The sequence below is a fragment of the Glycine soja genome, chromosome 3, assembly GCF_004193775.1.
Source record: "Glycine soja cultivar W05 chromosome 3, ASM419377v2, whole genome shotgun sequence".
NCBI classification, from domain to species: domain Eukaryota; kingdom Viridiplantae; phylum Streptophyta; class Magnoliopsida; order Fabales; family Fabaceae; genus Glycine; species Glycine soja.
In genome coordinates, this window is record NC_041004.1 from 39441748 (window position 1) to 39513836 (window position 72089).

At 30.7% G+C, this 72089-nt stretch overlaps 8 protein-coding genes across 10 annotated transcripts in view; 6 read left to right on the forward strand and 2 right to left on the reverse strand.

Annotated features, from left to right (window-relative positions):
- The first annotated feature begins 2791 nt into the window (after positions 1-2791).
- On the forward strand, positions 2792-4005 carry LOC114405531 (transcriptional regulator SUPERMAN-like). The gene is made up of 2 exons (XM_028368014.1): positions 2792-3085; positions 3177-4005. The coding sequence occupies exon 2, from the start codon at positions 3212-3214 to the stop codon at positions 3827-3829; it is 618 nt and encodes a 205-aa protein (XP_028223815.1). The 5' UTR covers positions 2792-3085; positions 3177-3211; the 3' UTR covers positions 3830-4005.
- Positions 4006-17379: 13374 nt separating this feature from the next.
- LOC114406910 (transcriptional regulator SUPERMAN-like) lies at positions 17380-18617 on the forward strand. Its single transcript, XM_028369763.1, has one exon. The coding sequence runs from the start codon at positions 17497-17499 to the stop codon at positions 18031-18033; it is 537 nt and encodes a 178-aa protein (XP_028225564.1). The 5' UTR covers positions 17380-17496; the 3' UTR covers positions 18034-18617.
- Positions 18618-26633: 8016 nt separating this feature from the next.
- LOC114406911 (bet1-like SNARE 1-1) lies at positions 26634-30324 on the reverse strand. 2 transcript variants are annotated; one of them, XM_028369765.1, is made up of 7 exons: positions 30174-30324; positions 30003-30038; positions 27906-28059; positions 27306-27362; positions 27159-27218; positions 26904-26989; positions 26634-26765 (listed from the first exon to the last, which is right to left on the reverse strand). In XM_028369765.1, the coding sequence occupies exons 2-7, from the start codon at positions 30014-30016 to the stop codon at positions 26759-26761; spliced, it is 378 nt and encodes a 125-aa protein (XP_028225566.1). In that variant the 5' UTR covers positions 30017-30038; positions 30174-30324; the 3' UTR covers positions 26634-26758. The 2 variants fall into 2 exon arrangements, with proteins under 2 accessions (XP_028225566.1, XP_028225565.1); XM_028369764.1 differs by having other exon boundaries at positions 26634-26783.
- A 477-nt stretch (positions 30325-30801) lies between these two features.
- On the forward strand, positions 30802-35027 carry LOC114406912 (deoxyhypusine hydroxylase). The gene is made up of 7 exons (XM_028369766.1): positions 30802-31047; positions 31381-31514; positions 31836-32071; positions 32506-32644; positions 33022-33148; positions 34582-34700; positions 34784-35027. The coding sequence occupies exons 1-7, from the start codon at positions 30927-30929 to the stop codon at positions 34814-34816; spliced, it is 909 nt and encodes a 302-aa protein (XP_028225567.1). The 5' UTR covers positions 30802-30926; the 3' UTR covers positions 34817-35027.
- Positions 35028-35374: 347 nt separating this feature from the next.
- Positions 35375-37174, forward strand: LOC114405263 (pentatricopeptide repeat-containing protein At1g06140, mitochondrial-like). The gene has a single exon (XM_028367873.1). The coding sequence runs from the start codon at positions 35375-35377 to the stop codon at positions 37172-37174; it is 1800 nt and encodes a 599-aa protein (XP_028223674.1).
- A 1665-nt stretch (positions 37175-38839) lies between these two features.
- Positions 38840-47650, forward strand: LOC114406913 (poly [ADP-ribose] polymerase 1-like). 2 transcript variants are annotated; one of them, XR_003665542.1, is made up of 21 exons: positions 38840-39042; positions 39252-39301; positions 39412-39631; positions 40954-41119; positions 41233-41563; positions 41983-42178; positions 42258-42425; positions 42579-42639; positions 42732-42792; positions 42874-43125; positions 43284-43518; positions 43628-43740; positions 43810-43886; positions 44030-44190; positions 44655-44846; positions 44960-45068; positions 45419-45501; positions 45616-45753; positions 46235-46417; positions 47314-47426; positions 47515-47650. XR_003665542.1 is itself a non-coding variant. In XM_028369767.1 (20 exons), exons 1-20 carry the CDS (start codon positions 38893-38895, stop codon positions 47359-47361), a joined length of 2994 nt encoding a protein of 997 aa, XP_028225568.1. In that variant the 5' UTR covers positions 38840-38892; the 3' UTR covers positions 47362-47650. The 2 variants fall into 2 exon arrangements, 1 of the variants encoding a protein (XP_028225568.1); XM_028369767.1 differs by having other exon boundaries at positions 47314-47650.
- A 2106-nt stretch (positions 47651-49756) lies between these two features.
- On the forward strand, positions 49757-52224 carry LOC114406914 (LOB domain-containing protein 16-like). The gene is made up of 2 exons (XM_028369768.1): positions 49757-50734; positions 51443-52224. Exons 1-2 carry the CDS (start codon positions 50429-50431, stop codon positions 51776-51778), a joined length of 642 nt encoding a protein of 213 aa, XP_028225569.1. The 5' UTR covers positions 49757-50428; the 3' UTR covers positions 51779-52224.
- Positions 52225-71099: 18875 nt separating this feature from the next.
- The window catches only part of LOC114406915 (LOB domain-containing protein 29-like), a 1175-nt gene continuing 185 nt past the window's right edge, over positions 71100-72089 (reverse strand). Inside the window, exons 1-2 of the mRNA XM_028369769.1 lie at positions 71923-72089; positions 71100-71805 (exon numbers count right to left, since the gene is read on the reverse strand). The exon at positions 71923-72089 is cut by the window's right edge and continues 185 nt beyond it. Of these exons, the coding sequence (XP_028225570.1) occupies positions 71446-71805; positions 71923-72089 (527 nt within the window). The 3' untranslated portion in view covers positions 71100-71445. The remainder of the gene's footprint in view (positions 71806-71922) is intronic.

Consider the following 72089-nt stretch of genomic DNA (forward strand, 5'->3'; position numbering starts at 1 on the left):
TCTCTCCCTAAACGACCACCATCATTCCAGCAGGATACGTTGTACCATCTTGCTTTTCTTTCATACATAATCCTTGAGGCAAATAGACATTTTAATTATTCTTTTGGTCTTGCCTTCTAATTGCACCTCTCTTTCCGCAACTTGCGTTTTTGCTACACTATCAATTACAAACAGACAATTACTTTCTGTATTTCTCGAATTATTTTCTGCACTAATATTGGAATGACCATTTTGAAAGTGAAGGAAAAAAAAAAAAAACTCCCTTACAAACGTGGCAAATTCCTGTGTCCAGGATCAGGGCTGATGAAATGCCTCTGGATCGAAATCTGCTAGTTCAATGTTTTGATGATTACATTTAGCACATCAACATTTGTATTGGGAAGATGATAACTGAACTATCATTTGCACGTCCTATCACGTGGATATATTTTGACCATGTAGTAATAAGAATAACTGCTTTTACTTGTGATCATGTCATCATAATTTAATCGAAATTTTAAAAATAAATGCTTGTAATTAATATCAATAATTTTTTATTTTTCCTATGACACTTCTGGTGGAACTATATCCTTGAGCATTTTAATCTCTAAATAAAAGACGTGTGGTTAGTGCTGGGAAGGTGGAGGGTTCAAATACAAAGCATGTATATTATTTTTAAGCAATTAGCAAGTATATATAATAATTATTTTAAATTTAAATAGTATACTAAAAATTATAGAAATTTATAAATTAAAAAATAAATTAAATTATAAATTATCTAATCATAGCTCGATTTATAATGCTCAAACGAATCGGAGCATCATTCATAGAATATATATCAACTCAAATGTACAAGCCCTAGCTAGCACATTAGCAATGCTTTATTTTTTATAAAAATATTTTCCTTTCGGAAAAATGGTATTAACTCAAAATAGTGCTTCTTTTGTTTTTAACTGATTAGATAAAATTTATTTTTTTTCTTTTGAGCCGGAGGATATGTTTATTGAATGTGCAAGTACCTGAATATGACTTCTCGGGTCTCAACAATTTTAAATTATGATATATGATCATTGATCAAGATACTTTTTATTAAAAAAAAAATCACATATGCATGTATTTTTTATTGGTGAGAATCCTACTTGAGTTATATACGACTGTTATAAGTAATTAACTTTTTTTAAAAAAAATATTTAATGTTAGTGTATGTTCAAAATTAAACTCGTGATTACATATTAAACTAAAATAATATTGTATCAATTGATTCATGCGCTGAATAGTACAGACAAGGTAAACACTTTTTTGTTTATATGCAAATACAAATTTTTTGTTTGATGGATTCTTTTTAATTATTTGAAACTTTGGAGGTAGCGAACACTTAGAGATCGGTTGGGAGTATGACTTAGCGGAGGATCATGATCACACTTCACGATTCATTTTTTTACAAAAATCAATATTATGTATATATGTAATTTTTTTTCATGTTATGTAATTGTTTTGATATCTCACTTATATTATATATTTTTTTTAAAATAAATATAAAAATTGTACCTTAAATTAAAATTAAGAAGACAAAGTTATGATTTATTGTTCAAGAAACATGATAATTAAATATTTAGATCAGCTGGGATTGTAAAAACAATGTCATTTATTAATAGCTGAAAATTCTTAAGCGTTAAGGTTATTTTCGTTGTTATAATATTTATTTAATAAAATTAAATAATTAGTATAAACATTATAATATATAATATATCGTACTGAAATTTGATTTATCGATATTATAATACAGTACTTATCTATAAAAACTACATTCTCAGTTAGTTTAATGTATATTACTGTTATTAAAAAATTACATCAATAAAGGTTGACTCAATGCTAAACTGTACACAGTACAATAATTTTTTTTTATGTTGTGAGTAACAAACTCGTTGGAGGATGAAGAGAGTCTTTCTCCCATTTTTCGCAAGTATTGTTAAATTAGCTTTAATGTAACCCATTGGGATTAGAGATATAGTGATTTGACACTTTTAATTAAGTAATTCTAGTGTGTAAGGTGAGAAAGTGAGAGGATGCATCGACCAATAATTTAAATTAATTAAAATTATCATTAAGTACTTTAATTTTAATTGATGATGACACATCTTTATAATTACTTTCCTACTTTACACATTTACTTTAGATTAACGTAATATTATACATTTACTTTAGATTAGCGTAATATGATATTGGAATAGTTTTCTTTTAAGATATAAGCTTACTACACCAAAAGAAAAAACAATATATTACGTACGTATTGCATTTTTTAAAATCTATCCCAATTTTACAAACAAGAAAACTCAGCTTTCATGTTATTTTTTATGTCTTAATTACGAGATATCCTCACATCTCTCTCCGCAGCTTCTATATGGACGCACTTCCCAGGTGACTTGATACACTGATAAAAAAAGAATCTCTCTTAATTAAATATTCAGCCTAGAAATTCAAGTTTTTAAAGCATGAAACACACCTTCTTAATTAGCCATCATCATGTGTATGTTAATTAACTTCATTTTAATTTGAGCATGCCAATTTGATATTGATCTATTTGTGATACATATCTTTGGCAAATTACACTGAATATGGTTTTGGTTTATCATAAAATAACTCTAAAAATGATTGTTAATTAAACACCCATGTTTTCCCTTTAATTCAGAATTAAAAAACTTGTTAATAGATCAACGGAAAAGAAGTAAAGTTATGTTTCTATTGCGGGTACTGTAAAATAGCGTAGGTACATTGTGTAGGATCATTCCCATAGACCATAGTATATGTTTTTAGAAGTCAAATTTCGGGTGAAAGTCACTAGATAGAGTGAAATATAGTATAAGCATTATTTGCGAGGGCTTTTCCAGGTTAAGGCAAAAGGGAATACCACTTTCACACAGCTTCTCCACTATACTTGCAAAGAAATATCCAAATACAGTAGCTGCAGACAGTGGCAGCAGATGAAGTACGCCTGCTGAGAGAGATCTTCACTTTCTGCCACAGAATATATATGAAGCTGAGATTCAATATGGATCACTCTACTCATCAGTTTTGAAGTCCAAAGAAGTATATGAGCCTCTTAATTGTAAGGACTAGCTAGATCTATGAGCCTAACAAAGTCAATTTTCATTTAATAACATATGTGGCTATATATCTTTATTTTGCTCTTTTTACAGGTAAACATTTTGGAAGAACAAGACCAAGAGGTTCCATGGAAGGAAACTTTCTGACAAGAAACAGGTTTGGGTTTGAGGAGCATTCATGGCCTACTAGAAACTATGCTTGTAGCTTTTGCAAGAGAGAGTTCAAGTCTGCTCAAGCTTTGGGTGGTCACATGAATGTTCACAGAAGGGATAGGGCAAGATTGAGATCTTGCTTACCCCCGTCATCATGGGTTTCTGAGTGTCCTAATAAACCTAACTCCATTAAGCCTAATCCAACTCATCTTTCACCTTCATCTCCATCATCATTATGTCTATCTAATAACCTTTTGAATTGTGCTCATACTTTTCCACTTTATAGCCCTTCTTTGACTTTGTCATCTTCACTGACTCCAGCTTCTCCCAATGGAGACAATAAACCAAGAAGAGTATCTCCGGATCCACATCTTCTTCCTCTTTTGATTCCTCAAAGCAGTGAGGAAATTAAGATGAATAAGAATAAAGTAAGTGGTTTAGGAGTTGAAGAAGTACAGGGTTGTGCAATAGGGGAGAAACTCAAGGTTTTCAAGACTAGTACTAGTGAGCATAACATCAAGCTGGAGTTGGGAATAGGGTTGCTTAAACAACCAGAGATGTTAGATTTGGAGCTACGATTGGGGCACAGCTAGCTTGGTGCAAATATCTGTTGATTTTGCAAGTCTGAAACTTCAAATTTGATTTAACTTGTTGCACTAGTAATTTGTTAGCCCAATATTGAAGCTGTTTATTATTCTATTTTGTATTTGAAGTACCTTATATTTTGTGAAATCTTCTAATTTGGTTACATTTTAAAGGTTGCAATTAATTATTCTATTTTGTTGTTTTCTTTCGTGTGTATGTGTGTTGGGGTCTACCCAAAGTTCGTAGAATTGAAAATGAGTTTGGTGTAATGGCCAAGTGATCAAAATTGAAGGTCACCATAATACAAAGTAATCACAATAGAAATATAATAAGAGAGTCTAATTTAATTAATTAAAAAAAATATAAATTATTATAAATCTCTTAATATTATGTTGATTCGTTTTGATTTGTACGAACCAAAAAATCACGATGCAAATATATGAACTTGGAGAGATTCTTAATTTTCATACTGTTGTATAGGTCTCAAGTGCAGTCAAATTTTTCTCTTGCTTTTCAAAAATCTTCACTTCAATCGTCTTATCTGACAGTCAATGAGTAGAGTTCTTGTTTAGTTTGACTAAAAATAAATATTTAATATGATTTCCTACAAACTATAATTAATTTCCTCGGTGTCTCAAGGTAGATGAACACGTGATCACTCAGATAGATATTCTTTAAAGTATCCATGCATTTTCCTGGATACCCTAGTCTTCATGTTTCTTGAGGGTACGTAGTTTCTGTCTTGTTCTTGGAAACACTTAATATAACCATTTGGTCAAACAGCAATCAATGAGATCAAAACATCGTGTTTTTACTATAAAGTTCTCTATAAGATTGTTTTATAAATAAGATGTACATATAAACGAACAAACAAATCAATTTAAGAAATTAACTGAACATTTTTCGTTTAATATAATGTGTTTGGCTAACAAGTGAAAACTAATTCTAGTCCTTAAAATTATAGTGATATTGAATTGAAAAGCTGTTGCTTCGGCCTTAACATGATTTTTTAATCAATTTTGCGAAAAGTGAATATAAACCAAACACAATATTAGCAGTTAGACTACCTTCGTAGTTATAGTGCAATTATTCAACGACATCTGTAAACATTTTCTTAGACACCATAGTGAGAGCTTGTTTATTCATTGAACACTCATTTAAAATATTGGGTAACAAGCAAGGAATTCTTCACAAATAAGCAGTCAATCTCCTCTTTAAATATATTTTCTAATACGGCATATATTTTTTTTTGTGGAATTCTAATACGGCATGTGTTAATATAATATAGATATACTGATATACATATATGCATGTATTTAATGTATACTCTACCCTTTATATACTCTACCCTTTATACCTTTCTTTTATAATTAAAAGGAGAAAAGAGCTTCTCTCTTTATTTGTAGGCATGTATAAAAGAAAGATGTAATAATAAAAGGATGTTGTATAAAAAAAGGTGAAATAAAAATAATATTACTCTTATCTATATAATGGCATTTAATGCTCTCGGTGATGTTGAAAGCGGCGTGCTTTTGGTATGTGATGATTCAGAAGACCTAAAAATACGAATTGAACTAGAAACAAGTATGAGATTACGTAAGCATAATAATACAGGAGTAGAATGAAAAGAGAGACCCAGAAAATATGTCAGGAGGGACATTCAACCTGTGATGAATTTGATGTCCTTTTCAGATAAACTGTCAAACAGAACATAGAGGATAGCGCGCAGAGAGATGAATAATTTGCTTATAGCTACATACATATATACCTAGTGTTATGTAGCTTTGGTAACAACTCAACTCGTTTCCCTTGTCTAATTTATTCAAAGTGGTAGTTTAGGTTTGGTGTGTCATGTAATGGGTGCTTTCTGCCTTGTGTGTTTTCCAACATAAGATATATTGCATGTTCCCTATGTGATGTCTGGGTTTACAAACCATGATGGCCTTACCCTAAAAACAAACGCACAGTTTTTGTCAGTACCAACTAAAACAAGGAATGCTACTTTCTCTTTCTTTTTCTCTCTCACTTTTGATTGGCCTGTGAAAATCAGTACCCTCTAAGATTGATTAAAGAAAGTAATTTCAAGTTTATTATAGTTGTTTGAAAAAATATACATAAGAGGAGTGTAAGCAAGGGAATTAATAAGGGGGGCTTAGGTTTGAAGAAATGAAGAGTACGTAGTGCAATGCAATGATGTCACATAAGTATGAATGAGGAATAATGAAGAGGAAATGGACATTTGGGTGTACAACGCAACCTGTCAAAAGTGCAGTTCTAGTGAAAGATGAGGGAATGGGTTAAAGTAAGCTAGTCGGCGCACGTCACTTTCCCCTTCCATTCATTCATTCAAATCCTTATTTACTTTTCCTCACCCAAACTACCTTTGCCATCAACCAGCACACTAACCCAACCTCTTCCCAAACCCAAAGAGAATAAAACCACAACATCTTTAATTACTCTCTTCCTAAAATGAATTTTCACCTTCACACCTCCCCCCTTATGTACTGTGTTTGTAAATAAACACGTGAATCAACTAATGTAAAATTATTTAAATTTAAATAAAAATTTTGAATTCAAGTTTTAGATATATATTTATATTACATATTTAAAAAAAGAATTTTATCATTCACAGTAGTCTTATCCAACTCAAACAGAATTATCTCTAATGAAGGATAATTGTGATCTAAACAAAAGAAAAAAAAACTTATCCTGTTTCTTTCCTGTTGAAGTATACACTGTAAATTCTTCAAAAGTTTTTATGCAAAATATGTTCACTAGCTAGTACTACTGCTGGTCACTGTTTGGTCTATTTTATTACAGTTCTATAAATGGGCCTTGGCCACTTACGGGCGCACGATAGCTGGGCCACAGCTGATTGGGACAGGCCGACTATAATCATGTTGAATGTGGCTAACAAAGGTTAAAGGCACCCTTTATTGCTAAGTATGTCCCTTACTATAGTTTAGTTCTTTTTTGACAAAAATATCCTTCACAAAAACACGTTTATGTTGTTCACGACAAAATATGGAAGCATGTTTCCATTTTGTAATGGAATGTGCATTCCCAATACAAAACGGAAACTAATTTCCATTTGTAATGTATCATGACAATGTATACAAACGAAAAAAATGTTTTCATCTTGTAATGGGGTGAAATTTCAGTATATAAAAAATGGAAACTAGCGAGTTTGTCAAGTTTTTAGCACCTTGCTGATTTCATAATGAGACAAAGTGATATTACTTCTAGATGCACAATTGCAAGAATTTTTATAAATCATGTCAAGAGTTCATTTTCAACTTCAAGATAATTCATTTTTTTTTTTTGCAAGGCATTCACTTGTGCGTCAAATTCAACATGCTATTTTGAACATTGGTGATTCTAGCCAATTTTTTAGTAATTACATAATTTATAAATGCATGCACTTGTTTAATGAATGCATCTTGTAATTGATCATATATGATGGGCTTTTAAAATCAAAATTACATAATCTATTGTTGTCCCCAACGCCATTTTAAAAGGAACTTGTCTTATTTTGCAAGTTAAATATTTGATAACGTATTATACAAATATTAGTTGATGAGTTTGGATTGTTTGGGGAAGAAAAAAATCATTTAACCAAATTCTTTCATTTTATTCATTATACTATCTAATCAATTTAATTCATTTTTTATTTTGTTTCATTATAAGAATAAGTCATATTTATATAATACATATTAAGTGGTAAATATTCTATTTTAAGAATGTGAAAATTATAAATTTGAGTCATACATGTATGGTGAAAATTTAAACTTATTTAATAGTCAAATATAATTATCACTTAAAAAAGTCATATATTTTTCTTTTAATTTTGACTGTTTCAATGTGATATAATATGGGTTTATATTTGTAGGTAGTTTTTGTTTCTCATACCAAGAAGTGTTCTCATCCGCTCGTGTGTGTGGAAACACGAGAATAAGATTAAATTTTTAATTAATCTAAACCTAATAATTTTATAAACTGAAATAACATGACGTAAAATAAGATACCGACATGGAGAAAATATTTGAACACACACTGTTCCTCACTCAATTGTAAGAGATGCAATTCACTCCCTCATACATTTACTCGTGTATCACTCACTGTTTTCAAGCAAAGAATTGCACACCTACACACTAGTAATAACACTAGAGAACGAGAGAATGATAGAATGAATAATCTTCTTTATTAAGATGTATGTATGTCCTTTTATACAAGCAAAACAAAGTAACAACTCTTCCCACTTAGGCTAGACACTTATAACAAAATTTTAAAATTCTGTTACTCTCTTATATCCAATGTATAATTAAATCTACATCACTCAAAAACAGAATTAAACTCTCACAGAAAACAAATTGATATTCGAATTTTATAAACATACACTACAAGTATGAGTGATATGTTAATTTCTAAAAGTATATTAGAATGATTTTTAAATTCAATCCAGTTTACTAAAAAATATTTTTTGTTTAAGCTGTGTGATTTAGATTGAATTGACTCGGCTTAACAACATTCATAACTCAGTTACTTGTCATTGTTGCCAGGGAAAAGACACAAATAAGTTTGTTAGAGCTGTAGGATTTGTTTGTTTATGCAAATAATAGTTAGCAAAGTCTTAGTGACTTGTGAGTTCTGATTATTAAGTGATTTAGAATTAGAATTAGAATTCGACTAATTTTTAGATATGAAAAATTATATTAAAAAAATATTAATGTTAAATGCACTCACGGTAAACTAATAAGAAAAAGAAAATTGTTTGTTGATATATATGACTTCAAACATAAGCATATGAGGTATAAAGTACCAGTACTTTTTTTATTAGTGAAAACTAAAGTACCAGTACAAATACACATATAACCAGTCCAATAAAAGAACAAGATTCAGAAGCTTATCGTTCCAATTCTTAACTAATTAATTAGTTATATGCTGCTTTCTAACAACCAGAAGCAAGCAAACCGTACGTGTTGATAAACATCCAAGAGGAAAATGTTAATAAAGTAAAAGACGGAAAAGCCATGACACTCGCGTTAATGTCTTTCGTTTTCTTGTCATTGTCCTTGTCTTATATCCCAATTCCCATCTCTTCCCGTAATATCTTGCTTATCAAATCATAAGGCTTTTTTTTTTTAAAAAAAAATAATAGCCCCGTTTATATGATTAATTATACAATTTTTATTATTATGCTATTATTTTACCCAGTGCATATTGCATAGGATAAATTCATAACAAATGTATTTAAATATATAAGTTATATTTTGGTTTAAATTTTTATTTTAAATTATAATATAAAATTACTTTTAATAATTGATACTTTTTTTAAAAAATTATTAAAATATAATTTAGATATAAAAATAAAATAGGATAAATTAAAATGAATTAGTAATTAAGATAAGTAAGTATATGAATAAAGAAAAATAATAATAACTTATAATGGTTGAAAATAATTGCGGAGCTTCATTGTGATAGAGAAGAAGGCTACTCAAACCTTTTATTATATATCTAAAAAAAATTAAATATATTTTTTATCCCTTTAATTTATAATTTTTTTATTTTTATCCCTGTAAAAAAATCATTTCCGGGGTTTGTTTTATTTTTTGTCTTTAAAGTGCTTTACATAGTCCTATCTAAAATACTTTGAGGAAAAAAAAAATAAATACATTTTATAAGGATGAAAAAGAAAAAATTTACAGAGATAAAAATGAAAAAAACAAATTAAATTATAAGGAAAAAAATATATTTAAATCGTTTTTAGATGATTTTATAAGACTTAATATTTTCGAATATCTAACAAAGTTATTTATTTCTCAATTATTAATAATTTTAAGTTATTGATAACACTTTCATTGAAGGTAATTTTTAGTCTTTTATTTATCATTATTCTTTTTAGAAATAATTCTATGTTATTATTACACTTTTAAACTTTTGTTTTTAAAAACGTCAATCTTTATGAATATTTTTAACCATCGATAATACTTTTCAAACAATAATTAATTAATTAATTAATTAATTAATTTCTTTTTCATAGTATAATTACTTTTTTCATTTTCAAACTCATTTTTTATGACTTTTGTATCCTCATTTTTTTAAAAGAAAAAACTTATATAATACTACTTGAACCTATAGATTTTTTCATCAAGAATTTTTTTGTAGATTTTTTTTATTTTCTTGCAAAATTTTCCTTCAAAATTTTCCTCTCTTTTTTGCAATTTTTCAATGTTTTAAGAAAAAATATGATTATTTCTTAAAATTCATGCTTTCTTCATATTCTAATACAATATTATAAAAAGTTGATGTACAAAGTGTGTGTGAACATATGATAATTAATAAAGTTATATTTCTATATATTGTTAGCATAAAACATTTTACAGTTTCAAATAATAAAATATTATTATTTTTTATTTTAAAAAAATATATAAAATCAATAAATTTATCGTAAAAATTATTTGTAATATATATATATATATATATATATATATATATATATATATATATATTACAAATAATTTTTACGATAAATTTATTGATTTTATATATTTTTGTATACTATTTTCACATTAATATAGTCAAATCTTATCTTTTAAAGTTGAACCGTGCCATTGTCGGCACTCATCGAGGGAATAAATCGATGGCTATTACTTAGCCACTCGCGTGAGCCATATATCCATTTTATTATATTAGTACACATGATCTTTTAGTAATATTTTTTTTACTTAACATTTATTAAAAATATTATTAAAAGTTTTTGACGATATTTAAAAAATATTTTTAAATATAAATAAATATTATTAATATTTTTTTAATATCTTATTAAATATTGTGGATAATTTATGTCATTAAAAGATTTTAACATGAATTATATATATATATATATATATATATAATATTTTTAAATGTGTAACTAACATTTTTAATAAGTGTTAGACAAAAAAATATTACTAAAATTATATGTGATATAGTGTACCTAACTTTTTAATAAGTTAGAACGTTCAGTAATGACTTTGTTTAAACTCTTTTTTAAAAAATATTTTTTCTTTTTATTTTTTTATTGTGTTTTTTAAATTTTTTATTTGAAAATAATATTTTTTTTACTTATTTTAAAAAGGAAATCATATTTACTTATTAAAAACATTTTTTTAAAAGTACTTATTTTAAAATTGCGTTTTTAAAATTTAAACAAACCAGCATTATATCTCAGGCAACTAGCTTGAGCGATATATCCATTACCTAGCTACAACTAATTAAGGCCAGTTTGTTTTTCCGTTAAAACGGGACGGCATAAATTCTAATGCACTTCATCGCATAAGTAACACATTCATGAGTTGCTTCTCAAAACGTTAGGGAAGATAGCGTACCAATAGTATAAACAGTTACTGATTAATTGAAAAATTCTGTTGCAGATGGAATTTGAAGGTCAATTTAATTACTAACAACATGGAAAGCTACTCTAAGTTCCAGTCATATTAAGCCTCAGTTTATTTTAAATTTTACTATAATTAATTTTTAAAATTAATTTTAAATTAATAAATATAACAGATCTTTTATTAAAATGTATATCATAATATATAAAATTGACTCACTTGCAAACTAAGCAAGTATTAAATCTTTTTAACTATTCATGAGAAGAAGAAAAAAAAATCATTCTTACAATAGGTGTCATGAAAAATGTATGTAAAAATAATATAATTTTTTTTATAACAAATTAAGCAATGATATGAAATAATTAGCAGGCCAACGCAGCAATCCTGCACTTTTGCTTGAAAAGAAAGGAACTTTGTCTTTTAGTATTGTAAAGGGCAAAAAGACATTGATTCATGCAGGAAAGAAAGTTGAAAACCCGATCGACCACCATTGAATTTCTAACCCTATGTTTGATTAGACAGAAAATTAGAGGAAGAAAATAAGACTTGCATATGGATAACAGGTATGTTGATAAATCGATTAATTTAATGTGTATCGAAAAAATTAATTAAAAAATTAGATAATAGAATAAATAAAAATTTGAATGGATAAAAAATTTGAAAAATATGATTTTTTATTTAATTGGATTGAATTTAAGATTTGAATTTAAATTTATCTAATCCAATTTAAATTGAATTTATATATATGTATTTTTATTTATAAATTTGTAATGTCATTCATATTTTTATTTTTATTTTCTATATATTTATAAAATTATCATATAACTTATATATGAAAAATACATTTAGTTAAAGAAATTTTTTACTACTTATTTGAGTTAACTAGATGGATAAATATATTATTATTAGTTATAGAATGACATGTGAGTGAAATATTTGATAGTTTAATTATTTTTATTATATTTACAATGTATCTTATTTTTATTTAATATTTTAAAAACACAAAAATAAGAATAAAATTGAAAATTGAAAATTGATATAATCTAATTATTTTAAATTAGATCGGATTGAATTAGATTAAAATTTTAAATTGAACTGATTGGCTGATCCAATCTAATCTGCTAACACCTCTAATGATTAACAAAATATTTTTTTTGTTTGATTGAAAAGAAAATGAAAAAATAAAACTTATTTTGGATAGAAAGAAAAAAAATGAGGAAGGGACTGTGTAGATCATTTAAAGACAAAAGTATTCTTATTTATATAATTTTGTTTTCTCATATGGGGTATTTATATCATTTAATGCTCAAATATTTTTTATTTATTTCACTTTTCTAGTTGTTATTTTCTTTTCCTTTTTTAATCTTTCTTTCACTTTCTTTTCTTCATATTTACTTCATAAATCAATCAAACATGTACTAATGATATATTTTTCATTCATAAAAATTGAAGCAAGAAGATTTACCCTAATAATATGTTTTAATAGAGAAAAAGATAATAACAAATAAAAAAATTATTTGATTTCATAGAAAATAAAATAAAAATTCTAAAAAATTATAATTTTTTTCTTTATTCCTAGTTTCCTTTTATTTATATTCTAAACTTTTCTTTTTCCTTCACTTTCACTTCCCCGTACCAAACTAATCATAAAATAAAATTAGTGTTTGATTAATTTTTTGTTATAAATATTTATAAAGGAGAAGAAAATAAAATAAAACAAACTTCTAAAAAAATTCTCACATTAACTTCTCTAAAAATTAATTTGAGCTTATTCATAAGTTAATTATTTTTAGTTTATAAAAACAATATTTATTTATTTTTTATAAATATTTTTAGAAAAAATTATACAAACAATCTTTAATTAATGGAAACATATTACTTGTTATCTAGACAACAAAAGGCCAAACAAACTTTTCTTTCTTAATTGTGTATGCAAGTATATGACATAGATATATAACACATCGATCAGTGTTGGAATTGTTTAATTGAAATCAGTGAACAACTCTGATTATGCTCTTGTTTTGTAATGATTTGATAGTGATGGCACGTTGATATGATGTGCTCTCACTACCAAATTTTGGTGCCGAGTTTAAACTCAAGGACAAGTACAAGCTACAAATGCCATTGCCATCTACACCTTCCAGTAGCCTAGGAAGGTTCCTGCAAATACTACCTCTAGTCGATCACTTGTTTTTTTATAAATAGAACCAGATATATATTATTACATAAGAGGTGTTAAATCTATCTATCTGATCTATCTATAAAATTAAATAAATAGCTTGAATTCAAATCATTTATTTATTTTATAAATGATTAATTTATTATTTTTTAAAATCCAATAAATTCTATAAGGAATATTTAATATTAAAGAAATTGGGGGGCAATTTTCGACTAATGTTGATCAAAGTTTTTTTTTTTTTCAGACGACGATGTTTACGACTATTTTTTTTATTATTGACCACGACGACTATTTTTTTATTATTGACGACAATGAGACTTTTTTAGTTAATCTTAATCAGACAATTTTTTATTGATATTGACTCATAATATTTTGTACAACATTGATCGGACAATTTTTTAGCCACGTCAATTAGGATTATTTTTCTTGACATCAATTAGAATTATTTTCAATAAATGATTACACATGTTATTTTTTGATTGATATCAACACATTTTTTTTTTTGTCGATCTCGATTAAGACTAGTTTTTGTTTGATATTGGATAAAGATATTTTTTTCATCAAAATTGATCAATTTCAACTGGGGTAACTTTTAACCAATCTTGACCGGGACAACTTAAAAACATTGCCAGAAAAATCCTAACAATGAAGTTACCATACATATGATTTTCGAATTTTATTATTTAAATATATTAATTTAGAAATATTTTATTAATATTATTATATATACATCTTAAAAAAATTCTAAAAATAAAATAACAAATAACAAATTGTTGCATGAACAATATCATTATCCATAATTTTTTTACAAATTACTAGAATCAGTGTCATCACAGGTCCATCGAGATCAAAGTATGTCAAGTGTCACACGATGAACAGAGGCATGCCGTGCCGTAATACCTACTAGAGCTAGGGAAAATCTCAGCAGAATTCTTTTTGACCGACTGTTAATTGGTGTTTGAAGAAGCATTAAAAAAACAAATCAACATTTGATTTCGTTGTAAAAACTACAAACATGATGTTATTTAGTTAGTTTGACACGTGAAAGGTTTACTGGTTGGGTGGCCTTTGCATGTAATCCTTCGGATCATTTTGTGATTTTATTTTTTGACAAATTTTTTGTGTGACAACAACTTTCCTAGGGGATATTGCTTTTTGGAAAGTTAATTCTTTGTTTCAATAAAATTTCTTCCACTAAAACCAAATCCCAAAATTGCAAGTTCATTATTATTTTCTTTTAAAAGAGGTCTATCATTATTATTATTATTATTGCTATTTTTGGAAATTTTCTTTTTCATTTTCCATTCTGATTATTTATCGTATTTATTATTTCCTTTAATTTCCTTAGCAATCTCTCTTTTTTTCCCACTCATTATACTCATAGACTATATTTTTAGCATGCTCCTTCTATGTTTTCCAAATTGCAAAACAAATTTAGTAAAAAGTATTTAGTTATATAAAGTAAACATTTGTCTTGTATATTGCTGAGACTAGAACACTAGTGATATAAAAAAATAAATAAGAATTCTTTAACATGTACTGTACTTAATAGAAGTATCCAGCCACAACAGGTTTTTTATTATTATTATATATATATATATATATATATATATATATATATATATTAAAATTTTGAGTTGGGACACGTTAGGGTGGATATGGCCAAAGCGGACTTCTAAATTTCGTATGTCAGCGTTAAGAGTGACATTTGTTAAGAGGATAAAAGAAAAAACCTATAAAACAAAGAATTTTGACGCTCAAAGCATGTATATGTGTATGTAAGCATGTATCCACAAGTGTAAAACTCAAGTGAGTGCTCGAGAGATATGTGTTGAGAGTTCAATAAAACCTAATATTTATAGGAGTGGAATGAAGCTGCAGATTTTTATTTGTGGGAATTGTTATAACCTTTGGAAATAATTACTGACTAATAGATAATAGCTAGTAACTTGTAGATAAAGTTAGAGATAATGTATTGCTTATAAATAATTGCTAGTAGATCACTTAACACTTACCGATGATGAGTAACTTATAGGTAATTGAATACCTACCAAGAGATAAAGTAGGTATGATATATTCAACTAATAAGAAGTTAGAAATAATGTGTTTGTTAGGGAGTTCGATTGTTAAGTGTCGAATGTTCAGTTCTTGTGTCAAGACTAACATATATGAAAGATAGACGCATGTTTCAAAATATCATTATTTGTGGATGTAAATAGTATATATATATATATATATAATATATATATATATATATATATATATATATATATATATATTATCGGATTTTGAACTACAAATTCTAAAGAGTTGGTCGAGTGAAATAAAAAAGTAACTCATGTCTAATAGGTTGTAGATACGGATAATGTAAATATAAATACATTTATAGACTAGCTAGGTTGTTTTGATATATACCATACCCACAATCTTTAAAGGGAATATCATACGACGAAATGTCCATACAAACACAGAGAATATGGGAATGCATTTAATAAAAATATTTTGTGAGAAGAATAAATATTAATAATAAGATATTATCATCAACAGTCAAGATTAAAATAAAAAGGGATTATGTTACTTTATTTTAAAGTTTTTATATATATAACCCAAATTTACCTTGACATAAAAAGAATTCAAAAAATTCTCATTGGATATGCTCTCATAAAAGAGTGAGATGAACAAATCTAGGTTGCATAAGCCTATATGAATGGTGAAGAGATTAAAAGTTTTTTAGTCCTGTAATTATTTTAAAAAATCTATTTTTTTAAAAAGATCACATAACTTAGATTTTAATCTTAATAATTCATGATAAATCTAATGATTGATAATAGTCGTTTTACTTATATAAAAAATATTTTTTGCACTAGACACATCACAATTCACACATATATAAATTAAATATTTATATTATTTAATACTTTAATTAGATAATTATTCACAAAATTTATTGTTAGATTGAAAGTTTTTTTATATTATAATCCAGATCATTTCGACAAAGTCTTGTTGATTAATTTAAAATTATTTAATACCATATATATACATATATTATATCAAAATTGACTTAATGTGTTTTTTTAGAATATATTAAAATGAAAACATTTTTTATTATAACTTTATAGGTATTTAAGTTTAATTTTTTTTTCACAAAATATTAATATGATATATATATATATATATATATATATATATATATATTTATAATTTAATGATTACATTAATTAAAAAATATACTATTTAATTGATGTTAAGTGTGTTTAGATAGACAAATAAGTTATCAAGAAGATTTAGTTTAACTAACTCAGCATATGAGTAAGTTGTTATAAAAAAAAACTTAGTACTTAAGATTGATTTCTATGAAAAAGAAAAGTTACATTTTCTTTTGACTAACCTAAAAATTTGTTTTAGTAATTATATAAGTTTATCAACTTCTAACATTCATTTTTTTATATAAAAACAGTACTTCATGTAACTTTAACAAAATATATTTTATTTAAGACACTTATATACTGTTCAACACATATATTGAGAGAGAGAAAAAAATATAAATGTAATAAATTATATACTTCATTACCCTAACTTAATCAATTAAGTTTACAAAGCTCCTTAAAAAGTTAATTTCATTTCCGACCTTTCACCATTGATGAGAAGATTTAATTCATGTATATATAAGATCCTCCTGTATAAAGAGAATAAGTACAAGATTAGGTCATTTTAATTAATAAAAAACCTAAGATATTAATTAAAGCTAGGTATAGATAATTAAGAAGCAGAAAAACCCAAATAGATTGGCAGATTAAATCAATCATAATAAAGAATAACGGAGATAGAGAAATTATAAAAAAATGTATTCTTGTCTGCTAGAGAGAGATCCACACAGCCGGCTTGTATAATACTTCTATTAGCAAACGCTAAGACTTTTCCACATCCTACACAACATTCAGTACTTGACTATATATAATAGGTAGGTAATGTCTATGTCCTCATTTTGTCTCTTGCTCAAACCACCTTCACCCTCTCCATATTCTATAATAATACCCTTCTCTATAACTCTTCCATTTCTCATTCAATTATTAATTCCTTTGCTATAACAAAGTATAGTTAAGTCCATATCTCGCCGTTTACCATGGACTTAAACTACCCAGAAGAGTGCTACTCCAAGAGCTCAAGCGAAGAAACCAACGATGATATGGGAATTGGAAGATCCTATGAGTGCATCTATTGCAAGAGAGGCTTCACCACAGCCCAAGCCTTAGGTGGACACATGAACATACACAGAAAAGAAAGGGCAAACAAGACCAAACCCAGTTTCCAACCTCCTTCTTCGAGTTCAAACAACGTTGATGACATCAACAACTATGCAGATCTCGGGTTCTATTCACAGATTCCAAGCCTCTCATCCACTGCTCCTATTGATGCTAATAGCTACCGTGAAGTTTTCTTTCCTACTACCACTGCATCAAGTGTTAGGCCTTCTTCCCATGGTGAGGTTTTGTGTGTGGAAAACCAACGGGGTCATCACGTGTTTGAGCAAGATTGGAGGAAGAGAAATTTGAGCTTGTACAGTACTAATCCGTTGTGTTTTCATGAAATTAAAGATAAGTTTGAAGAGAGTGAAGAGAATGGCCTGGATTTGGAGCTGAGGCTTGGTTATCTTCCATAGCATGCATATACACACATATATATCATGCTATATATATCCATCAAGCATATATATAGATGTATAATGATGTATATATCAGATGGGAGCACGTAGTCACAAGAGAGAAACTAATTTTGACCATATAATCTAATGGATTATATGATCAAGTTAATTATTCCTCTTACTTCACACACCTCCATTTTGATATATATAGAATGTATATGCCTTTTGGGCTCTATCTTAAGACATTTCTATAGAGATGCATCATGCATGGCTTGAAGCAGCAGGAAGTCAAAGCTCTTGGGGCTTCTTATGAGAAAGGTACTACTCAAATAATTTTTCTCATGAAATAATGTCTAGCACTGAATCTCACTACCCATGATTTTACACCAGAAGTACTACTGAAGTTACTAATTATGTGAATGTTTCTTTTTGGTACTCATTTTTGTTCAGTTTTTTGGTACGCAGTTTCTTGCTTGTTAATTACAATGAAAATTAGGTAATTATTTATGAATTGCAGCTTTTTTTTTTTTAAGAAATCTCTTAGCATATAATACAAAAACTGTGTCCATAATATATAGTAAAATATAATTCTGTTTCTCGACTGTTCCATATCTGCTTTGCATTGTTTGAAGACAGGTGAGATATCGATAACGTATCTGCTCCGGCAGGATGAGTATTAGCTCACTAAATCCATATAGAAGGAAACATTTATGGTTCAGTTATGTTATTAATTTCCTAGATATAATAGTGGCTATAATTTCAAACAGAAACATACAAGCGGAGTTGGTTGCACATCATGAAATTAATTTTCTTTGTTTTACTTGGTATTGAAGCAATAATCAAAATAATTTATCTTCTTCACTTGTTTACCTGTAATGTAAATCATAGCATGCAAAAAGTGTCGGCGATGATGTTAATCAATAGGAAAAAGCAAAACTTAAATGCATATTTTTATTACTGAATATTATCAAGATAAAATCTAATACTGACTGAAAAATAATACTAAAATACATATGAAATTGCATCTAAATTGTGTCAAATAAAATATTACAATAATATACGGAACAACTTGTACATCCAGCACTTAAAAAGAAAAATTTTAATTTACATCCAGAAAAACAATTTGATTTTTTTTTTTTTTTTTTTACTTTTGAGTGTTAGGGGAACTGATTGTTATAAAATACTTACGGGAAAATACTTTCCATGCATGTTATATACGTAATCATTTTCAGTAAATGTATTATAAATTTTGTTAGATATCTGTTTTTTTTTTCATTTAAATTTTCCAAACCTTAATTATCCATTTTTATATACATGAGTTCTTTAGATTGTCTAATTAGGTCTGCTTTTTCTATTTGATAGAGCTTTGTTTTTTTTTTTTTTCATCCACTATGGAATTGCTTATATATCAGCATGAATCTTGTCAAGTATTAACGGTAATGAAGTAGAGTTACATATATAAAATGGCTTTTATTTTCATTTATGAAAACATTTCAATAAAATTATTATCTGATTATAAGTTTCATAACTCATTTAATTTAAAAAGTTGTTTATCCTCCAATTAATCTAAGTAGTCTACTGAAGAGAGTTATAAGCTTAAAGAATGATAAATACATTTTAGAAGTGATCACATTGGATTTTGATGTCAGAATTATAGTATTTCAACATTTCACAAAACTCCATTATATACTAACGGGTGTGGTTTCTCTTAAGAGTAAGTGCGTCTCAATCATTTTTACATGATACATAATTAAATATTATTAATTATTTTTTCTTAAAGTAAAAAACATAAATATCCATATAACATAAAGATTGATTGAAGCCATAAACAAGAAAAATTGGACATTGTGGTCCAAGACATAATTTCTCGTATTAAACTCTCACTATTGACATTGAAAATTGTCACAACCGTTTCTTTTTTATTCATGGGGAATACAAGAAAAATATCACAATAAGCTATCCTGAAGCAAAAGGGAAGCTAAAGTGTGAGAAGACTCATGCCAAATACAAAGAGACTCCAATTGACGAACTCCAACGTTAGGCAAACAGTAAGCAACTTGATTAGCCTTTCCTCGAATGAGATAAAGAGATAGATTGATTCCTCAGCACCTTCAACACCAAAAGTGCGTGTCCATTGTCATGGAGGCGGAGGGTTCCTCGAATATGAGAAAGAAAGACCAGTTCTTTTTGAACAAATCCAGCACCTTCAAGGCTTCAACACCAAATATGCATGTTGATGGTACGGAGGGCAAGAACCTGCATGAATAATATTCACAATGTCCAAATTATCCATTTCATGAAGGACTCTTCAAAATCCGTTCTCCCAAGAAACTCCAAAGATTCTAAACGTCACTACCTTTTCAATGATGAATATAAACTTTCATGAGTCAAATATTAATTTTCTATAATGTATAATGTATTAGAACCCCACTTTAATTAATATTTTAGAAATATGAATTTATTTTCCAACAAATATCCTATTATTATTACTTGTTTGTCACATACGATCGACTTTGGTTTGGTATTGTTTCTCAAGTGAAATTTTAAGGGTCCAGAACTTTTTACTTCAATTCTCTTTTCTCTTTCTTCAACAAGTAATTTAGAGAAATTGTATTTGTATTTTTTTTTGTCTATAACAGAGAGAGAATAAAATAATTGATGAAGAAAAAAATGTTGTAAGAAAATATTTATAAATAATGGACCAGTTTACTTAAAATTTAAAACAATAATTTTAAAAAAAATCTTTTAAAAAATATTTTTTTTAAGAAGTAGATGAGATTTACTTTGAAAAAAGAAAACTGTTATTGTTTAAAAACTAAATTAGACAAACACATAAAAAAAAGTAAAAAAAAAAAACTATTTTTATTAAAAAATTAAATAAAAGGACCTAACATAAGTTAGTAATTTAACATTTCTAATAAGTGCATGTAAAGAAATATGTAATTAAAAATAAATAATGTCAATCAAACTTAATTTACTCGCATACCAACAGTACTCTTTTTGCACTCATCTACACACAATGATGTAAAATATTTCTTTTTCACATAAAGTGTCAATTACACATCCCTAAACATAGATTGCAGCTAGACTTTCTTCAACTGCCAACAACAATAATAATAACTTCTCTTTATTTATGTTTGTAACTATTATGTTTAAGCAATATTTTGTAATCATGAACTTGTACCTTTGAACGAGTTAGAACTCCAAGGTAAGGTAAATTTGAATCCGCTCTTGTTATACAGTAATCATGATACATAAAGACACACTTTTTTCATATTCATTAATTCAAATAAAATTTAAAACTTATTTTTGTACCAAAAATGTTATCTAGCATGACTGTGACATAATATATATATATATATATATATATATATATATATATATATATATATATATATATATATATATATATATATATATATATGAAACGATTCAAATTGATATATGAACCATTAAACTTCCTATAGTTTACTCATGTCCTTCAGATTTACTGGCCAACCAGAACTGATTAGAAGCAGTAATGAAAGCTATTCCAAGCCGAGTATCTTTAATAATATATGAACTTATACTATAATATATTTAATTAGTTCTTCGGGTATATTTTAGTGAGAAAAATCTCACAGCTTACATAATCCTTATTCGCCCAATATCATGTGGTTATACACATAGAAAAAGCTTGGCAGAGAGATGCTCGATATCTGGTAAGCAACAATACTTATATTGTAACTATATTAGCAAACAGTATGTGAAAATGATACGTAAAGTAACATGTCTGTACGGTCCTTCTTATTAACAGTGCTCTTGATTCCCTGATCGATATGATCAGCTTGTGTTTCCATTAATTGAACTTTTGAATAACACGAAAGAAGCAAGAGAACAAAATTCAAAAGAAAATGAAAGGGAAAATAAAGAAAGAAAAATATGCATGAGTTATGACCATTGACCACAATGTTTGCATATATTCTAACATTTGAGCGGGTCATGGACGTAGCTTCTGCTTGACTTGGCCCTCAATTACTGTTACTACTTTTTTCTCTTATATACCCCCCTGACATATGTCGCACCTGCCTTGGCTACGGCATATATTTCTTTCTTACTCAGATACGGGTTATGCCCCGCAATGATTTTCATCTATCGTTTATCTTTTGACTTATTTTTCTTTTATGATTCCACTCTCTGGCTATGAGTTAGAAAGAAAAACATTGTTCTAAATATATTCTTCTTTCTCCCGTTTTGCTAAGATCTCCAGAATGGACAAGAAAAATCTATATGAACATTGGACAGGTCCTAACACTTAAGGAACGTACAGAAACAAGATCTAATGAATTGGAGCTAGCTGTTCCTTCCTAGTTGCTACTTTGCTAGACAAATCTATTTCTGTAGCATCCATGCAATAAAAAAAATGTGGAACACCACAAGTACTTCATGATGCGAAAGTCATGCAAAAAATCTTCAAATTTCGATGGCTAGATGCATGTAATGTGCTTAATTTCCAGCACTAGTGTATTTGCTAATATCAGTTCAAAGAGTAAAATATCAGCATGATTTCTCCCTAAATGATATATTTTATAATTTTGTAATTTATTTTTTATTTTTTTGCATCGTAAGATATTTGAAAATTCTACTTTAAAATTAAAACAAATATGATCAAGTGTTGGAACAATATCCTGCTTCGAAACAGAGCCGTGTTCCTGCTGGCGCTACGTGACACACAGTTTTACTTTGAAAAGGCAAAGACAACAGACAAAGTGGAGGGTCACTACGCAAAAAGGAGTGATAGAACAAAGAGAGGGTCACTACACAAGTGGAGCGACGAAAGAAAAGGCAATACTATTCTTGCTTAAAATTTTATAGCAGTTTTTTAAACTTATTTTTCATTTTTTTTTTATCTCTTTGTCATAGAAAAAATGAGTAAGAATAACGTTATGTTTGAGTCAAGCTTCGGATATAAATTACAAAGAAAAATAAGTGATTTCAAAACTTATGAAAAGTTACACTTCAATTTTATATCAATAAAAATCTTGATTTTTCAGTCTTTAAGCTTATATCTATATACTATCTTATATCACAATTTAATTCTCTTCGTCACCTTATTCATCTTTGTATTTGTCCCTCCCTCTTTCCCTCTAATCTCTGTCTTCCACATGGGTGTATATGCCTCAAGGGCAACAAAGAAACATTACTTGCAAATAAAGACTTTGAAGTGATGATGAGAGTACATGTGGTGAGAAAAAAAAAAAAGAGATGAGTATGAATTGAAGGCTAAGACTACGGTGGACCACTTGAAAGGTGGTCTGTTATGGAGAATAATTTTCAACCGTTAGATTAAATGATTATTATAGATCAACACACTGGATCCCGTAATCTCTCTCAGTAATTTCTTCGGCAGCTTACCATATTCTCTGCCTTTACCCCCACCTCCCTCCGGCGGCAACGTTCAATTAACTCGATCCCTTTGACCACCGTCCACCGCAATGTTCCTTATCGTGAAACGCCTTTCTACCTCTTCGCTGCTAGCGTCCTTAAAACAGTTGTCACCAACGCAGACCAACATCATCCCCCTCCACACCTCCATCTCCGGCCACCCTTCCCTCCGCCGTCCCCTGCAATGGCAGCTGGGAATGGACCTCCTGGACTAGCTGAACCTCTTCTTTGGGTTCCAAACCAACAACGTCCGCAACCAGCGCGAGCACCTTGCCAACACCCAGATGCGCTTCTCCCCTCCCCCAGACTCCCTAGACGCCACCGTCCTCCGCAACTAAACAGCCTGGTGCTCCGACCTCCACTTCCTCCCCGAATACCTCTCCTACATCTTCCATCATCAGATGTGTGCTGGCCTATGATAACCATTTAATCTAACGACGAAATTCTTATCCAAAACGAACCACATATCAAAGTCGTCGACCGGAGCAATGACCTGAATTGAATGTAAAAAAATGAGATAAAAATTTGACCCTTATGCAGAAAAGTTTATAGGTGTTTCGTGAACTCTTATCATCTTACACTTTTAATTTACACAAGAATTTTTTTTTTAAACGTACACAAACATCTCTTATGAATATACCAAACTTATAAACAAGACTTCTGTTTTTATATGAAATCGAAAACATATTTTTGACTCATCTCATAAAACTCTTATTAATTCTTAAACATTAAAAAAACACTTTTTATTTTATAATAATAATAATAATAATAATAATAATAATAATAATAATAATAATAATAATAATAATATCCCTCTATGACAGTAAAACTTGAAGTTATTAATACTTAAGCAATACAAATTAATTTTAAGACAACATTTCATTTATATAAGAGACTAAATAATAAAATAAATATAGCTTACATCTTCAAACTAATAAGAATTTCTTTTAAAACTGTTGTTATAAAAAACAATAAAACTTAAACATAATAATTATTAATAATTAATTTATAAAATATATGGTATTATTTTATTATTTAAATCTAAAAAAACTATATTTTTCTTTCTTGTTACTGACCTATGTCAGCAAGTTTTTATTAACGTTCTCTCACAATAAATTCGAAATAGTTATTGTTATTTGAAAGATATAGAACTGATTTATATCTTAAAATTATTGTATTTTAAGCAACTAATAATAAGAAAGGATTTTTTTGTGGGATATTCAGGAAATAAAAGGAGTCAAGTGTAATGAACTAAAATATGTGATAAAAACTATTTTTGTGCCAAAAATATTGGTTTTAAATTTTATTTTTTATTTATAAGAACTATACTTAAGAAGGAGTTTACAAAAACTTACATACACCACTCAAACAACTCAGCTAGATCATATTGATTGATTTTAGATTTAACCATAATATATATTTATAAAATAGAACGTGTTTTCTGTAAATTTTAAAAATAGCTAAGTTTTCACGTCAAATGTGGTTAAAGTAATTTATTCTCCCTTCTCCACTCCACTCCATGGGAGCATACATCTTGAGGGTATCAAACAAAACCATAAATGAATTAGATAATGATGAGAAAAATATGTGGAGTATAAAAAATAAGTGAAAAAATCATCACTTTAATATTAAAAATTATCTTCTATGTTAAACATTAAAAGGTCAACTTATATTAATTTTGGGGAGAAAAGTATTATATTCAGTGCTATTTATTATTTTTTTAACCATCTAATCGGTTTATATCTAAATTTAAATCCAATTCAATTTAATCTAAACTATTTTTCACTTTTTGCTTTGATAATTTTTAAGAAATAATAAATAAATCTTAAAATACACAACAATAAAATGAAAAGAAATTTCTTATATAAGTTTTTATCGTATTTCTTCAACTTAATGTCATAAAAAAATTTAATTCAAAATAAAATATATATAAAAAAGGAAAAAGATATAAAATAACATATTTTAAATTCATTTAAAACGAATAAATTTATAAACATATATATTAATATAAATTAGTAGGGGCATCATCTATTTTGTATGCAAGTATGGTATATATATATATACGTTTCATTTAAATTAAATCAGTTTTAAATTTTAATATTAAATATGAATTTTAATATAATCTAATTTTAACTTTTCTATCTGGATTTTTTTTAATTTACATTGAATTAAAGGTACTCCCAGAACAAAATGAGCTTACCTGATCTCAGACTTGGAGCAAATCTGCCCACGACAGAGCAAACCTGCCAATGTGAGCAACAATTTCTTAACCCAAAAAACGAAATGTGGGCTTTCAAATAAAAAAATAACCTTAGCTTCCCGGCAAATAAAAACAATGAAAATTAACAAGTGTAATGTCATTTTTGGGCAAAGAGTTATCGGTTTATTAACTATAAATTTACTTCTCAATCTTTATAGCATTACTTTCTTCTTTACATAATAAATAATAAAATTTGATTTGATGGGTCCCATAAGTCATGTATCTGGATTCGATGTTGATTTAGCCAAATACAATGGTTAAGAAGATGTGGAAGACTTGCTAAAATTGTAACTCTCGTGTACTAGTTCATTTTAACTCTTGGTGAAGGCAAGCTGCAGTATTTGACAGTAGTCACTAGTCAATTAAAACCTTTGTTTAAGCTTATTTAAATTTATATTACAATAGTTATTTTTTACTCTTGAAAATGAGAAAAAAATTATGAATTAACAATATAAAATAATGTTAGACGGTCATTTAACTATAAATTATCATTTATGATAAAATTATAATTAAATAACTGGCAATTACATTATTACATCACGATTAAACTCTTTGAAGTATATATACAAAAAATTCAATTTCTGAAAAAATACAAATAAATTTTTTGAACAGTCTTCAATTAAAAAATGTAGAGATAATCTGATAGCATCGCTGCCATAATTCTTAAAACGGTATAGTTCGAGGTTGAATTTCGAAAAGAAAACTATCGACATATTTACTACGGTCGTCAAGAATTATAATTTTTTTGTTATGAAAAAAGCTATTTCAAGGGTGATTGAAATATAGACCATTTTAGTCAGTCCCTTGTTAAAATGTTCAGTTGGGCACTACTAAAAGAGTGGCAGATTATGGGGACGAAGCACAATTTAAAAATAAAAGGCTATACTTAGTTGAGTTGGTTATAAATAAATAAATTAGACAACGATAAAATCTAGATGAAAATGTTAAACGTCAAATACACTTTCCTTTTCATTTTCCATATGGTTAAACAGGAGTATCCTAAATCAACAGGAAAGGGAAAATATACCGCAAATCGGATATGGACATTACTCGTTGGATTCAATACCTGTTTAAAACATCAAACCTTTATACAGAACAGTTATCTTACAGAGCCAGAGGTAGTAGCATTAATTACAGTAATAGAGGAAATAGCGTCCTCTTGGACCTAACGTAAAGCTGGCAGTTGAATGAAAGATCAAATTACCTAGTGAGGTAGTATATTATAAGAAAGAGCACAACAAAGGATGCTACAAGCGTGAACATTCTCTGGTTGGATTTGGTCTCGAATACCTGCAAGATCAGACCCAAGCCATTGAAACAGACATGAATATGCACTCTGCCCCTCTTCTTCCTCCCAAACAAAAATGAACGGAAGCAGAAGACAACAAATGGAAAGGGAAAGGAAAACTGTGAACAAACACTCCTTCAAAAGCCATATATGATTAAAAAGTCTACATACCATTTTAAATTTGTCCATAGTGCCCGAAAGGACCCCTCTTGATGAATCCATATCATTCCCCTAAATCAATAGCATCTTATAACTAAAGCAGAACAAAGAAATAGCAGAAAAAATGCCAAGTAATTTCTACAGTTTCAGAAAACACACCATTCGATCCAGCATGCGGTTATGGCTATCCACCTCCTCATTTATATCACCTGATAACTGTTGCAATCATACCCATGAAAAATAAATTTATGCTAGTTGTTTTAGACCATCATGCAACTGCCTGCTACATCTATATGAAATTCTAAACCCTTTCTAGATCTTTAGACACTCTAGAAGGAGAAGTAGTTTAAAGATCACGTAGATCACATAGATCACATATTATTGAACAAAGTTAATAGAACCTGTAATAGCATTAGAGAATGAGATTATAAACACACCTCTGGTCAACAATAAAGAACACAAAGGTGAACCAGAATAAAATAAATTTACAAAAGGGTGAGGAGCGAAGTTTTAATGCACAAACAAATTTTCCAGCTTCAAAGGCCAAAAGGTTACAATTTCCTGTTAGTACAAATACAAATTGACTTTCACCTATCGATAAAATATCAACACATTGAGACAAAAATTATTGAAAAACATGAAATGGTTAATAATAGCAGTAACAAAATGATAAAATGACTACAAGGTACATCACTCATTTTTATATATACAAAGAACTAAATGAGGTCTAGGGTATGTTGATAGCAATAGTAAACTTACTCTTTTCAGCAGATTGACTCTATCTTGCAATCCATCCAATGCCTGCTCATTATCATGTTCATCAATTTCATGAGAAGAGGAGTAAACAGATGATGCTCTGATGCCACCCTCCTCAATACCATCAAAAAGGGAAACTCTATTGTTACGATTGTCTCTAGATCAAAAACAAGTACAAGCAACCAAATGGTCACATGATAAACACAAACAGGATAAATTTCCTTTCTACATAGTTCTAGACAGTTTAAAATATCAGGATTTATAAATAAAGTAATTAAAAAAAGTGTCCCTCGCCCTATGAATAAAAACACCATGATATTTTCCAAATAGATTTTAATTTGGTTTACTATTAGATTAAACTTTTTTTGTCATGATAGCTCACACTGCCTAAAGAGTTTGACTTATCTTTATAAACAGAGAGATAGTGTATAAATGTTTTATACGTCATACTGATACAGGATCAAAATTACACTCTTCCAAGTATCATAAACAGAGAGTAAACAAATAGTCGCTAAAAACTGATCAACCACTGCTTCACTATGTTATACACTCGTGATAAAGTCATAAAACAGAAAACAAATTGTTAAACTTTAACTGCTAGAGTTTGACTGCATCCCATGCACATGAGTTTATTTAAAGTAACACATGGAACAAGCTATAAAATGGTTAAACAAAAACAAAAAACCACGGCATAGTTCTCAATGTACAGAGTCCTAAAGTTGCACAACTCACCAGTGCAGAGAGAGATTGATAGGAGGGAGAAATTTATAACTAAACAAGAAAACAAATGCTGGGTGAATTTTTATAGCATATTGCATATATAGACTACTAAGACTGAACTGAAGAAGAGAGACATAAGTTATCACTAAAACTAGGAAGAGAGACTTGAGATAAACTATAATAACTCTCCTTGTCAAGTTGCATGGTACAGACCCACTGGCATATAAGGACCAAGAAAGCAGTTCACCAAAATCATTCCTGGTTTTATACTAAAGAAGTATAGATCAATGAGATCATTAAAAAAATTTAAGCATACTGAATGCCATATGGGATTTTCTAATGAATTCCCCCAGAAAAAGAGTTTTCCCATAATTTTCTCGGCTAGGTGATTAGATTTATTATATTCACAACACACATCCAGCACAAGTCATGTGCAAAATGCAAAACAGTTTAACAAGTTAACAACAGACGATATTTACAAAAGGTATATATTGTAGAAAACCACCACTTGTATTCTTAGAAGGAGAAATGCCAACAACACACTCTCTAACAGATTCTGTCTAACACACTCTACTGTTAGCTGACATTTGTTGGAAATTACAAAATTGTGCAGGTCTCACTCCTTATTTAATGGACTTCACTCAGGATTTTGTAGTTTACAATAAGTTTTAAGCAATAATGGAAAGTTTGTTAGAAACAATTTGTTAAAGAGTGTGTTGCCAGCACTCATTCTCTTGAAGCATATAACCAAGCTATCCAAAGAGGGGGGAGGGGAGAATGAGAAATTTATTCAGATAATTCTATTTAGAGAAATCTGATTGCAACGTGAAATGCTCACACTCAACCAAATTTTCAAGTCACACTAATTGACCATTTGTTAGACTCAACTTGAGAGTTGAAACAAACTAAATAAGAAGGCATTCTCCTTCAGACACCACTCCGCAATCCATTTCAGGAATGTACATGCCACTGATAGCGCAACTATTCAGATCAAAATTATTCCCATTGGACGATGCTAGGAGCAACGAATTGTGGAATTTGACAAGAACAAGAAGCTAAAGTCTCTATCAGTCTATCTATACTTCACCAGTCCAGCTACTTCCTTCCCCACAATTTCACTCCTATTGAGCAAATCCAACACACAACAAATTAAATCGCAGCTCCGAAACTAAGATTCACGAATCAATTACACTAATCAATTCACCATCAGATTGAAATCCAAAAATCGTATAACCACGCCGTATCCGTAGATCTGGAATTACAAAACAAATATTGCCTAGCCTAGCAGAGACGAATTAAATAACGATCATCGCGTTTTAACGAATCCTCCTTGAGATAATAAATTTCAAAGTCTGATTCAAACTAGTGATCTATACTAACCGTCTAGCATTCATGGCTCGCGAGATCGTCCAGTCTCTGTTTCCAGGAACAAAATTATAGCAATTAATTAACGGATCATTCAAATAGATGAACACGGAAACTATAGAAGCGAAGAAAGTGCACAAAACAAAAAATCAGATGCGAAGGAATTTCGGAAAGTTGTGAGCGAACCTGCGGAGGGAAGCGGAACTTTGATTTTACTACGAAACTGAGCAAAGGTGAACGCAGAACAGACGAAGAAGGAAGAGATTGGCGGTGGGGTTTATATAGGGTCCGACACTGCTTGACGCGTGTTTAATATCACGCCTCCAACAAACATAAAATAACCCTCTTAGTTTAACTAAAATGTACGAATAAAACAAAAATGTTTACATTATTATTGTTATTCAATTATAAATTATAAATTGATATCTATGTAATAAAATTGCTTACGTTTTCCACTTTATCTTCCCAACTTATTTGGACTCGCTGTGCTAAGTTGCTAACGGATATTACGGATAAAAGAAAAAAAATGAAACTAAAGAATTTAATAAAATAGATAAATAAAATAAAATTAAAGATGGATGGAGTGAAACAAGATAAGCTTCGCGAATATTTTAGAGTTTTAACTTTTATTTTAAGAATTTGTACGAAAAACTGTTATTTTAAGAAAAGATAAATATAAGTTTATTTGAGTTTAAAGACTTTTTCTATTTTAAATTGAAATGTCAATTTCAAAGGTTTAGAGATTAAAAGCAAACATTTTATCAAAATGAAAATTAAAAAAAAAATGCTAGTATTTTATATTATATAGGAAGCATAAAGAAGAAAAGTTGCTGAAAAGTGGAAACCAGGAGCGCATAACTAGTATACTGTATACGGCGGGATCGGATTCGCTGAGGAGAAGCTGTCTCATCGAACGACGTCGCTTTGGTGTCCTCGGAGATGGAGAAGTTCCTGTGCGAGTTGTTGCTGGATTCCTCGCAGCCAATTTCCGAGCGTTTCAGAGCGCTCTTCTCTCTCCGCAACCTCAAAGGCCCCGTCCCTCGCAACGCCCTTATTTGCGGTTAGTCTCTCTCCCTTCACAACCCTAACTAAGCAGATTTTATTCTTCAACTCACCATTTTAGGTTAGGTGATTTCTTTCTGCTGCTTCATTTGTTCCGTTAACTTTTCACGGTCCTTTTAGAAGACAAACTTCGTACCCCATTGCCCAGAGGCTCTTCGCTATGCGAAGGTATGGGGGAGGGATGTTGTACGCAACCTTACCCTTGCATATGCAAAGAGGCTGTTTCCGGATTCGAACCCATGACCAACAAGTCACCAAGGCACGAAGCTGTTAGAAGACAAAAAGAAAAAAATGCTTAAGTAATTTCACCATTGTTATTTTCTGTTGGCAGCCACAAGGGATTCGTCGAATTTGTTGGCGCACGAAGCTGCATTTGCGTTGGGTCAAATGCAGGATTTGGAAGCCATCCCTGCTTTGGCCTCAGTTCTCAATGATCTTTCTTTGCATCCCATTGTTCGCCATGAGGTACCTTTTTACTATTAAATTTAACTATTCACTCGGTGCATATGTATTAAAGTTAAGTTTGATCCTCATTGGTAACATCAGAGGAAACATTTTGGCCGTGTAAAACTGCTACAAAAAAATGTCTAAGGCCAAAACTAACAGTTTTTCTCGTATAGAGACTAAAGCTTAAAATGGTGACAACTATAAGGATCAAATTCAAATAAGTAGTTTAGCCAATTCTTATTTTTGGGTCTTACATGTCTTCTTTGCTGCTCTGCTCTTCCTTCTTGTTTTTACCACTTTTCTAGTTTTGAGATGATTGAGTTTGTTATAATTTCACAGGCAGCTGAGGCTCTGGGTGCTATTGGTTCAGATGGTAATGTTCCTTTCCTGAAAAGTAGTTTGGATTTGGATCCAGCCGAGGAGGTTCGAGAAACGTGTGAATTAGCCCTTCAACGAATTCAGAATTTAAAAGATGCTGGTAATACTGATGAATTGTCTGCAAATGGTGTATCTCCTTTTAAGTCTGTTGATCCAGCTGCACCAGCGATCTCTGGTTCTTCTGTTGATCAACTAAGGTTTGTTGGCTTCATACTATTAGAAATAGCTTTATGTTAGCTGTGTAAGTAGCAGTGTTGTTAAATAGCTGCTGTAGCCGCGCTATTGCATAGCGGAATTTCTTCGATCTGCTATTGCAGCTGCTATCATTGTTGTGGTTGCAGCATGTGTCTTGCATCCTCTTGTCATCTCTGGCGGGTTTCTAGCCAATTGAACTTTTGAGTTAATATCATGTCCATTTTTATGTATTTTACTTTTATTTGCATAAAAACTTAATTTTTTATACATACATAATTGATATATATCATATATTTCAACTGTTATGTGACTTCCACTATATGCCTGCGACTCCATCCGCTATATCATATAGTGGATTATTGGCTTTCCGCTATTTTCCGCAATCCGCAATTGATAGGTAAGTAGTAGGTTGCTAACTTGTATTCATCCTTATTAGGCAAGTGCTTCTTGATGAAGAAAAAGGGATGTATGAGCGCTATGCAGCTCTTTTTGCACTTCGAAATGATGGTGGAAATGAAGCTGTTACCGCTATCATTGATTCCTTGGGCTCAAAAAGTGCTCTACTGCGCCATGAGGTTTGATAAGCACACTCTTATTTCTGTAAATTTTATTTACATTATATGGTTTGTATGAAATATGAATAGTTGATAAGTTATGCACTATATATGTAGAGATATCTGGTGTGGTAGAGCTGCATGGTGATATGCTAGCCTCTTTTTTTTTTGTAGAAATATTTATTTGATATTTCATTTATACTTGAACTGTAGAACTATTCTTTCTATTCATTGGAAATTTGGAATGGAATAAACATGATAGTTGTCCTTGAGTATAAAAAAATGTTATTTAAACTTTAAGCAATAATATTAGATGGTTGTTTTATTGATGCAATTTTGATTTGCCTGCATCTGTTTGAATCTCTTCAGTTTTTCCAATATTTTCTGTAATGTTTTAGGTTGCATATGTTTTGGGTCAATTGCAAGACAAAGCTGCTTCAGCTGCTCTATCCAATATACTTAAAGATGTGAATGAGCATCCAATGGTTAGGCATGAGGCTGCTGAAGCTCTTGGTTCAATTGCAGGTATTACAACCAAAATTTGAATGGCACAATCCCTTCTACTCGCAAAGCAATGTGTATTTAAGGAGTGCTGTGCTTTGTGATGCCATCTAAGTATAAAAGGAAAAATGCAATAATATCATATAATGAATGGAATTCACAAGTAAATATAGGATGAAAGAGTAAATAGTAGCTGTCCAAGACTCAAAGTAATTTTCCTTTTTGGTAATAAGCAGTCCAAGTAAACTTGGATTGCAGCTTCTAGTCTTTTCAGTGATTATCTGTTTGTGATTGATTGTGACTAGGGGTGCAAATAGGCCGAGCCGAGCTAAGCTGTGCTAGGCCTGAGTTAAAAGTATATGGTCTGAGCCTGGCCTGTTTACCTGTCAAAGGGTTTTTTTAAGGGCATGAGCTTGGCCTGAATAAAAGTCTGGCATGGCTTACTAGCCTGTTTTAAGGGCCTAGTTTGTGATATTTTAACACTAAGATAGAGGTAAAAATATGTGAGACATTATAAGAATCAAATCTAACTTATTTATATGATATAACATTCATGATCTTAATTAAAAATATATTTTGCAATAAGACATTTAAATATGACAGTTATTTTTCAATAAACTTAATTATAAACTTTAACTTGACTTTTTATCTAGATCAACACGATTAACATTCTAAAAGATAAAAAATGTAAGATTTTAATAAATTATAACAAATTTAATATGATAATAATACTAACAATGAGTAATTATTTATAATTTTTTAAATAGGTCAGCCTGTTAGGCCTAAAAGGCTTTTTAAATGGCCTAGGGCCTGACGTGTTTAACTAAATAGACTTTACAAAAAGCCCTGGCCTGACCTATTTTTTGAAAAGGCCTGGGCCTAGCTTGATATAAGTTAGGTCATAGGTCCCTGTCAAGCAGCTTAACCTATTTTCACCTCTAGTTGTGACTGGCCCCGGTGAAAAGTAAGCTTATTTGCACCAAGTTAATAAACAGTATAAAGATGGTGGATAGGGAACCTATTAATGAAACAGTTTGGGAAGTTGTTTACACGCTAAAATATGCAAAGTTGGAGATATTTTCTAGACGATCATCTTACTTTAGTACATAAATAAAATCACTGTGTTTCAGTTTGAGATGTAAAATCTTTTCTCGCCTGTCTATTCCTGCAAAGAAAACCTGCAGTATCAGCTATTCCCTTGGCTCTCCGCTCCCATGAATCAGATGGGGCTATATGTCCCACCACAACCGTCCAATCCTGTCTATAAAATATGCCAAGTTCCAGTTCAATTTACAGAGATTTTGTGAGAACTTTTCTTTATAGAGTCTTCAATATTTGGTTGTGTTCTGCTGATTACTTAACCATTTATTGCATTGTACTTGGGTAAACTTCAAAACATTAAATCTCCTCATTACATTGTAGATTGTTTACATTATTGTTTTGTTGTGTGCCCTTAGATGACCAATGTGTAGCCCTTCTTGAGGAGTTTTCGGCAGATCCAGAGCCTCTTGTCTCACAAAGTTGTCAAGTTGCTCTAAGCATGCTAGAATTTGAACGATCAGGGAAATCATTCGAGGTATACACCATAGTAGTTGCTTAATATTTACATATTTTGCTTTGATGTTTGTTGACACGGCCTTCTTTTTCTCTTGGTTGCAGTTCCTGTTCATGCGCACTCCAACTGTGCATTAAAAGTTTTCTCGTGGTTATGCCAAGACATGAAGAATGAGTGGATGCTTGAGAATGGAGACACAAACACAGTGACATACAAAGAAATAGAATGCAAATGTGGAATTTCTGATTTCAATGGATGAAATTGAGAAACATTACCCTTATATAAACACTAATTGAACTACGGTTTTGTCAATTTATGAAAAAGGATATTTGTGATGAACTTGACGCATACAATTGTTCAGAATAATGTGTTTCTATTATGGCTCTGCCACAGGATAAGTTTTGTCAACATTATTGACTGTTAACTCTAGATACTTTATCAGTGTCTAATGGTTTAAAATAATGGTTATAGGGCAACGACGTTTGAGAGAAAATGTTTCCTTCTCTCATAAGAATCAAATCGACGCCAATACTTGGCTAACAACAAAAATTCGGGATAAATAAACTAAGGTTGTCGGTAACGCAATAATGTTTTGATGGTTTGATTTGATTGTTCGTACGATTTCATAGCAAAGCTTGCCGCATCTCTCTCGTTTTTCATTATTCTTATCTTAATATTATTATTACAGAACTAACATGCGTAGTGCTCCCACCATTTCATCACAAAACCCTTTAGAAACCCTTCGTGCCTTTTTCTCTTGTGCCAAGATTCTCTCTTCAGCGCAGCAACTTCACGCTCAGGTCATCATCAACGGGCTTCACAAGAAGGTTTTCTATGGTTCCAACATCACCAATGTTTATATCCAATCGGGTTCTCTTCCTCTGGCCAAAAAGGCTTTTGATCAAATTTCCGTTAAGAACCTTCATTCTTGGAACACCATTATTTCGGGTTACTCAAAACGCAGTCTCTACGGTGATGTTTTGCAGCTTTTTCGACGATTGCGAAGTGAAGGCAATGCAGTGGATGGCTTCAACTTGGTGTTTTCCGTTAAAGCGAGTCAAAGGTTGCTGCTTTTGCATAATGGGAGGTTGCTTCATTGCTTGGCCATCAAATCTGGGTTGGAGGGAGACCTGTTCTTCGCGCCTGCGATTTTGGATATGTATGCTGAGTTGGGTTCTCTGGACGATGCCCGCAAGCTGTTTGAACGATATTCTTACAGAAGCTCGGTTATGTGGGGCTTTATGATAAAGGGGTATTTGAATTTTTCTTTAGAATCCAAAGTTTTTGAGCTATTCTCGTGCATGACTAATTATTTTGGTTTCAAATGGGATGCTTTCACAATGGAAGGTCTAGTTCGAGCCTGTGCAAACCTTTTGGCTGGGAGAGAGGGGAAAGCATCTCATGGGGTGTGTATAAAGAACAATCTTCTGGTGAATGTCTGTTTGCTGACATCTGTTATAGATATGTATATGAAATGTGGAGTTACTCATTATGCATTTAGGTTGTTTGAAAAAGCGAATGATCTTAAGGATGTGGTTCTATGGAGTGCTGTGATTAATGGGTGTGCCAAGAAAGGGAAATTTTGTGAAGCTTTGTCCGTGTTCAGAAGGATGCTGGAAAACTCTATTACCCCAAATCCGGTGACATTGGCTGGCGTAATTCTAGCTTGCTCTGGGGTGGGGTCTTTGAAACAAGGAAAAAGTGTGCACGGCTTTGTGGTTAGAAACATGGTTCAATTGGATGTGGTAAATTATACTTCTCTTGTGGACATGTATTCTAAATGCGGGTGTGTCAAAACTGCTTACAGAATCTTCTGTATGATGCCGGCCAAAAATGTAGTCTCTTGGACTGCAATGATAAATGGATTTGCAATGCATGGCTTGTATTTTAAAGCTCTTTCCATTTTTTATCAAATGACACAGAATTCATGTGTTATATCAGGAAAACACGTGCCCAACTCGATTACATTTACTTCAGTTCTATCTGCTTGTAGTCACTCTGGAATGGTTCAGGAGGGGTTGAGGATCTTTAATTCTATGAAAGATTATGGCATTTCTCCAACTGAGGAACACTGTGCCTACATGATAGGTGTTTTAGCTAGAGTTGGTCAATTTGATGCAGCATTATCCTTTCTCTCAAACATGCCTATAAAACCTGGTCCTAATGTTTTGGGAGTTCTATTAAGTGCATGTAGATTCCATAAACGAGTTGAACTTGCTGAAGAAATAGCGAAAACACTTTCATCTTTAGAGCATAATGATTTATCCTGGCATGCTTCATTGTCGAACATATATTCTGATGGTAGGATGTGGGGAGTAGTAGAGATGGCAATGGCTGAAGAAGGGTTGAATAAGAGTCTTGGCTTTTCCTCAATTGAAGTCAGGAATAAGTTGTGTCTATTTAGTTCAAATGATACACTTGCGTTCACAAGCACAAATATCAGTCATACTTGGAATTCTCTCAGTAGGGAAATGAGAGAAATTGCTTTGTTATAATAAATCGTTGGAGACAGATACATGAATTTTTTTTTTGTAGTCCTGTGTTTCTCATTGTGGAAGAGTGGAAATTTTCGGATTCTCAAAGGTTTGTCGTGGCTCACCAGTCACCATACTGAAATTGTGTAACGTAACGACAGTTCCTGTTTGATCTACCTCTCTTAATAGTTAGTAGTAATCAGTATGACTAGATGATTGCTTTTAATATTATACCAAACCAATAGGTACATATATAGTTACCAATGGGTTATAGTTATATTGCCTTCATAACAGACCATTTCTTCTTGAAATTTAGTAGCATTCGTTAGCAATAAACTAAATCCTTTAAAGCTCATGCGGAAACTTCTGCACATGAGGGTTTAGAGTTTGTGACTTTTCTTCTACTTTTTGCATGTTACTGTCAACAAAGCCAGGTGAGTAGGCCATGATTGATTGTTAGTGACTTAAAACTAAGTTGCAGTTTGGTGAGAATGTTAACAAGCTTTAAGGGTTCCATCATTGTGTCAATGATAGCAGGGATTGGGTAGTTTGGCATTGGCTTGCTTACGTAATAATATGCTTGTTGATTCAATGATAGTAACATTGTATTCGGTAGGGTGGAAAAAAAAATAAATGAAATTGTGAGGAAAAAAAATTAAAAGAGATAAAAAAAGAGTGAAAAGTAAGAATGTTTGATTTAAATAAAAAAAGTAAAAAATATTTGGATTAAAGTGATTAGATAACTAAACTCACTTCTTTTTCATTCTCATATCCAAACTAACTCACTTCCTTTTCATTTTCATATCCAAACTTTCACACCTAACAAGCAGGGAATAAAGGAGAGAATACGAGATAGAAAAAGGGAGACAAAAAAAATTGAAAGTTCACTTTGTATAGTCATTTTTTATCTTTTTTTTTTTCCTTTTTCTTTCTTTACACAAATAAAAGAAAACGGATGGGCAAAGTTAATAGGTGAAAGCCCGCAAGGTTGGCTAGTACGTAATTTTGTACATTACTACATTTGAGGCTCATTATCACCATGGGATCCCAAAAAAGAAAAGAAAAAGGTTCTCATCATCTACAATGAGATATGACATTATTCAGTGAAAAGGAATGAATGTTACTCGTCAGTTTCTTGACTAGCTAAACCGATTGATAATTAGTATTCCCTCTTAAAACTTTAAAATACCAATAAGTTACATCCATTATAGTTCATTTGCTTGTGTAGAAAGGGTACAATTTTCCCCCCTTTAATTTGCACGATAGATCATATATTATGTTTCCTGAGAAAATAAATAAAAAACGATTTTCTTTAAATAAAAATCATAGTGTAATGCATTAAAAACATTACCATATTTATAAATTTTTAATCAATATCACAAGCATACACGTTAGCATCATCTTCCAAAACTTTTAGTTTAGTACTAAAATTTTTTGGAGGCTTATAAGACAACTTGTCTAGTACACTTTTTTGTTTTGGTTTGACCATACACGTTAGCATCATCTTCCAAAACTTTTAGTTTAGTACTAAAATTTTTTGGAGGCTTATAAGACAACTTGTCTAGTACACTTTTTTGTTTTGGTTTGACCATATCCGAGTTCAGAATAAAAAATAATAACAATAAATCAAATAAGGGAAAGTGATATAGTTAAAATAAATAATTAATGATATATATAAATGAGAGAGTAAAAGGAGGGAAGAGTGAGAGCAACGAGCGAGTGAGTGAAAGTGTGAGAGAATGTCTAACCCTCAAGACCAGAAACCATGGAAGGCGGAATACGCGAAGTCGGGAAGATCGTCATGCAGGACGTGCAAGAGCCCCATTGCCAGCGAAACGCTGCGTCTCGGAAAGATGGTTCAATCCACCAAATTCGATGGCCTCATGCCCGTAACATTGACATGCATTTTCTTCTCTTTTCTTTTTCCTTCAATATTCCTCACCCTCGTTCAATGTAAATGTAGCTTTAGCTACGCTAATGCATTTCACACCTTTCTTCTGTTTTTTACTTGCAAAAATAACCCCGCCGTAGGTTTTGATTTTTTTTTTTTTATCTTCTCAATATACCGTATTTTAATCTGTATTTTATTTTCAATCAGATGTGGAACCATGCTGCTTGCATATTGAAGAAAGCCAATCAGATAAAATTGTAGGGAAATCTCTACTCGTTTGTTTCTTCGATGATAAATGTGTGTTTTTTGATTTCATGGTTTGACATTGACAAGTTTTTTGTCGTGGTGTACTACTGTTTTCATGCAGACTTGAAGATGTTGAAAACTTAGAGTCACTTCGTTGGGAAGATCAGCAGAAGATCAGAAAATACATAGAGAGTGGCGGCGGCGGCGGCGGCGGTAGCAGCAGCGGCAGCGCGGCAAAGTCGGACTCCAAGACTGTCAAAGATACTAAATGTGGTATTGAAGTGTCACAAAATTCTCGTGCCACTTGCAAGGATTGCGGTCAAAAAATTATCAAAGGAGAGGTTGGGTTGTAATGCTTTTCTCTATGTCGTGTTCCAAAGGCTAACTAACTTATTAGTGTGTGTTAATTGGAACGGATGGATTTTGTATTTTGGAAATGAGACCATGAGCAAAAACATGTTAATATTATCTAAAGATGGGGATTTTATGATTTTGGGCTTTAATTTGTCTTGTTTATCATAAGTTTACTTAGGAAAATAGCATATTTGGCTTTTAGTAATAGCTGGATGGTGATGCTGATTTAAGGGATGAAACTATAATATGCATACTTCTTATTTTTACTTCCTACTTCTAGTTTGCCATGTTTGAATTTGATTTTGATACCCAACATAATTGCTTTGGCAGCTAAAATGTTTGCTTCCTGTATTTTTTACCTGGGTGGTGTGTTACTATTCCATTCTGTGTTATATATTTGAACAAGCCCTGGTCCATGGTATTATAATTTTTATGCTATCTCATTGGATTCTCCATCTTGACTCTTGAGATTCTTGTTATATGGTTAAAATGCTCGAGGTAGTTTGTTCGTGACAAGGTACCAGAGTCTCTATGATCAAGTGGTCTCTAGTTTAATCCTTGCTGTCACCATTCTTCCAATAAAAGGTTGAACTTTCAGCACAAGGACTCCTGATTCAGGGAGTGAGTTAGAGATGAAATGTAAAACTATTCATGTGTCTTTAACAGCTAAGCTTTTGGGATAGTTGGTTCATGGCTTAGAAGAACAACAGAGTTCTTAATCCTTGGTAGAATGAGGAAGAGCATATTCATTTATCCAATTCCTCTTCAATTTTGTAATGCTTATATTCCTATAGAAAATAAAAGTCTTCTGGCCTCTTGTATGTAATTTTTCTTTAATAATTATGTAGATGGGACCATTGTGGGAGGTGCTAATCAGGGATCTAAGTCTCTCCTGAATTCTGGCTAGTGCTTTTGGGTTGAACTGGGAATTTTGCATCTAGTAAATTTTCCTTCCCCTCCTTTAACTATGAAGTCCTTAAAAGGTTAAAAAAATAAATAAAATATCCTGGGAGTGTTCAAATTAAGCCACTAATGTCCTAAATCATAATTTCATTTTGGGATTGCATGAAATCTGCCCAAGTGATGTTAGCAACAAGTTTATTCACACTTGTTAGATTTCATCTCATTCTCGTTAAGATTCTTAAAATTGATTGTCATGCATTCTGAGACCACTAAGATAATTTTTATCCCAGTGTACATTATTCAGAATTTTTCCTAATTGTTCACAAATCACAATCATATCGATTCATGCTCATATGTTACTGATGTTGGAATTGACTCCTTGCTGAATGTTTTGTATTTGATTTAGGTTCGTATATCTACTAAGCCTGGTGGTCAAGGTGCTAAAGGTTTGGCTTGGCACCATGCCAAGTGTCTCATGGAACTATCACCATCAATTGACGTGTATAAGTTATCTGGATGGAACAATCTCTCATCTTCTGATCAATCAGCTGTCAGTGACTTCGCTAAAAAGGGTGATTGATATTTTTAAGAAAGTCTGGTTTTTATTGCCATAGTGGTTGTTTGAATCTCTTTATTTTCACTGTAGTTTTAAGAATTGATTTCTTGCTCACTGCATTCTTTTCAGGTGGTAGTGATACAAAAATTGAGACTGAGGAGGGTAAAGAATCCACACAACAACAAACTTCCAAAGGTGGGATAAAACGGGGGAAGGATGTTGATAGTGAGCGGAAATCAAAAGTTGCTAAGGCCAAGGGAGATGTGTCTGTGGGCAGCGCAATGTTAGTGAAATCAGGGGAAGCATGTGATCTGGAGAAGAAAATGGAGACCCAGAGCAAAGAACTCTGGGATTTGAAGGACGATCTCAAAAAGCACGTTACAACAACAGAGTTGCGTGAAATGCTGGAAGCCAATGGTCAAGATTCATCAGGATCAGAAATTGATTTACGTGACCGCTGGTAATTTAATCTCATAGAGTTTTTACCCTGATGTTTAAAAAGTGTTTGCCTCATCCCAATATCTGCACTGTTAAACTTAATGTTTTCGACTCAATATGTTATAGTCTCTTTCTTCTTAGTTAGAAGTTGTCAATGATTTTATTGACAGTAGATTAGGTTTGTTTGTATGTTGAGTGTCCCCTATTATGTATGCTCACTTGCATTGAGCTCTATTATAATTTGTAATGGAATCATAGTTTATTCATCAAAAGGAAAAAAACAAATGCAAGCAAGTCTAGCACTTGTATTATTGTTTGGAGGGGAGAAAAATTTTCCCGATTCATTTTGTTTCCTAATTTTTTTTGTGATGTATTTTGAAAAGATTATGCATTGAAATATTTTAATTCTTCTAACTGTGATAATTATTATTATGATTTTAGTGCTGATGGAATGATGTTTGGAGCACTTGGTCTTTGCCCAATATGTTCTGGCTTTCTGCGTTACTCTGGAGGAATGTACCGGTGCCATGGCTACATTTCCGAGTGGAGTAAATGTTCTTACTCTACCTGTGAACCAAACCGTATTGAAGGGAAGTGGAAAATCCCAGAAGAAACAAATAATCAGTACCTTAAAAAAGTGTGTGAGGAAAAAGTTGTCATAAAACAAAACCAATAAATTATGATTTATGACTAAAGTTTTTTCTTACGGTTTACAGTGGTTCAAATCTCAAAAAGGGAAGAAACCAGTTAGGATATTGCCTCTTCCATCACCAAGGAAATCTGCTGAAAGTCAAATGATTGCTAGTCAGCATCATCATTCATCAAATAGTGAAAATTTGCGAGATTTGAAAGTTGCTATCTGTGGATTACCTAATGACTCAATTGTATTACTTCTTTCCATTTTTTCTTTTAACATTTATTTTTAGCACCCATTAATAAAGTCTACCACCCCCTTCCCCCATAAACATTATGAGAAATAGTCATGTTTGATTTGGATTTCTAGTATTTTGTACTCAGCTTCTGAGGTGATTTTACAGGCAGAATGGAAACGCAAAATTGATGGCATAGGTGGGGTGTTTCATGCAAAAGTAAATAAAGGTATCTGCTGCAGTGACCAATTTATGAAAATTAAAATTCCAAATTTTTTTTGCCTCGTGTACTATTTTTGTAATCTTTTACGTAACTTGTAGATACTAACTGCTTGGTGGTTGTTGGATCACTCAATGATGAAGCTGAGATGCGGAAGGCAAGGTATGGTGCACTCAAATTGTCAATCCCAACTTTATTTGATTAATTTTAATATCACTGACTTGGAAGAATTTTGATCTATAGGAGGATGAAAAAACCAATAGTCAGAGAGGACTATTTGATTGACTGCATAGAAAGAAAGAAAAGACTTCCATTTGATATGTACAAGGTTGAAATGATTGGTGAGACTTCTAGCATGGTCACCATTAAAGTGAAGGGACGTAGTGCTGTTCATGAGGCTTCTGGCCTACAGGATTCCGGCCACATACTTGAGGAAGGGAAAAGCATATATAACACAACTTTGAATATGTCTGATTTGTCTACTGGTACTAACAGGTGGGTTCATTATGTTTTAACTTCCTTTTCTTGGTATATACAAAAAAGCCTTTTTATTTTAATTGTGATTTGTTTTTATTTACTTGGTGAATCTCTCACATCACTTCCTTTCTTAAGATTCTTGCTTTGCTGTCCTAACTTTTTCTTCCCATGTAAAGCTACTACATTCTCCAGATAATCGAGGAAGATAAGGGGTCCGATTGCTATGTGTTTCGTAAATGGGGTCGAGTTGGAAATGACAAGATTGGAGGAACAAAGCTGGAGGAAATGTCAAAATCTGATGCAATATGTGAATTCAAACGATTATTCTATGAGAAGACTGGAAACCCTTGGGAGGCGTGGGAACAAAAGACTATCCAGAAGCAACCTGGAAGATTTTTTCCATTGGATATTGTACTTGTTTTTATCTTATTTTTAAAATTTATTTGTTTGATGTAAATATGTTATCATCTTCATCCATCAGGTGGATATTCAACTCACGGTTGTTACTTTGGACTTGTAGGACTATGGAGTTAACAAACAGGTCCCAAAAAATAAAAAAAATGATGCTGACAGCAAATTACCTCCTCCATTAATAGAATTGATGAAGATGCTCTTCAATGTGGAAACATACAGGTTATAGTCAAATACCTCTTCATTTTATTAGAATATATTTTGTGCAATACTGAGTCTTTAGTTTTGTAGAGCTGCCATGATGGAATTTGAGATTAATATGTCTGAAATGCCACTTGGGAAACTGAGCAAAAGCAATATCCAAAAGGGTATGTTAACACATTATTTTAAAACTTTTTATGGGCTATAGTGGTTCCCTATTTCGTTTGATTGATTGATCAAGCAACCCAATAGGGTTTATTAAAGTAATAATAAATGTTTGATATTATGCTGGTATGCTTCCTCTTCCCAGGGTTTGAAGCATTGACAGAGATACAAAATCTGTTAAAAATTAGCAATCCTGATCCATCCGTCAAGGAAAGCTTACTCATTAATGCCAGCAATCGGTTCTTCACCATGATCCCTTCTATTCATCCACATATTATTAGGGATGAGGATGACTTTAAGTCCAAGGTGGTACTATTTTTCAATTTGGGGTTTGGTAATGAAACATGAAATCAATTGATTCTTTTATTTTGTGTTAGTTCTCTACTTGCAACAATGACTCGTGGAAGTTAATAATTTTTGGCACTCTCCATAAAACTCAAATATTGAAATAATATTATATTTGAATTTTGAATACAGTAATGAAGAATTTATACTGCACCATCACATGATTTTTTGGTATACTGTCTTGCAATTTGACCTTGGGTTTTTAATCTCTAAAAGTTAGTTAGGAGTAAGGACTATTCAAACAAGACATGTGAAATTTTTAGTCTGTTTGTTTCAATAATGTTCAAGGAATGTCAAATATATGAATGATATAAAAGTTATCTAATTCTATCAGGACTATTCCTGATGACTTTTGCTCCTGAGGATTGACACATTTGATTCCCCTTTATTATAATTAGAATAGTATGGCCTTTCTTTTGTTTTAGGTGAAAATGTTAGAAGCCCTTCAAGACATTGAAATAGCCTCAAGATTAGTTGGATTTGATGCTAACAATGATGATTCCATTGATGATAATTATAAGAAGCTTCACTGTGATATATCTCCACTTCCTCATGATAGTGAAGAGTTTTGCTTAATTGAAAAGTTTCTCCAGAATACTCATGCCCCCACACATACGGTATGATTATATTTGGTATACAAGTGGGTGTTTGTGAATTATGTCTGACGTCTTTCATTTCTCACAAGTCACAATGTACATGTTTCCACTATCTTTGTAATCCATTTATGCAGGACTGGAGTCTTGAGCTAGAAGAAGTTTTTTCACTTGAAAGGGAAGGTGAATCTGATAAGTTTGCTCCTTACAGGGATAAACTTGGAAACAGAATGCTCCTATGGCATGGTAGGTTGTGGATATGTGATGCTTGCTATACTAGTTACTTGTATGTTTGCCGTTGTGAAATATTCTCCTATGACACAAAGAAAGAGTTGGAAAATATAAAGAAAGGAATGTATACAAATTCTTGTATCTGATTACTCCATACAAATGTCATGATAATATAATACTAGACCAGTGACCAGAGGAGTTTCAACTTTCAAAGGCTGAACTTTTAGGTTAAAAATTCTTTCATCTTTTCAACAAAAACAATCATATGGATGGCTATTTTGTTTTCATGTGCTATCCGCAGCTGTAGATGAAAATATGTACAAATTTGAGTTAGACACCTATGACAAAAATGCTCTCTATTATAGGTTCTAGGTTGACAAACTTTGTGGGCATTCTTAACCAAGGACTCAGAATTGCACCTCCTGAAGCCCCGGCTACTGGCTATATGGTTCTATCTATTACTCCCCTCTCATGCCTCCTTTTTTTTTGCTTATACTTTTGGATACAAATACCTAATTAACTTTCCACAGAAGCACTAAAGTCTGAATATTTTGCATTGCAGTTTGGCAAAGGGGTTTACTTTGCTGACCTGGTCAGCAAAAGTGCTCAGTATTGCTTCACTGATAAGAAAAATCCTGTTGGTCTAATGCTTTTGAGTGAAGTTGCGCTTGGAAATGTCTATGAGCTCAAGAAAGCTAAGGTCAGTCTGTTTTAATCCAATTTGTGCATGTAGCTTTTACTTCAGAGAAATAAAATCAGTTTTAAATAAAATCATTTTTAAATAAAATCAATAAAGTGTAAAAATTATTATTTCCTCCAAATAAGTTAATCCAAGCAATCACTGTGGTTGATTATTTGTAAGTGCATACACATTCAAAATGAGCCACAATGCTGCATTCAATACTGAATTTCTTATGTTTTTTGGGCTGTCATTGGGGTTTATGTTGTATTTATATCTATTAGTGGTATATACTCCATACCCCTTTTTTTTTTACATTGCCTTGCTATGTATTACCCCTTTTGGTACCTTTTATCTAATATATATATATATATATATATATATATATATATATATATATATATATAAATATGTTGCCAATTTAAAAAAATACTGAATTTCTGCCTAATGGATTTGCAATAATTTTTTGTATCATACTGATTGTTTGTCCTCTGAGAAACAGTATATGGATAAACCTCCCGAAGGAAAGCACTCTACTAAAGGACTGGGCAAGAAAATGCCACAGGAATCGGAATATGTAAAGTGGAGGGGCAATGTCACTGTTCCTTGTGGCAAACCAGTGCCATCAAATGTCAAGAGTTCTGAGCTCATGTACAATGAGTATATTGTTTATAATACTGCTCAAGTAAGTTTCAAGTCTGGTGTCTTTGCCATATCATGCTAATGAAGCAAGCTAGGATTCTTGTAGTTTAAATTGTAATAAAATTTAGTGGGAAATTTCTACTGTCATTGCTATTATTGGTTTGCAGTTTTGATATATTTTTGCAGATTAATTGGGATTTTTTTATATTGAATTTTCTTGTAGTTGAATTATAGCTATGTTGAATGACAAACTTTTATTTGATTATGATAGAAATAATGTGCAACCGAGATAAAGAAAGAAGAATGAACAAACAGATTTAATGTGGAAAACTCTTGATGGGAAAAAACCACAAGCATAGGAGAAACAATTAACTATATTGAAAATTGATATAATAGAGATACAAAACTACTAAAACCCTAGCCCAAAAGCATACAGGTTCATACTGCACATCTCTGACCCCCAATCCCAAAAGGGATTAATGGTGGGATTTGGTCTTGAGCCTATCGACCTAAAACCTCTGCAGCCACCACAGACCCCAAAAAAATCTAAAAAATATTTCTTCATCAAATTAATTGCACTATAAGCTTTTCAATCTAGGCTAAGAATTGGGTCACCAGATATAAGATTATTTGTAAAAAAACTATTGTTGGAAACACTTCAGTTTCAGAGATAAATAACAAAAGTTAAGGATTCTTATCCCTGTGGTAGAAAGTACACAAACTGTTAGCAAGTATGGTGCCTGGTTTTGTATCTGATTAGCACGAGTAGTTGGTTGTTCTTTGTTTTTCCATTGCCATTTGTTAAAACTTGATTCGTGACATACTTGCACGGTGCTCTTTTTGAGTTTTTTTGGATTTATGATAAAGCCCAAAATGTTGTATTTCCTTTTCTTCTTTTGGTAATCTCATGCATGTGATTGGATGTGAACTTTTGTGCAGGTTAAGATGCAATTCTTATTGAAGGTGAGGTTTCATCACAAGAGATGAGGACTAGAGAGAAGTTTCTTGTTCTGGGGTGTCATCTACACTAAGCAGTTTTTTGACCATGACTAGTACGTAGTACATCTTGGATTCTCTAGAATTATCTTGATAATGTCTCATTTTGAGTTGACTAGAGATATTTCAACGGGTTTTTTGTAGGGCATGCTAGTGCAGGGATGTATTAGTTGAAACCCGTCACTTAGACCAAAAACATCTCATCCAATTTGTGATCTGGTTATCTGTATAGAACTGCTATTTTAATCTCAAACTTTTTATTGAGCTCTTCCCTTTTAAATATGTGTTGCATCAGTATAAGTGCTTTTATCATATACAAACACAAATCAGTTAAGGGTTTTTTTTATCTTACCAGTCTAGTAAATTTTCAAATAGGTATGCATAAATAGAAGAGCTATTTCCCTTCCTCTGTGAAGGAGGTACCCTGAAGTTGATAGGCTTTGTTATGAGGTTTTAACCAATATTCAGAAATAAGAATCAAGTGCATAGAAAGAGCTAGACTGGTATGGCCAAAAATAAAAAATAAATAAATAAAAGCTACCCTGGTTATGTGGCTGTTGCTTGTGGGGACTTTTGTTACACAGTATTATGTGGTCTGCATGTGTCATGTGAAAAGGTGATGCTATTAATCAATGCACCAATAATGTTGATTATGATATCATATCATGAGTGTATATAAAATATGTGAATGTTGCTTGCATATGCGTATCAAATCAAGTTCTCTGATGTTGGTGAGAACTTAAAGCTCAGGCGGCTCTTAGTAAGAGCCATGCATGACATGGGACTCTTCATGATTCAAACAGCCATTTCTCATTGTCAAGTATGACGAACTGCTGTCTCTTTTTATTTATTTTTGATTATGCTTATTATGATGTATGAGCCATCTCTACTTATTGTGTTTACTGATTTGTGATTTGTGGCTTATCTTGCGTCACTGACTAGTTCCTACCCACAAAATACATTATACAGCTGGTTCTTAGTGCCAGAATGTAATGCAGGCTAGTGTTTTTTATTGTTAGTTATTAGCCAATTTATCGTTTCTTCTGAATCTGGTCCAAGTATTTGGACTTTGCAAATTCATAGTGGCAGGTTTGAAAATTGTAACTTTATGTATAATATTAAAAAACAACCATTTTGAGTCCAGTCTTTTGAGCGTGACTCAATCAAGAAAGTGGTGCAGGTGATGATGTGAGTTGATTTTCAAAGTGATTATATTGCCGAAGAATGCAGATTTGATTTTAGATTCTGATAACGACCTTGAGATATCTTATGCTAGATGAATCTTTGAGTATATCCCCGTTCCTCTGACCGAATAGACAAAACTGCATGAGATTTGAATTTAATGATACACCCATCAACCAAAAAAGAATAATAGTAACAAATTAACAACACTCTTCTTTTCAAGTTAAAAACATGCAGCATGTTGAAGACAAAACCCACCTGTTTTATTTTTTTTGTTCACAAAAAAAAATCAAATTTCATTTCGAAATTTAAATTCTTTTTAAAGTGTGTTAAACTTCCTCGGTTGAAACAAATTAGTCTGACTTTAAGTTAAAGGATAATTACATGTAAAAAATTACTAGTATATATGCTTTGGGAAAAACTATCAAGAAATAGCAACTGTGAGAAAGCTTCCTTGCTTACTGTCGTATATCTTTTGCACTTTGCAGTTTCACGTTTCATTTTCTTTTTTTCTACACGTTTCATTTGTTCTGAGCTTCCTTTATTTTTTCAATTTTCTTACCATTTATCTACTCCTTTAACAATTCAGTAAAACATGATTAATATGATAATATGAAAAAAAAATAATTAAAGGATCCGCTAAAAGTATTTTAATAGTAGAGGTTAAGAAATATGAGAGATAAAAAAAATAGAAGTCAGATAATATGATAACGTAGATTTAATTAAAAATTTAAAAGTATTTTTAAGGATTCAAATAACTGTACTAATTAAGTTAAAGAACACTAAAAAGTTAGTTAAGTTCAAAATAATATGTTAAGTTCAAAGATGAAATTAAAAAATTTATTTGTAGACATCTGACATTATAGAAGATAGATAGAAATTACGTGATAAATTTTAATTGTCATGTCATTATTAAAGACGTCATATAGGCATGCATGGTAAGACAAACATCTTAAGAATAACGAATGAAAATTAACAATTACACTAATTTATCTTTTTTTCACATTTTGATATCTAAATTTAAATTTTTTATCTTTATACAATTATCAAAAGGTCTGACATTTTAAGGACTAAACTGAGTATTTATCTATTTTTAATATAACAAATGCTTTATACTTTTGTACAACGATTGATAAACCCTTTTCTTAATTAAAATATAGTCTAGTTAATGTGTATAGTAAGAGAATTAAAATAAGTACTTGAGTAGTTTTAGTACTCTGATGAGCTCATGTTAAGTAGGAAGTTGTCGGTAGAGTTTACAGGCAGGTGGCAGTGTACTAACTAGAGTTAGGAAGCCACAAACGACAGCAGTTCCCAGGTGCGGCGTTCGGCGCAAAAATAAAAATAAAAACTACTGATCAACCAATTAAATAATTAAACTAAACCAAAACCATACCAACCCCATACAATTAATTAAAGACATGCACTACACGAAACAAATAATAGTACTCGTACTATACTACTATCAGCTTCTAAACGATACTAAAAAGTAAATAAATAAAATAGCCATGAGAGTCCAACTTACATTAACTTAATTGGTCTAAGCCCATTCATTAGAAAAACCAGAGGTTTATTGCTTTCACCATTTACAAATGTTTCCTCTGAACCCTACATCTGAGGTTCACATGTTTCCATTCATATTCTTATAAGACTCTTTTATGCACCTTATTCTCACTGTCCCACTTCCCCTGACCCCTCACTCTTCCATACTATAGTCCTCAGATTTTTAGTTTGCACCATTTCCTAGTGTGCCCGTGTGCCTACAAATTTTATTCACTTCCTCCCACTCAGGTCCTTTCTTTTCAAACATAAAATACATATCTTTCTCTCTCTCTTTGTGTGTTGGTTATTAGTACAATTATACTACTACTATACTATGGCTTCTGCTAGTGGAAATGGTGTCTCTAATGGCTCTGGCTCTCCTTGCGGGGCATGCAAGTTCCTCAGAAGAAGGTGTGCTTCTGATTGTATCTTTGCACCTTACTTTTGTTCAGAACAGGGCCCTGCTAGATTTGCAGCCATACACAAGGTATTTGGTGCCAGCAACGTTTCAAAGTTGCTTTTGCACATACCAGCTCATGATCGTTGTGAAGCGGTTGTCACAATCACTTATGAGGCTCAGGCTCGTATTAGAGACCCTGTCTATGGCTGTGTCTCTCACATTTTTGCCTTACAACAACAGGTATACCATTATATGTTCTTACAAAACTCATCTAAACTACGGAACTTTATGTTACTTTTTTTCTGGATATGATAGATCTTCTCATGTTCATTTTTTATGTTTATATATCCTGATAGACATCAAATAAGTAACGCATTAACACCTATTTAATGTAGGAAAAAAATTAAATATGGAGTTCTAATGGTGTTTTTTATGTTGTTGTCTAATTAGAATTGAAGTTTTGTTTTGGTAATCTACGTGTAAACATTTTTATTGAGATAAAACTTTAATTCTAATGGGAGAACAATACCAAAAATACCTAAAATATTGTATGTAGGTTTTATTCTTTTATGGCTTTCTATCATGGAGGAAATATACATAAATATCTAAACATAACAAGCCACTCGTTCATCAAATTCTCTTTAGTTAGAACTTGGTAATTTTTTCTTTCTTGTCTTTTCTTTTATATATGTTGGAAATTTGGAAAACCGTTCAACCAAACTAGCTACTCCTGTCTTTATCTCTTGCTTGAACTCTAGCTACCTATCTTTGGCTTCTATGATTCCTCAAGGGCCATTACTCCAACAAGAATAATATTTATTATTATCATTGGCTATATAAAATAACACACCAGTCAATTTATCTAGAAACAAACAAATTCTCTAATCACACTCATTAAAATTCTGACTTTTCTAATTTTCTTACATTTTCTTTTTTGTTGAAATGCAGGTGGCACGCTTGCAGGCACAGCTGATGCAGGTAAAAGCTCAGCTGACTCAGAACCTAGTGGAGTCCAGGAACATAGAGAATAATCATCATTTGCAAGGGAATAATAACAATGTTACAGGACAACTAATGAATCATCCATTTTGTCCCACTTACATGAATCCTATATCTCCTCAAAGCTCACTTGAATCAATTGATCACAGCAGCATCAATGATGGAATGAGCATGCAAGATATACAAAGCAGAGAGGATTTCCAAATCCAAGCTAAAGAAAGACCATACAACAACAATGACTTGGGGGAGCTGCAAGAACTGGCACTAAGGATGATGAGGAACTGATTAATTATGACTAGGTTAGCACCAAAGCTAGCCTTTTCATTTTCTAGAAGGGTGTTCCTTGATGTTTAGGGGGGGATGGTCTTTTGCTAGTGTTGTATATATAATGAGTGTCATGAAGAAAAACTGGTCATAACTGATGATAAGCCTAAAGTTTAAACTAAGCATTAGGCTTTTTTCTGTTTGTGGATTCAATCCAAAAGAAAATTAATTTTTTGCAGCCTAGCTAGCTGAGTCTGTCTCTCTCTTTCTCTATATATATGCGTGCTTAATGTTTTTGCTAAAATTAGCAGTGGTTAAATTTGAGTCTAGAAAATAATGTGGTTTTTGTTATGTGAACTACAGTAGAGCATAGAGACAGTCTTAAGCAAAAATGGCAAAAGGGAAGCCTAATGAATAGGGGTTGTCATAAATTATATATTATGCATTCTTTGCCTGTCAAGCTTAAATAATTATGGTGCGTACCTTTGAATTATGAGTTGTCCTTCGTTTTTTCCCTCGCTTAATGGGAGATTTTTTTTTTCTCAACAAAACCACACACTTAATTGAACTTTCTAGATGACATTGCTTGACACGTTGAAATTTATGTTTTATTTATGATGGAAATCCCCCATCTAGGTTAATTTGGATTTGTTAAAAGACAAACACATACTGGTCTCAGCTGTACTACTTTAGCGAATAATCTCTTTCACGTTTCTGAGGTGTTTGGCGACAAAAAGTAATATCACAAAGTACTTTACACACTAAGCTTCAATTTACTGAAAAATGAATTATAAACAACACTATCTTCTATTGTATTTGATAATTTGTTAATTTTTTTATGGAGGGAGGGGGAAGCAACAAAGAGACCAAAAAGAGATCATGCATGAGCCTTAATCATTGCATATTAGTCCATATAATATAAGTTTGAGCTTTTTTTTCTCTCCCCATTTTATATATGTTGCAAAAAAACCGGTGAGAGGAACTTAAGTCAAAAGTGATCAAGATGCCCCATCTTCTTCAACATGTTTAGATCCAAATGCAATGTTCCCTTGGGTGCATTGATGAGACATTTTTCTAAGAATTCTTTTTGCAAGGGGGCTAGAGGGGACTTGGATGCTACCATTATAGTTAAAAGCAAGCACAACCCAAGGGTGAGTATATCCAATGGACCCTAATTTACTAACAGGTAGTTTTACCTAACATTACTATGCTAATCTAATTGTAATATCAATATACCAATGATTTTGTAATCGTACAAGTAGACAAAGTGTCTCCCGGGTTGAATACATGGGCAAGATCACTATTTTTATTTAACCAATTAACCTCATTCTATGGTAACATCAAATAAAGAGCCTAATCCTATAAAGCGTTGCAAGCTAGGGAACTAGTCGGCAATATATATTTTAGAAGTAAATGCTTTGATTCATTTGGTAGAGCCATTAAGTTGAATAAATTTAGTGGGGGGTGTTGGCACTTTTACGTACGGTGATGATCAAATAATGAAAGAGTTGTAGTAATAAACCGACAGAAATAGAGAACCGTACTATATATCGAATCGATTCGGTCTTGCAAAGTGCTGTTCTTGTGATCAAAATGTACTTTTAAAATTAACTTGTTGGTTAATCGTGAAACTATTTTATGATTTCCTTGCATGCCACTCAAATATTATTGGTGAGTTCGTACTAATTTTGATCGGTAAAATAAAACCAAGCATGCATTGTGTACCTTATAAATTATTTAATTAAATACAGAAAATATAATTTGGTCTTAGACTTCTGCTCGCACAATAATAGGTGATACCTTGCATAGGGGAGACAAGACTAGTAGACAGGGATCTTGTTCAACACTTTCATAATAGAGTTCAACTATGGGGACCATATACGCAGAAACTCGTAGTGAAGCACAAGTAACGGATCAAGAGTAAGAGAAATTCAAGTAATATCACCTAATTAATAATGAGTACTCCTAATGAAAATTTGCATGTGTGTGTGTCCAATGAGATATAAATTAAATCTGAAATTTCAAATCATTGAAGTGTCTTTGCAAACGAGTTTTAAGTCTTAATTTTCAATTGGATTCACTTCAATTTGCTTCCTTAAAATAAACGCTTCTCAAATCTCAAGCATGTATAAAATTATTATATATATCCAGGAAACAGAACTAGAACTAGCAGAAAGATCTCCTATGGTTATAGGCTTATAGGACTGTAAGAAAATGAATGAAATGTGCAGGCCAATATTTGAAAGTTGTTGTTTAAGTATTAATGGACCACCTTTAGAACCGGCTACAGAAACTTGCATATGGACAATAAAATAAGCATCCTAAGTCATGTCACAATGATTTAATTAATGAAAAAAATATGTATATAGATAATCAGTCCAATTAAACGGCCATTAATTCCATAATTTGTCTAAAAGAATTAAAGATTATCTTTTTAACTAGACTATTAAGAAATTAATTAAGGAACTAAAAACAGAAAATATTTATTGTGAAAATAAATAAAGTCATGAACATCGGAGAATATAATTTTGCATATTTTAATTAAAAAAAATCCTTCTTTTATACTGTAATTGCTTAACTAATATCATAAGTACATTGATTAATATTTATCATTAAAGAATGACAAAGCAGATAAAAGAGCAATTAAAAAAAACTTTTAGCCGGACCATTATTTGCACCAGAGAAAGTAATTAATATATTGGCAGACCCATTAGTTTAATTGGAGATGAGTGATTATGATTAGCGGAACGTGAGAGCAAAAGTTGTTCCAAAAAAGTAAAATATGGGACCTGTGCTAAGTGAAGATTTATATTGGTCTTTACTTATTCTGATGAGTTGCTATGTGATAAATAAAATAAAGAAATAGAGTCAAAAGACGGGAGTAGAGAAGATAAGAACAGAGTGCAGAGTGGTATATATATTTCTTGCCATACTCAACAATTTATATGTGGAAAATATATATATATATATATATATATATATATATATATATATATATATATATATATATATATATATATATATATAATCCGTTTACACCAAGTGTAAAATGTTTTACACAAAATTTTTGCCACCCAATTTAAATAATCTAAAAACTAAAATTAATTCACTTAAAAAATTTAATTAGCTAATCACCAACATTATTATTTCTAATTAAACGAATTGATAAAAATCATTAATGACAACACTAAATAATAATTTTCGTAATATTTGCCAGTCTTATTTACATAAAAAAAGATTTAAAATATTTATCATTTGTGTGCTAACGAAAATTGAAATTTGTATCATCATCCAAACTCTCAAAAGTATAACTTTTCATGTCCTCCACTTCCATGAACAACATATGTTTCACAATTCAATAATTAATATTCCTGAAAGATATAAAAAAACAAATATTAAAAAGTGAAAAATAATTATGATTTTCTGTGAATTTTTTTTATAGTTAATATCCTCTTTTATGATCATATAAAATAGTCCAGTATACAATAAAAGCATTACATATGGATAGGAAAAAAATAATTTTTAGTTATTAATAAACTCAAATCTAGTATAAGGAGTGACCAACCCCCTTATATATCACATAACCCATGTAAAGAACTTAGCAAAAGAAAGATGTTCATGGATGATAAATATTATTTTTAGCAAAGGAAAACGTTATAGATAATAATTTTTTTTATAGAATTCAAAATTTTGTTTTGACAAAGATAAAATTGGCAAATATCATAAAAAATATTATCTGGTGATATTATTAATGATTCTGATTAATTAATTTAATTAGAAATAATAAAATCATATCTCATGATTTACTAATTAGAATTTTTAAATTTTTTAAGTGAATAAATTTCAGCTTTAGATTATTTAAATTGAGTATTCAAATTTGGTGTAAAACTACTGATGTAAACGGATCCTATAAATAATTAAAATTAAGATTAAGACTATCTTTGATAACATTAAAACTCGCTTAAGTCTGATGTATGATTTTTTTTAAGCGAACCACACGGTCTACAAAGCTATGATCTACGTGATAGTTGAAGTTGGATTTACGCATTCTTTTCATATATATTCTTTAATACCCGCAACAACTATAATTCTTAAAATCAATGAAGTAAAATGAGTAGATAAAATTAATAACCCTTTATAGATATTCGAATTCCTTAATTCAATAGTTTTTTTAAAGTATCTATAAAATAAATTGAGTAAATAAATAATAAAATTATTAAATTAATTAATACTTATTACATAGATTATTCCAAAATATAATAATTTATTATAAATATAATTAAAAATATATGATTATTACATATTACATATCTAAAATGTTTTATTTATCTGAAAGAATATCTTTAATTTTTCATTAATTAGATCAATAAAATTAAATTTAATATATATCAAATAATACAAATATTTTAAACATGGAATACAGATGAATCATCATCAATTATATATGGGAGTCTTGTAAATTATTTTAATCATCACCAATTATGCAGTATGTTTTTGATCCCCGGGATTGGCCAAAGGACTGCATATTGGTCCATTCTATTAATTTACTCCTCCTGCGTGTTAAGATTTAAAAGTGGGACACACGTGCAACTTTAATGTTTGATTTAACATGGATGTCACTGACGTTTATTAAACACGGGAGTTTATCTTCAAAAGAAACAAGTAGCTGCCTTTCTTGTTTCTTATAGCAAAATAATTTTCATTTTTACTGTATCAGTGATGTGAAGTAATTATTTATTTTATTAATGATTAATTTTTATTAAAATTTTAATTAATTATTTTTAATAAATTTTTTCTTTCTAATTATATAATTTTATTTACAAGACTTAAATCTAAGTTTTTATTAACAAAATTATTCAAACTAACAACATATTCTTTGGGAATAAATCTGTAGCTAGTATTGTGGGTAATTGTCCCCGCTAAAATTTTAGTGCAGCCTGTTATTATATATACTATTATATTTTAATTGATCTCACTTTATATAATATAATGTATATTTAGTGTTTCCGTTCATATTTTATGTCATATAATTCTTTATGTAATTCCCCTCATTGAACAATTGTCCTCATAATTTTGATAAAAACATTTATAAAATTTCCTATGATAATATACTATATTTTTTGACAAAAAATCAATTACTTGTGTACTCATTGAAAATAGAAAAATTTAGTTTATTTGTTATAGTCTATCATGTATTTGTTATTTGTTTTTACCAAATGCATTTATTTTTGTTTCTGTTTTATATTTTAGTTACATAAGTGTCAAATTAATTGTTACTTGTATAATCTTTAAGTTATAATCTTTATTGGACATGCATATCCTTAAATGTAATAAGTAATGAATATAATAATTAAATATATAAAATATTAATAATTAAAATTTATTAAGAAAAGAAATTGTGAACTCGCATGCATAACCCTGTTTTACTTTTGTTATTCAATATCTTATGAAAGTTTTTTCTGCTAGGAATATCTAAAAATCTTATGTCAAACTATATAAGAGATAGTTAAGACAAATTCTAACATGGACCTATGACTCAAATGCTCATGATGGATCAGTGCAAAAAAAGTGGTACTGTAGCTAAGTATGATATGATTGATGGGATGAGTAAACAAGTTTTAACCCTTTAGGTTCATAATCAGTTCCTCATCATCCTTAGTGCCAATTCTTGCAACTCCCCCAAGTCATTGTTGTTGTATGGTTTTTTTCTATAGCTTGGATATGGAAATCCTTTCTCCTTTGTATGTCTTGCATGCTCATTCCATCATTGATATTGTTGTGATCAATTGACTCAAGAGAGCTTTGAGGAGATATAGGTTTCATGTAAGTGGGATAAAATGGATGGTTCATTGGTTGTCCTGAACGCTGTTATTATTCCCTAGCCATTGATGATTATTCTCTATGTTCCTAGACTCCACTAAATTCTGAGCCAAATGAACCTTCACCTGCATCAGTTATGTTTGCAAGCATGCTTCCTACATTTCAGCAAAAAAAGTGGTATGTTAGATATCATTTAAAATAAATCAATGATAGAAATACACACAACTGCCTTTCTCCTATTAATTATAATTTTAAATTAAAAAATCATACTATATCAATGAATTGTCATTTTTAACCCTATAGGTTTATAAGCCACTTCGTTCCTCCATGTCTTTTGCGATTTTTCTTCCCCAAAACCCATTATCAAAATTGTTTCAAAGATACCAGTGCTACAAAGTTGAGCACCATGCCTTTACGCCTTTTCTAGTTGACATTAGACCTCCGTCACTCTAAGGTTATGTTCGACAAGGTATTTCAATTAACTTTTACTTTTTTTTATTAGTTAAAAAATTCATTTAGTTGTTTGATAAACAAGTTTTTTTTTAGTAACTTTAGCGTTTTTTGAAACGCTTAGCTATTGGCTTCTAACTTTTTATATTTTTTTTACTTTTATCCTCAATACATTATTCATTTTCCTTGTTATATTTTTTAAATAAATCATGATTTTGTTATTTTTTTGTCATTTTATACTTTTCAACTATTTCGACAGTTAATTTTACAGTACACTTCTAATTTAATAAGTTAATTTTTTAGTTACTATTTAACTTTCCAGTTTTCCAGTTTTCCAGTTTTCAACTAACTTTTTAGTTAATTTTTCCGAACATAACTTAAGTCCCATATGGTCACGTCGTCACTCTTGTGAGACCCGATTGTGGAGCAAGAGGTGTGCGATGGTGTTGTCACTGTTGTAACATCTCTGATTGTCGACTTCTTGACGGCTCACATACTACAACATTTCACACGATGACACTTCACTCAATATTCTTGTTAGTCAGAACCTAATATCAATCAGAACTCTCTGTAGGTAGCCTTTTCTGAGACCTCAACAATCAATGTCTGATTTTTTTCAAGATCAATGTTTGTCTCCACAAATCAATATGAGACTTTTTAGCATGTTTTATCCTCACTCACATTTTTCGAGAAAACTTCCTAGAAGGTCGCCCATCTCATAACTGCTTCAAGTCAAACACATTTAACTGTGGAGTTCTTACTACCAAAAAATAGATGCATCGTGTTAGTATATGTAGTACCAATTAATTCTTTTAAGTTATCATCAACTGTACAATCTCATACCTGCACAATCTCTAGATCTCTCTCTTTCCGGTATGATTCATCGGGGTGTTACAACTGTAGTGATCGTCCATGACTACGGAGAGAGGGAGGAAGGAAAAATAAAAAGAGAAGAAAGATGATGTCGTCAAGGAGGCTATTGTTGCTCTCTATTTTTTGTGTCTTTTTTTCCTCTATTTTTTTTGCATATGCAATACTTCTTATCCCCCAAAATAGTGACCTCAAAACCTTCTCCTAAGTTAATTTTGTGTCACAAACACCATCCTCTGCGTATTGGGTGTGTTGCGGTTAGTAATCACAAGGGAGAAATCAAAGTTAATCACAACAAATTTAAGAGGTGAAAAGGTGTGAGCTTTTAAAGTGTTACTAGCAATGGAGTCATACTATGCACCACCACCATTCTATGGCAATATGTGACTTTAAAGACTTTTAAATATTTATTTAAAATTTCTAAAATAAAAAAATGACAAATAGAAGAAAATAGTAGAAACCACTCAAGATAGAAATGTGAGTCATAATAATTAGAGGAACATTTTCAATTTACCACCGTCGTCATCCTAGAGTTTGCCACCATCAACTCTATTTTATCTCTCAAAACAATAATTTATTTTAAAGAAGAGTACTTGATAACTATTCACAAACAATGGAGTTGCCTTGAGACTTAAAGGGTTTTGACTTTCAAGCTCATGAGCAAAGAATATGGCACTGTTCAAAAATAATTCAAAGAAGGTTTAATTTGTAATTTTAATTTTTAAAATAAAAAATATTTACTAATATTTAGCTATAATACTCCTTTGCATTGGTCCATCATGAACCATTTGAGGCACTAGTCCATGCTAGAATTTGTCAATGGTTAATGATTGTTTAACTAAAGTGTATGACTCGTGTCATGCACCGGTAAATATTGTTTACAAATGTTCCCTTTGAACCCTACATATGAGGTCCACATGTCCCATTCACATTTCTTATAAGACTCTTTATGCTCTTTATTCCCATTGTCTCACTTCCCCTGACCCCTTCCTTTCCCATATCATAGTCTTTAGATTTTTAGTTTGCACCATTTTGTAGTTTGCCTACAAATTTTATTCACTTCCCTTATTCGGGTCCTTTCTTTTCACATATAAAACACACATCCATCTCTCTCTATTTGTGTGTTGGTTATTACTATTATACCACTACCATACTATGGCTTTGCTAGTGGAAATGGTGGCTCTAATAGTTTTGGCTCTCCTTGCGGGGCATGCAACTTCCTCAGAAGAAAGTGTGTTGTTGACTACTTCTTTGCACCTTAATTTTGCTCAAAACAATCCCCTGCTAGATTTGCAGCCATACACAAGGTCTTCAAAATCAATTTAGAATGATGATGCAATAAGAGAAACTTGTCCTGTAGTGTTGAAAATATGGAATCGATAAAAGAACGAATACAAGTTGAAAAAGATAAATTCAATTGAATTCAATATATTGAAAAAGGTTACTTGATGTTCTTGAATAGGATAATTCAAAAGAAAGGCAATCGAGAGCGTTAAATCAAACGATCAGAGTAGCATTTATCAAGCGGTTAGCCAATATTCAAATTTGGAAAAGGTGCAGAACAAATGGCAAGATCTAAAATAGTCAATTTATTTGGTTATTAACATTTTCATACTTCTTGTATACCATATTTTGTCGCACTTATTGCTTTTCGGTTCTACAGAATGTTGGGCGGTCAAGAGCTAACATGAGAATAAAGTAGGTGTAGCGGAGATGAGGATGTTGCGGTGGATGTGTGGTAAGACTCGACAGGATAAAATTAGAAACGAAGCTATTAGAGAGAGGGTTGGAGTAGCGCCTATTGTAGAGAAGATGGTGGAAAATAGACTTAGGTGGTTTGGGCATGTAGAGAGAAGACCGGTAGACTCTGTAGTGAGGAGAGTAGACCAGATGGAGAGAAGGCAAACAATTCGAGGCAGAGGAAGACCCAAAAAGACTATAAGAGAGGTTATCAAAAAGGATCTCGAACTTAATGATTTGGATAGAAGTATGGTACTTGATAGAACATTATGGCGGAAGTTGATCCATGTAGTCGACCCCACCTAGTGGGATAAGGCGTTGTTGTTGTTGTTGTTGTTGTTGTATTGCTTTTCGGTTCTACAGAAACATGTATGTTCTTGCCTATTTCTTTAATTTTCAATTCTAATTCTATCTCTATTTTACTTTTTATGACTCCTTCTCTTTTAGATAATGTTTCTTCTATCTATAACCTATTCTTCTATGTATGACACATTATTTATTATTTTTTGAATGCTTTATTATAGAATTTTATGTTATCATAAATGTGTTAATGTATTTGTAATGTTAGTTCAAGTATTTTTTATGCATATTTAGAAAAAGTATTTACGCTTGTATGAATCAAGTATTATAACCCGAATACTCATTTTATACTTAGTATAAAATTTGTTCTTATAATAAGTTTTTAGAAAGATATTGTTTCTTAAATTGAAATTCTAAAGATTGCTTGTTTGAAAAAAAAAAGGAATCTTAAGTGTTTTGATTTAGTATAATTAGTCCTAAAATTAAACTTTTGTTTGTTGATTTAAAGTTTTGAATCTAATATCAAAAATTCTTGATCAACACCAACTCATGATCATTGTAAAGTAGCTATCACAATCACTTATGAGACTTAGACTCGTATTAGAGACCTTGTCTATGGTTGTGTCTCTCACATTTTTGCCTTAAAACAACAAGTAATTATATACTATGTTTTTACAAATCTCATCAAAACTTTTGAACTTTGTTACTTTTTTTTCTAAAAATGATGAATATTGTCATGTTCATTTAATTTTGAATTGATATGAAATTTTGTATATATGTGTATATACACACAATTATTTTAAAAAAAACATATTTATGTGCATGTACACGCACGCATATGCACAAACACACACATATATATCCACACACATGTATATTGTCCCTAGAACTTAAAATTCTAGGATTCGTCCCTAATATTAGTAAAATAAAAAAAATAAAAGTTTTGCAAACATTAAAAAAATGCTTTAAATTGAATGATAGATGCGAGAGGATTGAAATATGGTTCAGATCTTTATTTTAAGATTGAACTTATTGAATAATGATTACTAGTATTTTGCATCATTGTAAATATTATTTTTTTACTATTAAAGTTTTAAAACTTTGGAATTTTTTTTTTCAAAATGGAATCATTGAAAATTCTTAAATATTGGAGTACTACAATATTAGAAGATTCTTTTACAGGAATGCATATTTTTTTAGGGAATGGATATTTTTTAACGTGGTACGCAAAATTGGGATTAATGTTTAGGACATTAGCACCAAGTAAATTAATTACTTCACATTCTAAAAGAAAAATTCCTAAAACAATGACAGACATTAACTATAGAGGACCAATATTGATATTTTTCACTTTACATTACTAAACCAACTAGAACAAAAATATAGGGACTAATCGCTAATAGGCATCTGTCCTACCTTACCTAATTAGTTTTAAATTTTAATATCATTCTAGTCTGAAAAATTATCAATTATTGTAAAATTTAGTTTGTATTAGTGTGTTTATTAGAGGTGTTTGCATATTGGATTGTATCAGTTATGAAGAAAAAAATCATTCAATCCAATCATTTTGGTCTTGTTGATTTATCATTCAATCAGTTTGGCTTAAAATTGTAATATGATTTGATCCCATTTAAAGAGGTTTGGAATTTGATTAGTTTTATTCATAGTTTTTTTTAGAAAATAGTAAATAAAATATAGTAATATATATATATATATAAAATAAAAAATAATTTAAAATATCAAATATTTAATTTATATGTCATTATAAAACTAATGATATAGTATATTTATGTATCTTAACTCAAATAGTTAGTAAAAAAATTCTTTAATTGAATATATTTTCATAAATAGGTATAAGTTATATGATAATTTTACAAATATATAGGAAATGAAAATAAAAATATGAGTGATATTATAATTTATGAATGAAAATATATACATATGTAAGATTGGATTAGATTATATTGATTTTTAAAATTAAATTTGATATGTGATCCAATATAAAAATTTGTTTTTCAAATTTTGATCTTTTCATTTTTAATTTATTCAGTTTTTTGAATCGGTTTATGAATACCTCCAAGTGTTTAGGACTAGACAACTACATAATAATATATGTGATAAGTAATGTGTCACATCACACATTTGTTGTGAGGTTAGCAGATGACTAACAATAAGGATTAACTTAAGTGACATAATTTCAAGAATTTAATTGTTATTTTTTAATTTGGCTTAATACATAATTTATGAGGTTCAAACCACTTTCATCCAGGAAAAAAAGAATACTATATTAACCCTCCTATCATGGTTTACAACAGATTGAATTTAAGGGAAAAAAATCCACAATCCAAACAAAATCAAAGAGATCAAAAGCTAATCTAGCTAAACCATGTGCAACACTATTAGCTGATCTTTTAGTGTGCACTAACAAACTGTTCAGCCTAGAACTCAAAAGATCACTATTTTAATTTTCATTATTTAATTTAAAATATCAAAGATTAACAAAGGGAGAGACACATTTTACTGCTTAATTATCATTATAAGAATTTTAGTATTCAAGTTTTGTTTTGCACATTTTACCATTGTGTTTTTTTATTTTATTTTCACACATTTTATCTCCAACTTTTTTCTGCACATTTTAAGATCATATTTTTTCTTTGCATTTTATCAGCTTATTTTTTTAATTTATGTGTATTTTAGCATGATATTTTTAATTTTTCACACATTTTACCAACATGTCACTAACAAAGCGAAATTACTTTTAGGGATACATCAACACTTTATTACACATTTAACATATGTAAAATGCACAAAAAATAGTAAACATGATGTAAAGTACATAAAAAAATCAAATGATAAATTTTACAAAATAGAGATAATTGAATGGTAAAATGTTTAATTAAGCATTTTAATTTTAAAGACAAAAAATGTTGTACAATTTTATAAACCAAAATTGGCATTTCCTCATCTATATGCACATGCATGTCAATGAATATTTTTGTTTTGTATAGCATAGGTCATTGTTACTTCCTTTTATTTTGTATGTACACAAAATCTTACTAAAAGAGGTAGAGAAGAACATGAACTATCAAGCATGTTGCTCCATCTCTGGTTTTCTATTATTTATTTATATGATAATAAAAGAAAATATTCTTCAAAACAGAAAATCAGAGACAAAAAGCATGAATCAATAATTCAGCATGTAAGTTCATCCATGCCCATGCCAGAAATAATAACTCACTTGAAATTGGATTGAGGTTAGCCCTATACTACACCATAAACAGTTAACACAATCTTCTCTTGGAACAAATCTAGGTGGATGGGGGCTTTGTACTCCAACCAAGTACACCAAAGACCGCATAAACCACACACTCCAAAAACTTTTGCCCTCCTTGTTTCAATTAAAACCTTAAATGAACTACAAGAAACGGCATAAAAGCGAAGAGGGTGGGTAAACTACTATTGACATCAACTATTCACATTATATGCTATTTTTTTTATCCTTTATGGATGCCTGATTATCAAATTTTCAAAACAGGTTGTCCTGAAACCCTGGTGTTAGACATGTCTAAGCTTGTTTGGTCAGTATTGACTGTTGTGAAGCAAAAAGATCCACTTTCTAGTGAGGTAATTACTCTGCAGTAATATATTTTTTATATTTTTATTAATATCTCTAGGAATATTGTTTGTGTGGAGGATTGTAATTCAATCTTCTCCAAGTTCTGTATTAGAGTTGGTTGCCATAACCGTGATTGTTGATTTTGAGGCTGTTTGAATATAATTATATAAGCATTAAGGATTTGATCCTGTTCCTGTAAATTTCTTTTCAGAGATATTTATAACTAAGATAGAGTTAGTTTAGTAACTACATGTAACAGAAAGTACAGGTGGCATAACTATGTGCTTAGCCTATAACTGATTAATACAGCTGGGATACTAAGAGCCGTAGTTCCTCTTTTGGTCTCTATGACAGAGGTCTCAACTAAGAGCCGTGGTTGAAATAGCAGTGGCCACCCCTGGAAGATTGAAGAATTATCAAAGGTCAGGTTTCCTTGCTTAGTAAGGGGGATAAAATATAAAAATTCTAAAGATATACGTAAAGTATTGCCTGCAAGGTTTCACCTATCACCATCATTATTGTTCACTGTTGACTTTTCTTCGCTGTTAGCTTGATCTCCTACTTTTTCCTTTATTTTTGTTTCACAACTGTTTCAAGTAAAAGGCCGTATACCTTTACATATGAAAAATAAAAAATAAAATCCCTCTCATACTGACTCCTTAGTCGTGACTCATGAGTGTTCAATTGAAGTGTTTGTTTTAATTTGTTTCCTTGTGTGTGGGTGCCTATCAACATAAAAAGAGTGGAGGAGGTCATTGGGAGATATTTTAAATTTTCTTCAAATTATAGTCCTGTTTTTATAAGCTGGAAGAAGAAAATAAAATAATTTTATTTATAAATTATAGTTAACTTATATGTAAATTAAAATTTAAATTTAAAATGTGATCATTTCTATAAATTAATTTATTAATAAGCTAATTTTAAATTATGAGAAAATTATTACATTTTTTCATATTTTCTTTTCATACATATGTTTATAGTAAAATTTATCTCAAAACATGACTATATTGAATTTTCTCTCTCTTTTTTGATTCTATGACTTATCAATGTGAACAAACAATCCGCTATCACACATTATTCTTCGTTCCTTATTTTGAATTGCATCATCTCCACTCTTTTTCTTTTTTTACTTACTCACATTAATATTAATTTGATTTTTTTGTAGCATTAGCTTTACTACATGAAGGCAAAGTTGTATTGGGTGTCTTGGCTTGTCCAAACCTCATCCATTGGCTCCAATCAGCAGCATTATTCTTCAAATAAAGTTGGCTGTCTCTTCTTTGCTAAAGTTGGTGATGGAACATGTATGCAAGCACTGGGTGGTTCTACACAAACTAGGGTTGGTGCATTTCAACAAAGTCATGAAAATCCAACAATGAGAAACAACATCTTGGTTTTGAGTATTGTACCATCATCACGGAAATTAATCACAATTTTTTAGAATTATTTTAGGAATAAAATACAATTTAATAGAATTTATCATTGGCAAAAAGGAGAAACTATTATAAACATCTAAAGAAAATCATACAATAGAGAAATAAAAAAAGCACATTCCCCTTATAGTAAATTCTTCCTTTCTTAATTCATCAACTAGAAAAATGTCCAATTTTTTAGGATTTCCACTCAACTTAGGAACACGACAATTTGACAAAATTTTTGCATCAGAACACCAAGTGGTCCGTCAAACACAATCAATCCGCGATTTAAAACATAAAAATAGAATTACATTTCATAAAACAACCCAAAAATTAATTCTCTAGGAATCCCTACACATGTTCATTATAATCTCAAGCTGTGAGTAACTCATTCCTTACCTCGAAGTAGTCGCTCAAGTGTTTTTCGTTAGCAATAGTGACGTTTATGGTACTCTCTAGAACTCCTCCTTCGATTGCTCTGTTAGAGTTCTTGAGAATCAGAGAAAAAGGAACAGAAATATTTTTACAAAGTTGCTCAGGGTTAAAAGTTCCTTTATATAGAGAAGAAACTTATGACCTAATTTTTTTTATTCTTATTTTTATTTATTTATTCATTTATTTATTTAAAAGAAAAATCAAGGGATGACTGTTACACAAAGCGCCACCAGTCAAGAGGAGATAAGGTTATATATTTGCGTTTCCCTCACAAAGGATACCATGAAAAAATATGGGATCATGTTGTTGGCAGCATTGTTGTGATTGACTTGTCTTTATCATGTTCTTTAGAATTGGTCTTTGGTTGGTCTAATAATGGATGGAGAAATAAATTGAATACACTACCTTTTTTTTTTTTTGGTTGCCCGTGGAAAGTTGGGTTGGGGTAGGGGGGTTGATTTTTTTATATACTCCTTTCCCTTCCCTTCAAAGTAAGACACCAAGCATGTATGGTTATTTTTCCTTACTTAGTTTGTTTCTAAAAAACAAGAAAAATATGCTAAATAAAGAAAATTTGTAAGGGTATAGATATTACTAGAATATTGAAAGTTTGCTTGTTGGGGGAGTGGCATTGAATATATACCTAAAGAAAATAATTTTTTATTTTTTTTTTTATAGAAAAGTGACATTCTAAGATGATTTTTAGGCTAAAACCTTCTTAAAATCTTTACTTTAATATTAAGACGGTTCTCTGAAAAATCGTTTTAAAATGTTTACTTTCTAAGATAATTTTTTTTCAAAAACCATCTTAGAATCTTCAAACTTTTAAACTTCTTTTTTTATTTTAAAAATGACATTCTAAAATGGTTATCTGAAAAGCCGTCTTAGAAAGTCTATCCTTCTAAGACTTTCTACGATGTTTCCTACAACGACAATTAATATCCGATGTAGAATAGCTTTTTTGGGGTTGTGGGAGAAATTAGGTAGGTTAGACTCTTTCATATGAGAAATCATAGTTAGAGTATGCAAGTAGATGTAGGTAACAATTGAAAAATTATTGAATAGAGAAAAATCATTAACATTACATAAAGAGTAGTTCTGATAGGTTGAATCTCCAACATTCCTATAATTTTGCATTGACAATCACTTCAGTGCTCCGAGTGTTTATTTTTCTTGCCCTTGCACACGCTAGCTCTAGTTTAATTTTATGTCAATTGCTTAAAATTTGTTATATATACAAATCTAAATACAGTTAAAATTCCTGTAAATTCGACACTTGATCTTATTATTTTAAAATACTACTTGAATGAATTAGTACATTTACCAAGGAGTTAACATTTTTACCTTTTTCTACTTGTTGTTTGGTGTTGCATGATTTGGGTCATCATTAGAAACTAAGTCCGACCATCTTTTAAATCCTAAATGTGTTGGGCTTGGAAACAAAGTCCATGTTTGCCTTAGGTTGCTATTTTAAACTTAGTCCATCTTCTCCTTCTTGTTTTCTTTTAACTAGGTTTAGATTTTTTAAACATGTGTCTGTTTTATTCATCATTGATAACATAAAGACTAATAATATCTGCAATATTTTCCCCCATGAAAATAATCCGTTTAACAATCAAACATTTTCTTAAGCGACTAACTATTTTTCTAAATTATCCTTTTAACTAATTTTGATTTTTATCTTATTAAAATTACATATTTTCTAAAATTGGGTTGTTAGTTATTGTGAGATCCTTGTGATTTGAGGAACAACTGTGATCAATAACTTGATAGTTCTCAACTTGAGACAGGACCGGTATGTATTGCCCAATTTTGTCTAAATTCTAAAAAATATTTTCATAGAAAAATATATAAAAATGAGTTGCTGATAATAACTATTTTATATTGACATCTTATTTTTTACTTGCGAGAACCAAATTCTTTAGAAAAACCCTAAACCATGAAAACTTAGTAATCTATACACCCTTTCAAAATAAAAAATAAAAAAACCAATGAATCTTTTTTTTAATTTTTATAAAATAATGCCTAATTAAAATCAATTAATACACAAGTATTTTTTAATTAAAAACCTGCGTAACCCATGAGTTCGTAATTGCACTGAAGTAGGAGAAAAGATAATCATTGCCAAAGTCAAAATAAATTTTCAAAATTTTTCTCTTTAAATAAAAATAAATATTAAGCTTTTCATAGATTTATTTTGCTTTATTTAAAAAATTAAGTAATAAAAAATTCCATTTCCATATTTATTTTTCTAATAAAAGGGATGTTTTTTAAAAATTATAAATAATTTGCACAATTAACCTTTTTAATTTACAAAAAATATAAAATATCTTCTTCACATTTATACTGAATAATAATTAATTTTCCATTTCTCTTGTGTTTTTCAATAACAGGAATTTAATTAAAAATATATTTAAAATTTTATGGTAATTAGATTAGTTGTTAAAAAAATCCCAAAAAGATAATAGTATTTTTTTTATTTGTTGAAAAATTTCTTTTAAAAATGGATCACAATATTATTTATTTATTTTAAGAAAACACCCTAAATGTTCTTTCACAACTATTTTTCAGAAATCAAACATTTTCTTTAATTGCCGGTCTTTCTATATCACTCTACCTGGAATCAAGTTGAAATCTAAAGCATATAAGATAAGGTTGGGAAGAGATCACAACTTTCAAATTATAATATAACAACAGTTAAGAGAGTATGGACCACCATTATAATTAAGTAGAAGCTGAATCCAACGGAAAAGGCATATCTCAGTATATTTGAAAATATGGCGAGGCACTGAGTGAACATGGGTCACGATGATAAGAAAAGAAAGCATATTATTCTCTGATAATTATAGTCAAACATGCACTGTACCAGCCCATTAAGACAGCAGAAAATGAAATAAAATTAATGGGTACAAGCGTGATACTAGATTGCATGGTATTGGTAGCCAAATATATGGGAACAATTAAGTGAATGAACTTAACTAGTTATTTATCATTAATTCATAGATACTATATCCCAAAAAGAAAAACGCTTGTAGTTTGTCACACACAATACAACTGTTTCTTGCACATATATTTCATATCATCACTAATATATATATATATATATATCTTATATGCATTATTCTAACGATTCCCCAAGTGAAGTTTCTTGGCAATTTCTGCATAAAATTCAAGGTGTTTCGTTTCCTTGAAATTATTGGATCATTAATTTTTTCTTTTTACTTTTTTATACATGGATCTCTGTTTGCAGTCTAGGGACAACGTTTATATATTCAAATAGTATAAATAAACTAATGTGGCGTGGGAGACATAAAAATTCAGATTTAACAGTCACTATAAAAAAGAACTAGATGATGGGGATACTGATGAATTTGCAGTCATTATGTTCATCTTTCAAAATGAGGAATATATATATATGCATATCGCCAAGGAGAAATCAACACCGAGGCTAACAAACGGTGTTACATATATCTATCAACTTTTATTCACACAGGAATAAATGGGTTCTCTCACCTCTCAATTCTTATCCTCGATTAGGACGGGACGTAATAATGTACACCTTACAAAGTGTCATTTTTTATACATCTTTTACACAATACATAGATTTAGAATTGTAATTAATATTCTTATTTGTATTGAAATTATTTTTAATATCTCGTTTATCATTCCAACATTTCATATATCATTATTTCTCTAGTAATAATCAAATATTATTTTAGAATTTTAAAATAACAGGTAAATAGGACTAAAAAATTCTTCTTAAATGTTGACCAATAAAAAAAGTATATATATATATATATATATATATATATATAAGTCAATCCCTGTTGGTTATTCTTCAATTCCTTGCGAGCACCATCCCAACTACAAGCATTTAACGTAGATGTTGTTGTCTTATATAGTCCAAACTAATTATAAGGCTATTTTTTCATATGGAAAGAAGCACTCACTTTAATTTGTATATTGGAGGACCTAGAAAAATTGGTAAATGATGCTAGGGACACAGAGTTCAATTATTTTCATTTGGGGTATCTTGGAAATTTAAAAATCTGGACAAACAAACAAATTCATAAACATGCATATTAAACAATCAGGAAACAATATTAGAAAAAGAAAATATCAGTAAGTGTAAAATGGAAAGTTGGCTTCGGAATTCACAAGAACCAAGCAGATACAGGAAACAATATTAGCATTTGCTTATATTTCTTCAAGATCTTATCTCCAAAATCAAGGTAACAACAACCAAATTTTGTAGTTTCATAATGCACTTCAGTATATATAATTACACTAGCTTATCTGGTATGATGAAACAAATTAAGGTGAATGGGGAGACTTGAAGAAATGCAACAAGTATCATTATGAAACAACCGAAGTGCTTTGCCCAGAAAAATTCATTCTGGGAGACATGTTGTGTCTGTGCGTGAGGCATATATTTTAGTTGCATTAATTAATTACTCTGAGCAATATGTTCTCTCTCTTTCCGCAAATATGTTCCTTTGCCCTCCAACCTAGGGATTACTTGTTTCCGAGAATTAAGAGTAACTTTGTTCCATATAGGTTTTCTGAATTAATATATCAGTTACTTTGGGATTACCATATTCCCTGGCCTATTCCAAATATTTGCCAGTGTTCAAACCTATTTTATTTGACAAAGGAAAGTTAATGTCAGAAAGGTATAGGTGACTATATCTTTTAGGTCAAAATTTAGGATATCTTCACTAGGTCCATAAACAAACCCAATTTAGCTCATACAAAAACCAAAGTTTCATCACTAAGAATTACACTATTATTCTAATAAATACTAATATTACACTAGACTAAACAAAACAATACTAGGATATTCCATTCCAATTATATATATGAACATTTATAGGCTACCTAAGGTTATTTATGGCAACAAAGTGCATGCTTCACCACATGTAGCATCAATTCAAAATTGATAAAGTTGTCTTCGCCAATTCTTTCACGCAGACTCTGATCTTTCATGAAGCTAGCTAGTTTGATTGTAACCAAAAGCCACTTACTGAAGGTTATCATCCTCTTCATGAAAGGCCCCACTGCCTTTGCATGTCATAGGACATTGAGTTACAACTCTCTTCAAAGCTAGAAAATGAGATGCTTTCTTCTACGGTTCCTGAACTTTCATAATTTCCAATAGGGTTTGGCTCCATGAGACTATTAGTGTTCCCATAATAGTGTGTTGAGGGATTGGTGGACAAGTTAGGGAGAAATTGTGAAGCCATGTTGGAATTTTCCATTTGGAACCGACTTTGAAGATCTTGAGGGAAAGTAGTAGGTTTTCCAAGGAGTTTCTCATTAGGGTTTTCAGTGGCAGAGGCATTCAGATAGATCTGACCTGCTTGTTCCCTGAGATAAGCTAGCTGAGCTTGTAAATTCACCACCTACAAAGATCAAAGCAAAAAAGTGGCGTAAATCAGTCAACTATAGTATAAGCAAAATCAGCTAGGGTTTTCAATTATAAAGCTATTAACATCAATGCTTATGAGAGGGAAACAAACCTGTTCTTGAAGTGCAAAAATATGAGCAACACAGCCATAAATTGGATCCTGAAGTCTAGCTTGAGCTTCATAAGAGATTGTGACTGTGGCTTCGCAACGGTCACTCACAGGGAGGTGAGCAAGGAGCTTTGAGACATTGCTTGCACCAAAGACCTTATGAATGGCTG

What these genes read in the sequence shown, in the direction of transcription:
- LOC114406911 (XM_028369764.1), bottom strand. An exon ending in ACCGCATGCTGGATCGAATG is followed by an intron (nt 27,219 to 27,305) that starts GTGTGTTTTCTG and finishes CTATTGATTTAG; the next exon opens with GGGAATGATATGGATTCATC. An exon ending in ATAATATACTACCTCACTAG is followed by an intron (nt 26,784 to 26,903) that starts GTAATTTGATCT and finishes TTCTGTATAAAG; the next exon opens with GTTTGATGTTTTAAACAGGT.
- LOC114406914 (XM_028369768.1), top strand. Translation starts at nt 50,429, where the DNA reads ATGGCTTCTGCTAGTGGAAATGGTGTCTCTAATGGCTCTGGCTCTCCT. An exon ending in TTTTTGCCTTACAACAACAG is followed by an intron (nt 50,735 to 51,442) that starts GTATACCATTAT and finishes GTTGAAATGCAG; the next exon opens with GTGGCACGCTTGCAGGCACA.
- LOC114406910 (XM_028369763.1), top strand. Translation starts at nt 17,497, where the DNA reads ATGGACTTAAACTACCCAGAAGAGTGCTACTCCAAGAGCTCAAGCGAA.
- LOC114406912 (XM_028369766.1), top strand. Translation starts at nt 30,927, where the DNA reads ATGGAGAAGTTCCTGTGCGAGTTGTTGCTGGATTCCTCGCAGCCAATT. An exon ending in ATCCCATTGTTCGCCATGAG is followed by an intron (nt 31,515 to 31,835) that starts GTACCTTTTTAC and finishes ATAATTTCACAG; the next exon opens with GCAGCTGAGGCTCTGGGTGC. An exon ending in AGCTCTTGGTTCAATTGCAG is followed by an intron (nt 33,149 to 34,581) that starts GTATTACAACCA and finishes GTGTGCCCTTAG; the next exon opens with ATGACCAATGTGTAGCCCTT.
- LOC114405263 (XM_028367873.1), top strand. Translation starts at nt 35,375, where the DNA reads ATGCGTAGTGCTCCCACCATTTCATCACAAAACCCTTTAGAAACCCTT.
- LOC114406913 (XM_028369767.1), top strand. Translation starts at nt 38,893, where the DNA reads ATGTCTAACCCTCAAGACCAGAAACCATGGAAGGCGGAATACGCGAAG. An exon ending in GCTGAGATGCGGAAGGCAAG is followed by an intron (nt 42,793 to 42,873) that starts GTATGGTGCACT and finishes TTTGATCTATAG; the next exon opens with GAGGATGAAAAAACCAATAG. An exon ending in GATTTTTTCCATTGGATATT is followed by an intron (nt 43,519 to 43,627) that starts GTACTTGTTTTT and finishes TTGGACTTGTAG; the next exon opens with GACTATGGAGTTAACAAACA.
- LOC114405531 (XM_028368014.1), top strand. Translation starts at nt 3,212, where the DNA reads ATGGAAGGAAACTTTCTGACAAGAAACAGGTTTGGGTTTGAGGAGCAT.